The sequence below is a fragment of the Phaethon aethereus genome, assembly GCF_964289735.1.
Source record: "Phaethon aethereus genome assembly, chromosome: 4".
Classification (NCBI taxonomy): Eukaryota; Metazoa; Chordata; class Aves; order Phaethontiformes; family Phaethontidae; genus Phaethon; species Phaethon aethereus.
Window position 1 is genome coordinate 60026980 of NC_138578.1, and position 72089 is coordinate 60099068.

Below are 72089 nucleotides of genomic sequence, written 5' to 3' on the forward strand. Positions count from 1 at the left end.
TATTAGTACAAACAATGCATACACAAGACTGTATATTGTTTGAAGACTGCAATAGATTTCTAATTTAACAACTCTGTAACAAAATTTAACTAAATTTGACATTTATGAAAATATAAATCTCTGATTGGGTAGGTCTTCCCAACAATACAAAGTTTACATAAAAACATTCAATATGATCTATTAGTTGCAAACAAGGTAGGAAAAATCATTCAAGTCACTTAATATACTATATTGGCTTGTACACTGAACATTCACACACTACATTAAGTTCTAGCTTAGCATTCATTTCTTGGAAATTTGTGGCATGGAGTTCTGATTTTAAACATAAACTTGTTTTATTTAAATAATTTGAAAAGATTTCCACAGGTGCACCATCTTTAAGATATGTAAGGAGGGAAAAATCTTCCTATCCTTTCAGATGTTGTCCAGTATTTTTTTTACTTCGGCGAAATTTATTTTTTTTTAAAGCATTTGTCATTATTTCACAATTTCTGCCTTGAAACTGGTAAAACTGTACAAAAGGCACAGAACAGTTCTAAAGCAGAAAGTGAAGCTTGTAAGCATGTGGAAGTAAGAAAAACCCATTACAAATTGGACCAGTAAAGAACCTTTGGACAGCCTTTATATTTAGTGGAGTACTTCAGCACATATACAAGCAGTCCCAGAGTATTTGGTCATCTGATCTGTATTTATGATGGGAAAGAACAGAAATTATACTAAGGCAAATGTTATCAAGATTAATACATGGCATGTCTGAAAACTTTCTATTAAGATTACTTTGGGGACATAGGAGATACTTTAGATTTTCTTACAACAAAATAGATAGAAACCTTTTAATATAAAGAAATTGATGTGTTTAACTGTTCATTTGTAACGCCCTTTCTCTTTGAAAATGTTTTCATTACGACCTGTACTAATACACACTGTGAAGACGAAAAAATTCCCCAAACGAAAAATGAAACCCCAGGCCCTATATTCCTTTTATAATCTAGGTTTTTATCATTTTTATCACAATACAGAAACTTGAAATCCCTGCATGCAATTAAAGAAAAAATAATCTTTCAGTCCATTCATTGAAGTGAACAAATACTTATCACCTCACATGTTGACATGTTTGCAGCTGACTGGAACCTACTTCTTCAACGCAAAGATTAATCCCAATTAATAAAAAAAAAAGTAGGTATTTTTTAAATGATGATGGAATGTATCAAGTGTTCCAGGTTGGCAGGTGACATCTTGTCATTGCACCATCAAGCAGAAAAACACATTTTTGCAAGTGGGTATAAAGTTGGCTGTTAGCTATAGACCCATCTAGGTGAGTTGGTATATAAAATAGTGGTCTGCCTCTTCTCACCGATCATGTGGAGCTTTAGTTCTAGTTAAAACAGTTTGTTAATCCCAGATAAGATCACCTAACTTCTGTAATAGCATAACAATTTTGATAGTATTGCTAGAAATTTTTAATCAAGGCCCTGGTGAAATCCTGGACTGAACCTTGTATTCCGAAATTTAAAAAACCCTGCAGCCCATTTGCTTTATGTTTGCTTTTTTTGTTTACACAAATATAAGAATATTTGTCGAGGAAAAAACAGCTGGTCTGCCCTCTGCTGTTTGTCTGTCTTCCACAAAATGCACTGATTTTTATGTGAATTCAGAAGACAAATCTATGCATGTGTACTATTACTCAGATAAGTTAGTCCAGATGGTTTCTCAGTTGTCAGCAGCAAAACTGTGTCCTCTGCAATCTATGGCTGAGCATACTTTCTCATAGCAATAGTTGTGTTTTTTGGTTGGTGTTGCTTCACTCACCTCAGGCTCTGTAACAGTAATGGGGCTATCCCTTGCAAACACTTCCGTTGATTCCCTCCAAATGCAGTCTGCAGTCACTTTGAAGCTATAATTGTGACATTTTGGCCTAATCACTTGTGTTGTGTTGTTGAAAATCTGACGGCTGTTTGAAGTAGCAATTTTGATTTTCAGTGCAGCGTCAACTCGATCCACTACAGTGTAAGTACCTATACTTCCATCATCAAATCCAATAATAATATTTAAATGTCTCTGTGAGAGTGCAAGAAAAGTGGGAGTTTTATAAAGAGAACAGGCACCAATATTTTTGCCATCCGCCAGCCTCATTACTATTAAACTAGAGACTGCTCCATTGTCATCATCTTCTTCACTGCGAAAACAGATGTACACAAGATAGCGGCCATCCCGAGACAGCCTCTGCCGCCAGATGACACCTGGAGCATGAACCACACGAAGTTTTCCGCTGTATAAATCAAGCACATTGATGTTCTCATCACCACGGGTTATAATTCCTAGCTTCCCATTTGGGGATATCTCAAAGTCTTCCAAATTTTTTAAGAAATTGGTAGGCAATTGTACACGTCTGCAGATGACTTCCTCTGTTAGGCTCCAGATGTTCACAGTTTCAGTAGATGTTATGAATACTATAATATCTGGGCAGTCTGGTATCAGTTTAATATCCACAATGCTTGCACCATCATCACAGCAAAACTTCTTGGTTATACTACCTGTCCAGAGACTCACTGCCAACACTTTATTCTTCGCCATTCCAACTACGAATGTATTTGCAGTTGTTATAAATGCATTCTGTAAGGCAACTAAAATATTGCAAACCCTGTGTCCTGTAGCCAGTCGCCAAACTCTGGATGCATTTTGCTCACAGAGAGAGACTACAAATTGATCATTATGAGTAATCATTAGCTCTGAGATCTTTTGTCCGTTAATGCGAAAGATATTTTCACCACTAACCGTGTGCCATACATACTGGCTGCATTTATCATCTGATGTAATCATTATCTCTCCAGAAGAGGTCAGCACACAGTTTTCAACAATACCTTCGTGCTTGAACACAGCTTCAATAAATCCAGTGCTGAAGTTCCACTTATGGACAGAATCTGATCCGTCCAATGTATATATTAATTCACCTCTGGCTGGCAACACCAGTCTTTGGATAGGCTTGCCAGATTTGTCAATATTGGACATAGCAGTTATGATGTCTATATCCCAAATAGAAAGGACACCACTGGTGGATAAGGATAGCAGCATGTTATGATGATTTGATTTAATTAGCCTGACTATAGTTCCTGAGATTTCCTGTAAGCTTGCCATACACTGTCCTGTATCTCTTCTCCAAACAAAAATGGCTGAGGTATTTTCCATTGAAGCAATTATACAGTTGCCGTTTTTGGACAACACGGCAGATATAAAGCGCTCATTGTGTTTAGCTCTAAACTTTTCAGCCACCTTCCAAACACGAGGGTCAAGAAGTTCAATGCTGAGAGCCTTACAAATTAAAATTGCACTTTGGTCTTCAGAAAGCTCTATGCTGACAACTTCACTGTCTTCTCTCCTGCAATCAAAGTCATCCGTAAGCTGAGGATTCGCGATTTCCTCTGTATTCCAAACAGAGAGGCTACCCTTGTTGTCCACCATCACCATTTCTTGGGCTGTGTCCAGAATGAGAAGGAATTTCACAAATCCACCAGAAAATTCAGAGGTCACAGTGGCCAGCTTCTCTCCACTGCCTAAGTGAAAAATGGTCGCGGTGTTCAAATACTGACCACAGAACGCATAAACTCCATCCGGAGAACACTGCACACAGGTCACTTCATACCAGCAGTGGAAGTGATAAAGAGGCCAACCGTAAAGCAGATCTATTACAGTAACATCTTTGCTGGCCTCCAGCCAAGCAAGCGCGTGGTTGACTGATAATGTAAATCCATTTATAAAACTGGAGCCCCCCCCAATTCCACAATGTTTTGACCCCTTAATTTCTACCTCAGACAGAAGACAGGAATTTATGTTATCGTATATCAAAAGAGTATTTTTTGTTGTAGCCACTACAAGATACTTTTCATCATTAGTAAGCTTCATACCTAAGATAACAGATGGAGCTGTTGTAATCTGCCTTAATAACTGGCGGGTCTCTACATCCCAAGTGCTGATGGAGCCATTTTCTAAAGCAGCAATAATTGTGCTGGGATTAAAAGTAGGCAAGATCTCAGTGACATGCATGTAGCTGGATGACAGCGGCAGGCGCTCGGGGCTGTAAGTCACATCCATAGAGGAATGCAAAGGGACGATAGAACAGTATTTGGGTCCATCCTTGTCACATTCTAAGAGGAGATGTCTCAGTTTGGGCAATGAACTTACTACTGGGAGAAGCCTCTGCTGCAATTCAGCAGAGAGTGAACCTGGGTACTTTACTACTTTAAACTTTATACTGCGGAGGGTACTGGCCAGAAATTTCAGCTCCTTTTCTTGCGAGTAGGTGTAAGCCAGTTCTATGTCAGAAATTGCTTTATCAAATTGCCCTATCCTAATCATGGTGTACAGCCAGCTGAAGTTCATAATGACTCCGTACAGAAGATCATCTGTTCTTCCACATCTTGTCAAGTGATGAATAAGCTCTGTCATTTTTCTGTGATTGATAAAAAAGATATCAGGCTCTAATGGATTACACTGAAAGACCCATGGCTGATCAGGTGCCTGCCTGTCAAAAGCAGTCTGATCCATGCAGTGCTTTTCCTCCTCTCTCAGGCCTCTACTGTCACGGTCAGAAAAGCCATTCAAATATTGGTCATTGCTGTAAAAAGGTTTTCTTTGTCCACCTGACCAAACACCAAGGAAATACTCTGCCATGACTGTGTGCATTTCATGCAAATCTTCTTCATTGTGCAGGTACAATTTCTGGGCAATTAGTTGCAAGTGTCTATTTGCCCAAAGAAGCAGTGTTACGTTTTTCACCTGTCGCTCTATTAAGTATCCCTGTAAGCCCTCCTTAAGCCTTGCAATGTATATATATGGAATTCTCAGTGGGTTACTTTCTCTGACACTCTCACTCAGTTCATACATAACACTGTTGTCAAGGGCTAAAATATCTTCCAGTTCCATTTCACTCAGGCCAAATTTGGACATAGTGATGTAGCCAAGTGCTCTTGACAATAGTCTTGATCCACACTTGTTTTCAAGTGACCAAAATAACTGCTCTATGCTTTCATGGACAGTGACACAGAGGGAGGACTCATCCACATCTTTGTGAGATCTCCAGTTCCTGACCTCTCTGAAGGTTAAGTTCACAAACATAGGCAGTGTGCACTTGGAGAATGCTTCATTGACATAGATTTGTTGCCCTGATGTTACTTTTCTTTTAACTCGCAGCAGCTGATGTTTCAGTACTTGGCTGCACATCTTTCTGTCCCTTGCAGTCAATTCAATGTAGTTGTCTTCTTCATGAATAAGGCACCTCAGTTTTTGCAGGATCCCATGCTTGTTTGGCAGTGTTGACAAAATTATCCGTACTGAACGGGGAAGGTGAATGGGAAGCCACCAGAGTTTCCTACCATCATCGCTATCTGTTAGCTGTTCTAGGGCATCGAATATTATCACTAGTGGCCTGTGGAATGAAGACTCGTTCAAGAGATTGATGAACAAGTCCCGAAGGTCATGAATCTTTTTTGGGTAACTTTGTATGAGGCAACGATAGTTGACTGCTAATTGTTCACAAATGCTTTGAAGTATATTCTTCAGATCTGTACTTGTTTCAGTGGATCCCAAAAATCTTATAACCACCACAGGGTCAGAATCTGGTCCCATCTCTTCTTGCAACCAGGAGTAGGCCTATAATATAGAGCATAATTTACTTAGTATCTAAATGAAGCACAGTAACAGTTTGTAAGTAGTGATGAAAGTGAAACATCTAAAAATAAACATTTTAAAATGTTACTGGTTGAATGGAAATACTTTCACTGGCAAAGTTCAAGGCTGGTTTGATTTCTGTGCACTGAATGGAATTCATATCATATGTCATCTTTGTTTAGCACAGGTAATATCCCAAAACACTAAGATCCAGATCCACAAAAAGGCTTATGTCCAAGAGGGCATGAGTAGAATGTGGTCCATAAATCCCAGGGTACTCTTTGCAAAACCCATGTCTTGCTTCTGAAAGTCAGTAAGTAGATTCTCTTATTAATAAACTTCCTTAGACACTAAGCAATGCAATCCTTGGCCAGACATACCAGCTTGCCACATAAACTTGTTTAACATTGATTCCCAGCTGAGTATAAATGCACACCCTGATGGTTTCGGAGGGCAGGGATCAGAGTACAGATTGCCCTTTACCAGCCGGTTACCTTAATTCTTGGACCACAGGAGTATGCTCTGTCTTGGTGTGGCTGTGACTTTTGCTCTTACACACTGCTGCAAGGGGTAAAAAGTATCTCTTGCTGGTTTTTTGCTTAGCATACTCTAAGCGAGGGAGAAATGGGGCTTTAAATCCTCTCAGCCTGTGCAGGCTAACAGTTCTCCTACTTGCCAAGTCTTTTCACCTCACTTTAAGTTATTACAGAATTTTTTAAAAGAAAAGTGTAATCAAAGTCTCTAGGTTAACTTATGTACTCAGATCTGAAAGGACATCTTGAGTCGCAAATTCCAATTTCATGTATCCAACTAATGTGAATCTATAGGAAGTCACATTTGGGAAAGATACAGGATTTTAAACATTACTGTTCCCTTCTCCATTTCCTTCTGGCTGATATGGCTGTTTCTCAGCCCACCGTGCTAAATTCTGTGAGCACCCTGCAGGGAACTCAAAGTTGTGACTCTCAGCTGCAGAATCAGGCTTAGAGATGCCAGCTTGGTCTTTTTCTGCATCTGGTCCTGCCTTGCACAAAGTGTGTCATTCGTCTCCCTGTAGTACTCAGCTCAATTACTTAAAACAGCATATGGCAGATAAATAAGTACAGGTATTTTTGCAGGTTATTACATATTTGTAGCAAGTTTATTTGTAGCAAGTGTATTGGACTAATTCCAGAATAATTTCTGATGGGAAGATAAGATGGCATGACTTGGAAAGACGTGTATTTGTGAGTAAGACTAAAAACAGCATATGATGTTTAGATGGTTCCAGATACATAGGACCTCAGTGGAACAAGAGGGAAAGAGATCTTTCTAAAATACATGTTGTTAATTCAAAAATACATTTATTCCTGTTAGGTTTTTAAGAGCTCCGATAAAGTATTTTTGTTTTGGCTAAGCACATGACACAGACATGTTATTATTGAAAGGTAAGTCTTTTTCTGACTATGGGTACAATAATACTTCTTGTTATTTTTATTTTATGTATTGAGGGATGAGATCAGATCTGATAAAAGGAAGAGAAAATGAAGAATGAAAACTTGACAAAGTTGACAAACAGAAGAATGAAAACTAAGTTGGCCCTTACACACTAATGCTCCTAACATCACCATATTATGTAAAGTATTTATTTACCTTCTTTGCCACTTCGGCTAATAAAAGAGTTTTCCCTGTGCATGGTCCTCCGTATATGATAAGAGGGTTAATGTGTCCTATTTTGCTAGGTAGAACGTACTTGTGAATTATGTTTAATGCCTCACATCTGTATTCATAAAAAGTGGAGTACGTTTTACAAAGTGATGAGTGTTGAAGAACTTCATCATACAGCAAGTCTGTCTCGGTGTCAAAATTCTGCTGCACTGTTGCTTGGATTATATCAATCATGTCTTCATAAAACTGTTTACCAAGTCCTTCGATGTAATGGTTCTCCACTTCTTGGGAGTAGCCCAGTTTCATGTCACAGTGAGTGACGGACGTGTACACTCTCAGATTGGACGATGCAACGATGGTAGGAATGAATTCATCCCTGAGCTTGATCAGTTTCTCATGGGCTTCAGGATCTCGTAGAAACTTCCCAGCTCTATGTACCACATCCATGTATTTTCCCATCTCTGGAATTTTAACGAAACGCTCAATGTTGGCAATTTTCCGAATGTAGCAAACACACTTCTTTAGGAAAGCTGGTGTTTGTTTACCCAAGGCAAAATCAAGTTCATCTTCAATAGCTGAGGATGAAAAGTGAACAGAGTCTCTGTTATCTTTTGTTTATAAACAGTTCAAGAACATTCCCCCATCCCCAACATGCCGACTCTTAAATGATTGCATCCGTTTTCTGTGAAAAACAGAAAAAGCACAGAAAAATTGCTGGATGTTTTCGTATGCGTTTTGGTCTTAAGCAAGCACAATGAACACTTTTTTTTCTCTTCAATTATGAGAAATGCCAACAGAAATATATTTTCATGTTTGTGGAAAGGTTCATAGAAAAGGTAGTAAATGAATATCTAGAAATAGTTAGTCTGAACTTTACCAGAGGAAAGGTATCTCTTTGCTTGGCTGTGTTTCATTTTTCCTTTCTCATACAGCAATTTCACAGCAGTCTTAAAAATCTTCTTAATCTCTTCTGATATATCTTGCCATTTGTTCTCATTCATGGAGTTTGAAGAAGATTCCATCTTTTAAAAATATCCATAGTTAAACAGTAGCTCTAATACACACATCTACAACTTCAGAAAGTAAAAGTCTAATATTCAATGTCATAAATAACATGGTAACAGAGAAACGCATACACAATAAATAAATAAATAAATAAGAGTTAAACTTTTTATACTGCAGATAATCATAATGTATTCCATTTTAGAGGTATAAAATTTAGCTATTTTGAGTATTTTCTGAATTCCTACTGTAGGCAGCTAATGCAATATTTTTCGAGAATAAGATCAATAACACCTTTATGGAAGGAGCGTTTTGAGAACCAAGCCTGAAATAATGATAATAAAGCAGCAGTAATACTGATAAAATTATTGCTCCCTTAATGAGAAGTAATAATAGTAATAATTTAAACTTGGATCTCAAAAGTGAAAATGAGGTTTCTGCTACCTGTAATTAAGCACCTCGTATTAGGTACCATATTTGAAAAATGGGATTATATCCAACATTACGTTTGTTCATTCGTTGCTACAGTAACAGTAATCTTACTGTCATCAGAGAGGGACCCTAATATAAATTCACTAATCCTTTCAGATGGCAGCTCGCAGATGTCACGATAGAGGTTTCTCTAAGGCACGTGGTAGTCACTGCTGCATCACTTACTGCAGGTGAAATGTTTAAGGGGTCTCCAGTTTCCTGGAGGGTGAACAGCCTCTGGGATAAGCTCCCTAGCAATTCTTTCTTGACACATTCAGAGCTGTGTATCTTTTATTACTTTCTGCAAGTTTATGAGATGTAACTCTACGGTAGCTTTAAGTTATGAACATCTTTTTACTTACTCCTGTGCATCAGTAGCTTGAGGAAAGGTACAAAGTTTTAATAACAAAAAAGCCCATCTTTATTCAAAGGGATATTATGGGCATTAAGAAAATAATGCAAAGTTACAAAACTTGCTTTCTCCCTTGTGATCAATACTTCAGAATTAGCCACATTATACTGTCTTCAACTCATTAAAACTCTCTGTCTATGTTTTTCATGTTTTCAATGTTTTTTCATGCAACAGAAAACATTCTGCTACGTGATATGTGAATGCAGTATAATGGTTTAATTTAATTTAATTTTCTTGTATAATACACTATGCACTCAAAATGAAGTGAATACTCTGTTAAGGACTTCATTTTTTGTACACTGAAATCTGTCCTTGGGTGTATAGGATGTGTAGGAGGGTAGGACTGAGCCCTGGGTAATATACAGTTTTTACTGTTATCAATTAAAGACAAATGCCTGTTTTAAAAATTATAATTAATAGTCTTAAAAAAATCTTCTGTTAGAATACAGTTAACAAGTTAAATGTATGAGAGCTGACTCAGGACAGCACTAAGCACTTGTTTTGACTGTTAAAGAGCTTTCTTGTATGGGGATAGAAGGGAAAATGGGTATTTCCTCTGCAAATCCTGTTCATTGAAATCTAGCAAAAGCACAATACCAGGGCAGAAGAGCCTGAGCTCTCCCTGTTCCAGCATCAGGAAGGGAAGAGAAATCTGCACAACTGTCTCACTAGCCCCAACAGGCCATGAATAACTACAGTCCACTTGCTCTAGCTGTTATCAAAGAGTGCATCAATGCAGGAGTCATGATCCGTCGTGTTCCTTGGTGTTTTGCAGCTGCTTCCTTCACCGTGTGTGGGAAAGGAGCATCACAGCACCAGTTGCTCAGGTCTGGACAGGGCTATAGAAGCTAATTCAGAGATAGCAGCAAGAATTTTGTAAGGAGGTGACTATGACTTACCGTATTCTGGTAGTTCTTCAGCATTTCAGATTTTGGTCTGAGGTAATACGCTGGTGGCACTGCATTCTCATCCCTGCAGTACCACTCTTCTAAAATCCTTGTCTCTAGCTTGGCCTCTACAGCAGCATCCAGGATCATTTCAAATTCTGCTGACTCGACTTCCCCCGGTATTCTGATATTCCCGTACTTCTCTCCCAACAGGCCCTGTGTATTTGCAGGGAAGTAGGGATTAAATTTTTCTTTTTAGTCATGCAAAAACCCTCCTCAGGATCTGAATGTCATAAAAATCAGTGTGGTAATAGTTTAATGACTTTGAATTACTAGGAAGGGAAACAGATGCAGTGTAAGATGAATTACTGTTGAAGGTACGGTACTGAGCTGCATTCTACTATGATGACTTGGTAAAATTTCAAGTAGATGCATTGTCTTTCTTAATATTAACTTGTAATAAAGATACAAAGTCATTCACAAGAAGAAATTAAAAGATACCCAACATACTTTCTTAGCACAGTATTGACTCATGTATCATTGATTCCCAGTAGTCCCCGTTTGGCATTAATCTCACATGCAAAAGCGAATGTAGAAATCCTTTTCTCTGGACTCAGGATGAGGATGCATCTCTGGATTCTTTACCTCTTGGCTTTATTCTTAGCTTCCACAGTAATGGAACAGAAGATGTTATGTTCTGTTTGATGAAAACTCACATGATGTTATGTAGAGCTCATATGGGTATTATGTGGCTTATACCAGCAATACCAAGGATCAGTGTTGCAGAACCACAAGCTGCTTTGTGGTCTAATATTCCTTTGATGCAAAAATGTTCAATTGCCCTCGTAGCTGTCCATTGAATGAACAGTGGGGCAAGGGAGAATGTTTTTGATCAAATACCAAATAGAAATAGAAATTTTAATACTTAAATGCACATATTTAGTATATAGGCAAAGGTTTGTGGAAGTCACTTCTTAAACTGTGGCACAGGAGATTTTTCACCTTCAAAACTAAAGATTAAAATATTGCTTGACATGCTGTGAATATATTTTTTTGAATTTATTTCCATAATTTACTGTCCACAAATATTGTATAAAAAAAGGATTGGGAAAAACTTTATAAAAGATAGAGTTGCAGGACGTAGCTGCATTCTTCTGATGAAATTTTTCGAATTTGCTATCATCAGCTTAATTTTGCATTCAAATCTTGGTCCACAGAAGTCAGTGAGAACCCTCACTTCATTTAAAGTATGATTTTTTAATTTATTTCCTCATTTAAATATATTCAATAAAGATTTTGAGTTAATGAGGAGTACTTAATGTGGAGAAGAACCAACAGTATTAGCATCTTGATATGAATCAGAAACAACTCTTAGTAACGTAATGCTAATGCAAATACAGCACTACCCTAAAAATGTAAATGACCTTGTTTGTAAATAATAAAAATCTAATATTCATTATTTTTAAAGCACTTATCATAACGAGAAGCTGTTTTAAACTTTTCAGCTGTAACTAAACCCTGAAAATCAGTAACTGATGATGATGAAGCCTGCTTCACTGATTATAAAAGCATGAAGCTGCAGACCCCTTTTCTGAACCCAGTTGTGTTGGCAGAAGATACTCAAGCCACTCATCATGCTAGATGCTGTAGCCTCAGAGCACAGACGTCAGAGCAGTGCATTTGAACACTTCCTAGCCTCTTTCAGGCAAAACCACCTCGGTTAGCTCAGACCACAGCTCTCATTGTGTAAACTAACCTGGGTGATTTTGCCTGAAGCAGATTAGGAAGAGCTCATGAGCTATAGTGTTGGCTCTGATGGTGAGTGGTTGGCATCCTCCAACACAGGAGTAGTAACAAAGAGCTGGTGGACAAGAACAAGTCAATGTCTGTCCACTGCTTAGGAGAAATGTAGGAATCTAGGAATTGTGATAGTTCATATAGTCCAGGTTTCAGTCTCTAACAAGTCCCAGCACCCAAGTCCTTCAAGAAGATGCTCCAATAGAGAGGCATCTGGGGGAAAGACGGGTTTGCCTGGCTGCCCATTCATATCCCACAGTAGCTTCATTCAGGGTGCACATCAGGGAGTCTGAAGAAAGGAACAAACGTGTTCAGTAACTAGAATTAAATAATAATAATTTTAATTAAATGATCCAGTACTTTTATTACATGAACTTATTTTTTCTGTGTGAACATTCTAACTAGTAGCTCCCCTCATAGGGAGCTCTACGTTGCTTCACTACATGACATAACTGTGGAAAATTTCTAAGTTATTACTCTTCTGATCTATTCATGATTTTGGAATTCTGAAGCTGCAGAGGTTAAACAAAATATAGTATTATTTTCCTTCTTTATTCATAATAACTCATAATGAGCTAACAACTCATATCAGGCTGAACTGCAAGCCTTTGCACATTCAGACTGATGTAGAAATCTCATAAATTTCTCTCAGAGGAGCTTTGCTATGTAAATTTTGCAATTACTTTGTACAGCAATTATTACTTGAAATTCATTAGACTACACTTTTTCTGAATTTAAGTCCAGTGGATTCAATAGACAGTTGCCCAAGAAAAGATCAATAGCCGGGCTCTTCATTAACAATACTAAAATGTCAACATTAAAATGTCTGGTTTTAATCTACTGCATTTAATCAACTAAATTTGTTTTGGAATTATTCTGTGTGCTTTTCTGCTTCTCTGGTACAGTTTGTGCTGTTCTCTCTCCACCGTACTATAGGTAAATAACAAAAGGCAGTACTTTAAAATGAAAAGAGGGGTGTTTTTTTCTTGTATCATCTTATCTGTCATGGTAACAGACATTATGTAAACAATCCTGTATTAGGGATCATCCTCCTGCCTACTAGAGCAAAACACAATAAAAAGGAACTTTGACGTGATCAGAATACTAGAATCACTGGATGACTGTATCATGAGCTTTTAAATAGAATGGAGGCCTATGCAAATACTATTTGAAAGCCTTCACATTTTTAAAAATTGAATGTTAAACAGTAAAGGGCGTACATTTATCATGATGTACCTTGGTGCTCTAGATGACATTGCTAATATTTTGCTAGAAGTCTAGCATTAGTTGAGGGAAGAATAGACATACATAGAAGAGTAATCACACAGACAAAAGAGTGTCATCCTTTTGGGATGATGGCAGTGAGCATCCATAAAGCTTAATAAACAACAAAATAAGCCTTGTATCATTTTGCTTTGAGGTATTTCTCCTCTTCTTGTTTGGTTGTGGTTTATGGAAAAGTTTTAAGGTTAATCTTAGAAGATGACATATGCATAGTGCTAGGAAGAAAAGGAATGAGGACGTGTGGAGGAAAGAGAAGTCTGAGCAAATATACATTGCACTGCAAGGTGAAACTGAGTCTAGCTTACCGCTGACATCTAGTGTTCAGGAAAGCCTGAAGCTAACAGCTGTACCAAGAAAGGAACATATCAGTTGAACATCATGTATGGATCTAAATGTGCTAAGATGCTTAGTTTTAGAACTTAAAAAGTGGACATGGCAAAAAGGAAGCTGCAGAGGCCATGCCAGCACTCCACTGCCACATATTTTTTTTCCCTGAGAACTGCTCAGGGCACAGGGCTGTAACTGTGCCCACTGCACACCAGAAAAGTATGGTAGGAATTGTGGTAGTAGTCCTTTATATCAGGCTCAGAGCACATCTCTGAAACATGGCTGTGTTTAACTCGGGAAACTCACTTCATGTGGCTGGTGAGAGCAAAGACTCCATGTTTTAGCCCAAACTTAGACATTTCTGCAATTAAAGCAAAGTTAAGGAGCAGAAGAACAGTGATTCTGAGGGCACCTGTGGCACCTACTTGGTGAATATGTGCATTTAGAAATGCAATTAAATAAGTTAAGTGTCTTTGATGTTCTAATACTTGTAGAATTTGACAAGTAAACAAAGGGAACTAGAAATAGGAGCAGGATAGGGAATAAAAAGAACAGCACTGGAATGAAAAAGGGAATTGATTACACACATAGAACTGGCAAATGGTAAATACTGTGCTGAGCAGGTCTATCATTTAGAGCAGGGCAATCCCAGACACTGCCCTGTGGCTGTGTTCCTCTTAGTGCTCTAAGAGAAGTTAGATGAGGTTCTGGTATTAGTACCTGAGTCCGTGTAGCCATTTGAAAAATATTCTGGTAAAAAATTTTATGTGGTAGAAAACTCTTCACAGAGTCATTCCTGTGCTTTCTGATAACTCCAGACTAACCTCAATCTATAGCCCAGTTTCACTGGCCAGTTAACTGACGTATTGAAACACAATTTCTTTTAATTTTTCTGGAGAGGACAAAAGTGATTGACACTGTTTTTCTAAAGGACTGCAATACCACACCCCAATGCTGGAAGTAAGAGGCACGCTGAGTAAGTGCACCTGTTTTGTACTGACAGACTGATGCTCGAATGCTGGGTTACGTCACATGAACACACCAGGTTCCTGGGGAACAGTTCTTCACCTAAACACACCTTCCTCTTGATGCATGGCATGTTTTCCATTAACAGTAGTCACTAGTGAAAAAAAGACTAAGGACTATAAACAGACTATATGTGTTTGGTGAAACCCTAATAAACTATTTGTTTGTAAGGCTACATGCCAGCCTTAGGATAGGTGCATTTGCATGCACAGGCAAAAAACTACATCTTCCCATGCTTAGACACAGAGGTGAGGCTTGGAAGTACCTCCTTCTACCTGGTATTGGGGTATAGCCACCTCCCTTCCACTCTTTTGGTGACACTATGGTTAAATATATATCTGTCTGCCTAAGTGTAATCTATCAGGGTACAACAAAACCACTCAAACCTTGAGAGGCCTAAATGAGAAGCTCTGAATAGCACTTTTCCTCCAGGAGCTTCAGTGTCTGAACTGCATCCATGCCAGAGGCTTGCAGCAGCCTCTGGAAATGTGCCCCTCTCTCCATATTCCCTAGACATTAAAGTAAATGCAAATTTCTTCATAGAAAAAGGAAGAAAACTGAAGCAAAATAATTGAAAGAAAATATAATATCTCACAATCTTCATGTTGTTTCATACTGTATGCAAATAAGAATACTGTTGTTTCAGACCTTAATGAACAATATCACAGTACTCTACAGTAATAACCTAAAACTTCAATATGTGATAACAACATTGCAGCATTTTGATGATTATTATAGGAAATTATTTTTAAAAGGAACAGTAATATTTACACTATGCTCAGTACCAAGAGACAGTTTTATATGGAGACTCATGGGTCAAAATCTCCCACCTGATGAGTCATTTTCCTTTAATAGTAAAACAACAAATTAAAGATTCATTAGATTGAAGGTGATTGAATTGTTTAAAGCTACCAGGCTGGCAAATGTGTATAAAACCCTCAGCAACCATTTGTATCTAACAAAAATTTATAGAATTAGCACAGAGCAAATTCAGCAGTAGTCTTGTTAGCTTTGTTGAGCCTGAGGCTGAAGTTACTATTAAAAAATTACTCTTTAGATCCAGATGGGAAATATTTTTCCATCTGATTTTCTTTTTGGTGTGGAAAGATAATAAAATTATAGGCACAGTCACAATAATGACCAAAAGGAGGAAACTAACCAGATTTGATTTGGTATGATGTGTTCACAGTGGATCTCATGTTATTAGTTTAGACATCATCACTAAAATGTTCATGAACCCTAATACCATACCATATATTAATACAGAACAAGCTGAAATTTTAGGTATATTTAATTCCAACTGAGATAGATAGTTAGTGGTAATTTTAATAAAAACAAGCTGTCAAATAACAACAAGTTATATTCATTACTGATTGCTTTCATTAATGTTTTTTTTTTTTCTAAATTGTATGTTAACTTCTGCAAACCAAATAATTTGAAAAGTCAGATTTGTAAAGTTTTGTGAAGTGCTTTCAGATACTTGTCAACTTAAGAGCAACAATTTTTCTTCTGCTTTGCCAACACAGAAAGCTTCAGTCCCGGATTGCCAACTTTTGGAAGAATAAGCATTCAAGAAATCATCTTTGAAGATTATATCTAACCACAATTCATTTTTTAACATAAGATATCTCTGTGTCTCCAGAGCTAATCACCTCTTAAACAATTTGTTTTGCAAAATCCCTGAGAGGTTAAGAAGTATTATTGTCCCCATTCGACACAGGAAGTAGGTGCAGGGATTTAAGTCTGGGCAGGGCATCAGAGCTATGGCAGGTATGCAGTGGTTAGCTATGACTGGGTAGTGGAGGTTGTTGCTCCTAATTCTCAGGCCTGTCCTTGCTGGACAGCTCACTACTAAAGGAGGAAAGCCTTGCCCACTCATGAATTAGTTCCCGAGTGACTCACATTTCAGCCTGCTAAATTAATGTAAGCTTAAACTGGGGTAATTTATTCAAAGTAGAACAGCTCTATTAGGAGAGAGTGTTTCACATTACTGAAGGTGCAGTGAATGCTTCATGCTCCCAGCTGAAAATTGCCTGCAGGCACCCAACATCAGCATTCAGGTGCCACTGAGATGCACCAAGTGGTTCTTCAGCAGCTGCTTGACTTATAGGGACTTAAGTGCTCTTAAAATGCCTTGGGATGTTATGTTGTTCATCTGTTGTCAAGGGTTGGGAAATGCTGCTCCCACTGATGTCCCGGAGGTGTCATTCTATCATCCCCAAGGATGTGGGTATTATCCCCAACTGTGGATTGCAGTCTGGTAGAAACTCATGCCACGCCTCACCAGAAGGCCGTGAAGAGCAGGCTCATGGCTCATAATCTAAAGCAAGGCAGGTAATGAGGGAGCTTGCCCGTGGAGCAAGAGGCCTGTTGCAAAATCTCTTCTGAACTGGAAGAAGGACAAGTCTATGATCACTAGGTATATACCCTATTCATCAGGCTTCTGGGCATCAATGATTGGGTACCAGTAGCTTGTCAAAGCTCCTGCTAGCACAGCTTCCTCTCTGTATATGAAATCACATAGCTTTGTATAAGTAACTGAATATTAACCGTAGCAGGAACATGAACCTTATCTTTCCACAGTCTGCATGACTGCCCTAACCAAGGGCTATGAAGTCAGTCCTCTGGATCCCTGCCTCTCCTGTGGTCACTTGTTCTTTGCTGCCTTCTGTGAATCCTGGGGTTAGAGATCTAACTCCCTGCTTCTTCAGCCTGAGCTTCTAGGCTTCCTTCCTCTTGTAGTTAAATCTTTCTTATGAAATAAAAACTTTTTTCCTCTTCAGAACCATACAATTCAGTCAAATAGCCATTTTGCTCAGAGAAATGTGTTTTTTGCACTATGGCTTACCGTGATGTTAATATATCAATTAGCTGGTAAAAACTATGTTACTCAGTAGTAATCAGACTGCTATAGACAAAAAAGACACATAAAGAAAAAATACAAGTAAAAGACTAACATTTCCATTTAACACCAGTTTTAAAAGACCTCAAACTTCTTCTAAATATTTTGCCTAAAAAGCATACTTATTATAATCCGATGCTAATACCCACCAATTTCTTTCAATTGATATATATGTATGTATGAATTAAAGGCAGAATCACTTCAGCATAGCTACAAGAAATGCTCCATTATTTTCAAATCTTGCTTTTTGTATGTATACGGGCTACATTCTGTGTCCCGTCTTTCATATTGAATTTGGAGGTGGTAACACAGTGCATTTGCATGTGCAAACCTGCCTAGGTGGCACATTCAAGTCAGGGAAGGCACACAGAATTTGTAACATATGGATGTATTTGCCCTCCTAGTCTGCAAAAATGCGGGCTTAACATACAGGTAAATCATGTCTTGAAGATCTGGAACAAATGTTCAGGATACCAGTTTTTAAGGGCCTTTTGTTTAACATCCCATTCAAAGAAATTTAGTGCAACTATAGGTCTTTTTGGTTTGTTGCCAGTATACTGTAACTCTATTGCAACAGTATCCTACAGAAATTACTTATGCAATATAAGATATTCAGGTGCAGCCAGAGAGATTTCGGGGAAAAAACCCCCAACAAAATAACAGGAATACCTGGAATCTTATTTCTGAAAAATAAATATGATTTGAATTGAAAATGAGAATTTACTACCAGAAACAAACAGAAAAGGATATCCTATATATTCTTTTTTTAATTCCTTAAGGAAACAATAACCAATTCTTCTCAAACTCAAGGCAAAAATGCTAATGGCTAAACAACAGCGAATCACCTGACCTGAAACCAGAAAAGTATATTTACTTAAATTGATTTTCAATGCACTAATGATTTCCGTAGAAGAAAAACAAATACATGAATTAATTGAAAATCTCAATGGAGTATATATGTTAACTGCTTGTTAAGGCAAACTCCAAGTCATTAAACTGAACTGAACTGAAGTGAGCAACTAAAACCAAGATGGAGAAAGCTGGAATAACGCACTTAAATCTAAACCAAGCTTTATGAAGCTGGAGTTCCAGAGTAGCTGGTGCCCAAGAGATGTCCTGAAAATAGCTGCCTATACTCCTTTTTTTTTTTTTCCTTCTAGCTGCAATGTGTAACGGAATGAGGACCTCCTGATACGTGCAGAGAGGGAATATTCTTCAATTAAATACATTTGACTGCTTTTCTTGCCTATTCGTTGTAGTGATCAAAGGACAAAAGTTATGTTGCACTGAAATTAAGTCTCCCAAAAATACTTCCATTAGAAATAAAAATATGAAAAAAAGCCCAAACAAGTTGTAATCTGTGATTTCTAGGATGTACAGGTCAAAGTGACTTCAGAAAAACATTTTTCTTCTACTGCCAGCAGTTGTAAGGCAGTGCAACTTAGCAGACAGAACATCAGAGCTCCTGCAGATCTCTTCAATATTCTTTCCACTTCTGCTTCATCTCAGTGTGGAAACTGGTAACATTCTGATGCTTTTGTCACTGCTGCAAATTGCCTATCTATAAAATGAGGCTAATGATAGCTTGCAAAATAAGGATTTCTATTTTGAGTGTTGATATGTAATGACTCTTGTGTATTTATGTATCAGCAGGGATGGGACTGTTGCTTTACATTGTTTGTCCTGTTTAGTTTGTAAGGGAAAAATGATACCATTAAGCAGTATCAAACATTTTCATTTGATTTTTCTCCATACCTAGGGGCCCATGTAAACCTCATGAGGTTCAACAAGGCCAAGTGCAGGGTCCTGCACCTGGGTTGAAGAAAGCCCCAGAATCCATACACGCTGGGGGATGAAGGGATTGAGAGCAGCCCTGCTGAGAAGGACTTGGGGCACTGCTGGATGGAAAGCTGGGCATGAGCTGGCAATGTGCGCTCGCAGCCCAGAAGGCCAACTGTATCCTGCGCAGCATCATAAGAAGTGTGGCCAGCAGGTCGAGGGAGGTGATTCTGCCCCTCTACTCTGCTCTGGTCCCACCTGCGTCCAGCTCTGGAGCCCTCAGCACCGGAAAGACATGGACCTGTTGGAGCGGGTCCAGAGGAGGCCACAAAAATGATCAGAGGCATGGAACACCTCTCCTGTGAGGATAGGCTGAGAGAGTTGGGGTTGTTCAGCCTGGAGATGAGGAGGCTCCAGGGAGACCTTACTGCACGCTTCCAGTACTTAAAGGGGGCTTGTAAGAAAGATGGGGACAGACTTTTTAGCAGGGCCTGTAGCGACAGGACAAGGGGTAATGGTTTTAAACTAAAAGAGGGTAGATTTCCACTAGATATAAGGAGGAAATTTTTCACAATGAGGGTGGTGAAACACTGGCACATGTTGCCCAGAGAGGTGGTGGATGCCCCATCCCTGGCAACATTCCAGGTCAGGTCGGACTGGGCTCTGAGCAACCTGATCTAGTTGAAGATGTCCCTGCTCATTGCAGGGGGGTTGGACTAGATGACCCTTAAAGGTCCCTTCCAACCCAAAGATTCTATGATTCTCTGATAATAAGAGTGTCCATACCTCAACCCTTTGGTTGAAGCTTACAGGTAAATAGATTTAGTTTTAGAACTTCAGCTGACTGCACAAAACATAAAATAAGAAATATAATTTTAACTGAAATTACTGAAGTGAACAGAAAACTGAAGGCATAATAAGGACATTTCTGTGATGAAAAATAATATTTTTTTCCCCCACCTGCCTGGATATGCATTTATGTTCCTAGACTTAAGAAATATTGCTGTGTGTTGTTTCACAGAGCCATGCCCTAATTTCTCTCTTACTTTTTCCTCTGGAGGCACTGCAGAAGTACACTGCGGGGGGCTATAAGTATTTCAGCAACTTGAGATGGGTATTGGTTTCAGTTCCATGAAAAACAAAAGAGGGCTGTTGAACTACCTTTCAAAAAAACTGACTGGAATTGGGACTGGACGGATGAAGTGTAAGTGCTGAAGTCTTTTGCTGTGAGTAATGCTCCTGACATCAAGTGTAAGACGAAAATGATGGTGGAGTTACTTGATGCTTAGCCTGTCTTTCAGAAAATTAAAGAGAGCAGCTGAATCCAGCTATAAATGAACCAATTCCCTCAACTCTGAACTTTACCCCCAGAGCAATATTTTTAAATCTCAAAGCTTTTCCCTAGTGGTAGTGAGATACGAAACAATGATGAGTAATTTCTCAGGGCATAGTAGGTAGGAGCTAACAGTCCATTGTGCAGAGTGAATCTGCTTCCTCAGAAGAAATTCATGACCTACTTCCCTGATATACTTTGCTTCATCAGAACTCTCCTTCCTCCTGGCTCTGAAAGTATCAGTGGTCATCTTCGTCCACACTCTTTCTCCTGTCTGGTACATGATCATGAAGCACCACTTTAGTTCATTTTGTTGCCTTTTCCTTCATCATTTATCATTGCTGGGTCTTTGCTATCCCTGAGCATGGGTGTAGGTGAGAAAATCAGTCAAAAAGAATAAAATTAGGAGGGAGGTCTGTGAATAAAGGTAGGGTAGAGGAAGGACTGGAGAAGATTTTGCCTACCTTTGGCTATAGATTTGAGCTGCTCACTCACTCAGATTCTCCTCCAAACAAATGCATCATTCTCACTTTGCTCTTTTTTTGAAATTAGGTGGGAGATTTCCTGACAGGCATGTACATTTTTCCTCTCACATAAAGCTCAGGACCTTGCAGGTAACTCCTACTGCAGTCCAGATTTCTGTCAACTCTCTGACAGGTCCTGTAACACTTTATAACAGTGGAGCTGGGTAGAAAAACAAACTACAAGGGCTAGACTTAATAAAAAACTTTAGCACCCAGTCCAGACTGAAGTCAATAACGTCTGTGGAAATCACTACTATGCTTTCTGCAGGGACTGGGAAACATAGCCTTCCTGGAAACAGCAAGGAGATCAATGTTGTCTTTTAGAAGAGGGCATGATGGTGTAACCTCTCCTGCTTTGTAAAATAATCACAACACTCACCCAAGCAGGGCAGAACAGTGAAAGGGTTTGAAATCCAGTTTTGCATCTCACAGGCGAAGTCTGGCTAATGGAGAAAAGCTTCTCCTACTGTTCCTGTTTAATGTGCCTTACTGAGCATCCAGGGATACAGGCATCACGATGTCAGAAAGGAAAAAGATACTCTGAGCCTATCAGTGTAGTCAGCTGGGAGGACAGGGCACTGGCTTCTGGGCACCAATCCCAGGAGTTAAAAACTAGGACTGTCCTGCATCCTTACTGTCCTCTTTGGTATACTCCATATGTAAGAAAGGATGCTGCCTCATGCTGCAGCCATGCACCCTCTAAAAAGAAGGGGCCATATCTTTGTGTTCTGGAAAATATGCTCTTGCTAGTGTTTATCAAAAGGACTGCTTAGTTTCTAAATTCCCAAATTGGGATGGTATTTAAGTGATAAATGATGAGCCAAAGACCTTAGATCAAGGTAATGTTGAGCATGGCAGGAAGAGATGAATTAGGCACCTAAGGGATTAACAGAGATGCATCTAGTCTGTAGTCACCACAAACCGCAGCAACTGAGGTGTTTTCAGGACTGCAAATCCTATCCAAATCCTACTGTAAGCACATACACATACTCTTTATTGGAAATAGACCTATATATTTATGCTTTTCTGTAGCATAATTATGCTGTATTTCTCAGTAACATATATAGCCACTATGAAGGTATTAGAAAGTGTTAATTAACGAGCATTATCAGAGGCAGAAATCACTGATGGTATAACAGAGATTTTAACACCCCTCCCGACTTTAGGAAAACTGAAGCTAGTTGTAACATCATATGAGATTTCACTGCAAATTTCCTTCTGTAGCTTTTTTTCCCCTTCTTATTAGAGCAAAACAGATTGGTATTCATTGAATCTACAAATGAAACCCTAATTTTGTAATTAAATGTCAAGGAAATGATTTCACAACTTGCATAGAACAATACAATCCCCAGGAGCCTGATATAAGCCATGACTGTGTAGTGTGTAGTGAAGCACCTAAAGCACCATTAATAAACATATTTTGCAGGGTTATAAAATAAGGGAAGGCCCAAAGGAAAATTTTTAGTATAAGGGACATTAGCTCTAGCAGATTATAATGCCACCTCTCTACAGCACCTAGAATGCAGTGTTTATCACAGTATGCAAAACAAGTAGCACAATGTAACAAAATCTGCTTTGCAAGTACATGTGGAATGCCCTATATTATTTATTTTGACTAGTTCCTGGATTTTGATGACTTTTATTTGATTTCTGTATCCTTATGTGCCAATTGTAACAAAGCATTCTTTTCTTGAAGCCAGCTGGCATAGGTTTCAGGGCTTCCAATTTGGTACAGTTGGTGGCTAGTACTCTCTGAACAGTTGGATACTTTATCAATCTAGTCCGTCAAAGATGAAAAGAAATTATTAGATAATTAAGACACACATATAGAAAGAGTGTAATATTCCTTCCCCAACAATGCTAGCAGCATGATGGCCCAGTAAACTTAAGAGTGATGTGGAAGTATCAGTCCCTTCTGCATGTTCTTAAATTATTTGCATGTGTTACCTATTTTTCACATGCTTGGAGGGGAAAAAAACCATTTTTTTTGGTTTATTAAATTATTATAAATTTGTAGGAGGCTAGAAAGACAGTAGCATAGTTGCAGAATGAAAAGAACTAGTTCCTGTGAAAGGAACTAATAATCTAAACTGTAATAACAGTTAAGGAGAGAAAGAAAAGTGTGGAAGGGATCTTCAAAAAAGCTGAACTGAAGAAAAAAAGACTAAAGCAAGCACTGTGATAGTAGAGATTAAAGCTCTCCTTGGCTTCATAAACCACACCCCTTACATGACAAAGATTGTGGTTTAGGAAGAATAGTATTACTTAAAGTATTCAGAGTGTCAACAATCTTTACAGTTAATTCACATCATGAAATATTACAATTATAATGCTAACCCTAATGATTTAATTTATATTAAATATAAATCCATCCTTTCCTAAAGCCACCTTCAGAACTGCCATATTTCAAAAACTATTGTTCTTCAGTACTACCCAGTATTAGTTTTCCATTTATAATATAGATGAAAAAAATCACCTTTATAAATTCTCTTAGCATATATCTTAGCTCATACTTCTTCAAGAATGGAATAGGTTAAAATAAAACCTATAGTAGCTTTCTGTTGGGATATCTTCATGTCTTTTCTAACACTAATTTTTAACTAAAAGGCAATCATCAGACCTAAAATTAATGGTAAGTGCACAAGCACTAAATACTAAATACTGCCTGCAGGTAATAGGTCAAGTCATTAGCCAAATGTTTAAAAATACTGTAGCAAATCTCCATGGGAAATGAATGAAATATAGCAAAGAATATCAGATCATGACACTTGTCTCAAAAAAACCTCTATCTTGCCCGTGCCATGCAATGGCATGACTGAGGGGAGGAGTATACTATCTGTAAAAAATACGTGGCCAAGGCAATGCGCTGTTTTTCCAGCCATGAGTAGCACTACTATTCTAAATTCTTTTTAAACAGTATTAAGCATTACAGTAATTTCTATGCTATGCAAAGCAGTTAACAAGAAAAGAACATGCAGTTTACTACTAATAATTGCAGTCTTCATAGCATTCTCAGCAAGTATTCTCTGCTTCATTTTTTTGAGGTGGAATGGAATAAAAAGTTACTGTGTGAGGTTTTCCAGTTATGAAAAAAAGAAGCATATGATAATTAGTTGCTACATTGCATGTTAACAGAACAGTAACAAAAAAAAGCACCTTGCACTGAAAGCAAATATTTTAAAAGAGGCAACGCCTTATGCATGCACACCTCTGTTACTATGAAGAACACTCATGCTGTCTCTTATTTTACTTTTGTAAATTAGTATCTTTCACTGAAGAAAAAAGTATCCTGTGAAATTATACACTCTGATTATCTTAAAAAAAAAAAAGAAAGACCTAGCTACTGCTAGCTGGATTGTTTGTTTCTGCGTCTGATATTGGAGAACCAAAGGATCCTTGAAGTGAATCTCTGTATTTGAGGAAAGGGAAGGTATATATGCTAGGTGCAAGCAATAGCATTAAGAGCTCTCTTTGAACTTATCAACTGCCTGCTAAATACTGTAAAGTATGCGCTTTCTTTATCCAGAAGTAGAATTGCAAGGTTTAGGATTCCCCACGCTCCTGCAGAATGGCTGATGTTGGCTTTCTGTTCTACAGTTTCATTTGTAGATCATTACATCTAGCTGATTACAATACTACAATTATAAGATGGTTTGGTAAAGCTCTTGAGGGTCAAGAGAAAATACATCTCATAAGTCTCATGCAGCCTATTTCTTTCTCTACACATTATACATCGAATGATAGAAATATGAGTTCATGCTAATCTTGTTCTCACTAACATGGTCATTTATATTAAATATAATGCTTAACCTTTCTGGAAGGCAGCACCAAAAATTCTTTTTATGTCAAGAAAAAGAAGTACAGTGACTTAGCAGAAAATATGTACAGCCTTCTGTAGGCTGAAAATGCAAGCTATTTTAAGACGACATCAAAATCCATGCAGTTTCTATGTTCCATGGAAAAGCTGTCTGATGAGTCTTGTAGCTGTTTTCAATGCGGTATGTTTAAAAAATGGGTAAGCATTTTCAGACCCTAGATTTTATATTTAGAGAATCAAAGATGATTCACAGGAAAATACATTCCCAGCCCTAAAGCAGATCAGGGAACTCACTTACTTACAATAGCTTATTCATATATCACCCCATGCTTGATTCCACTCTGTGCTGTTCAGAGACAAACAATGTGGAAAGGGATATATACCCTTTGCCTGTTAGTCTGGAGGCTGTGAAAGAAGACCAAGGCTTGCTGAGAGGAAAGTTGCATACTATGTCTTTAAATTTTAATCACTTTATCCATTTTGAAGGGTTTCAAAAAATATACAAAGCTCTACTTTGACTTTCAGAGAACCTGTTGTCCAAGTCCCTCTAAAACAGCATTAGGATCTGCAGACATAGACTTTATTTCAGATTAATGCCAACAAGACTTGTGGAGCCATTCCCGATATGCTGTATGACCCCAAACCCATTTATGTTAGAGGGAGTTCTTATTTGGACAGGTTTTGAATCAGAGGCAGAGTGAGAAGAAAATTCATAGTTTGATATTTGTTTCTTGGAATATACTGTACTGGGAGAGGTGGGCTGTTGTGCCATGTCTGGTTCCAGCTATTTTTCCTCATTCACTTAAAAACTATATATAGAGCTGCTTCCTTGAGGAAAATTAAATTCTGAAATGTACCAAGCACTTATAACTTCTGCTGAATTTCCAGAGAGGTGCTTAGCATTCCCCCTAAACTGGCTGTTTTAATTTAGACATATTTGACTGACTTCAGCCTCTCTCACTTAAAATGTGTGGCAGTTTTTCCAGGAGAGCAAAAGCAAAATGTAACTAACTCAGGTGTTCCAGAACCTGTATATATTGAGTTTTCACATTAGGAGTAAATCCTAAAGTAACATCAGAACTGAAATGGGAGTTGAGGAGATTCAGCAGAGCTGGAGTAATATAATTTGCAATTTTCTCTGAGCTGGAATGTGCTCAGAATTAATTATCAACCATTTGTACTAAGCAAAGAGAACCAAGTAGCAGTGTACTTCATGGAATGATTAAAGTATGCATTGTACTGTAGGAACAAAAAGATCCAGAGATGTAAAAAACATTTCACTCCTCAAATTACAATATTTTGTCTTCAATTTCAGGGTTATTTAAGGACATGCCAAATATTGTAAATTGCTAATATCCATTTAAAATCCTACTGGAGTCTTTTTAAAAAAGTTCATTAATGCTAAAAACAAGCTGTCAATAATTTGAGAGGGATAATGTATATTACAACATCTGTTCAGAGTAGGTAGAAATTGTTTTTCCTATTCTTTAGGCCAGATGATTTGAATGATGGGTGGAGAAAATCTTAGGTTTGTACAAACTCAAACATATCTAATTGAGCAGATCATTACAGGCAACAAACTAACATTTAATTTCTATTTCTCCCTTTCATTTTACATTTTTTCAGGATGTAGGCAGGCAAGAACAGCAGTTCAGGCAGAGACTGCGTGGTGCCACACAGACGGAAGATAGCACCCACGTGTTATAACTTGCAGGGTGTGTTTGAAGAGAAGTGCAGAAAAGGCTGCCAGTTCTCTCATCCGTACTAAGGCGTAATCACAGCAGGTTAGTACTGGAGTATTAGTTAGGGAACCCCAATAAAAGGGCAGTAAACTTATTCTGCAAATAATAACTACAGACTAATGACACCCTAAAGGCCTTAACTGATCTCAGGCACTGTCCTAAATTATCAATCTAACTGCCTAGTGTCTCCTTGCTGTTAATGGAGAAACAGTCATCCAGAAGATGACTCAGATATTAGTGGAGGTACCTATATCTTTCTACTAGTTGTTAAAAGTGTCGAGACTAGATCTGTAACAGCTGAATACTGCTCATGATCAGTACTATTTGTGGGATGATAATATAATCTTTATTGTCACTCTACTATCCTGTCTGTATTGTCACCTCTTACGAATTTAGTAGGAAACATAACCCAACAAAAAGTAAAGGTTTCAATGATGCACTGAATGTATTTTGTTTTTGGTATTGATAATGCAATGCAGAGTTGAAGCAGTTCACAATTTTATAAATACACTGCATTTCAATCTCCCCATGTAGATTCCAGAGGCCACCAGTATGATTTCTGCAAAAAATTTGTATGGCAAGCATTTTTCCCCGAGAAATAGTACTTTTCCCCTCATAAGTAAATCTTGATAAATTATTCTGTAGATCGAAAATAGCATGGTCTGTATTCACCTACAGTAAAGGTTATGAGTTTTTAAATGATCACGCATAATAGGCACTGATTTTACACAGCAAAAAAACAACCTAACCGAAAACCAAAGAACTCCCCTCTCCCTTAATTGGATCAAGTGTTGATAGAGCTCAGGCAGTAGGTAAGAGGGGGACTGTACATTCCCAAAGAAAGTGTCACAGGAAATGAATTACCCATTTTTTTCAGAACTGCTTCCTCCTTTATGTTAATGAATATGTGTTCATTTGGATTTTGTTGTTTTGTATATGAAGAAAAGCTTAGGACTTCCAACTTATGCACTGCACTAATTTAAGAACTTAATTCATTTTCTCTCCATCTGATATCACAATGCAGGCACAAAGTACCATAAAGAAACACTTTCTAAAATCAATCCATACCTGCTAGTTAATTCTGAAGAATTCGATTTAATCCCAGATCTGTGTCTGAATTAAAAAAGCAGTAATTGAAAAGTAAAAAAAATACCCAGCTGAATGGAAGTGGCACATTTTATAGAACTTTCTGAAGAAATGGGAGGTTGCTTAAAGCTTGCAGTGCCAAAGTCAGTTTTTAATTATGTTACTATAAATTAAAACTAATTACGTGCGTTGGAGTAGATCATCTTCAGTCTGTGTTGTAAACGAAATAAACCCCATCCCACTAAGGTACAACAAAGCAAAAGACAAATGTGCCATAAAGAGATTTCTGTAATTTTGCCAGTCTAGTCCTTGGGAGAGCTATTATTCTGGCCCATACTTGGAAAACCTGGAATAAATATTGAAGTCGTCAGCTCACTGCAACCACTTTGCTAACTGTTTTGTTCTGTTTAAAATTTCTGATTTGGCTTGATTTCTTTCCTCAGTAACAATATCAGGCAGGCAGTTCTTAACAGCTTCAAAATTCTGAGCTGCTAAAATATATGGCCTTGGTACATGATGAGGTTTCCTTCACTGTCAGAGATGTTAGAACATCCATGTCTAAGGACAGTGGCTCTTGCTACAGGAAAAACACCACGCCTTTCTGTTCCATCTCTTTTTTTTTCAAAGGGAAGATAAAAAGTAGAAAAATAAACCCAGAAAACTAAATTTAGTCATGTAAGATGGAAACTACCCAAACTCTCTAGAGATCTGGGCCAGTGTGTTCTTGTGAAAAACAGTGTCACGACAGCATCAAACCCAGCCCAGACTCAGTACTCCTAGTGCTGGGCTCTTTACGGTCAAGCGCTGAGGATGGCCTTTGCTCCCCAGGGCTCTGAAGCTAAATAACAGAGTGAGGCAAGCAGGTGAATGAAAAAGAGCCAGCAAGATGGTTGTAAGGGTATGATAAAAGTACAGAACAACACATGCTACAGCTTGCTCTTTGTCTAATCTGTGGTATGTAGAGAAGTGATCTCCAGCCTTCACAGCAGGCAGTGTTTTGTATCCCTTCTGTCTCCATGGGATTCTGTGGTTTCAGTTTGCTAAATCTTTAAAATTCTTCCCTTAAAAAAAGAAATCAAGGACTTGCCGTTTTTCTCAGAACTCTTCTCTGCCTTATTATGACAAGTCTAAGGATTAGAGCTGACTTAGCTACGTTTAGGTATAGAGAAGAAATCTACCTTTTCTAAAGTATTTTCTTAGTAAATATATTACAGAAAAGAAAATTTGGAATAGCAAAGGCATGGTCTTAAAATTGTTTTCCATTGAAGTCAAAACACAGGTTAATAAGTTGGAATTAAAGCTGTCAAAGGAGAGTGGCAGGTTTCCTTTGATGCCTGAGAGACAAGCACTTCCACTACCCTTCCAGTTGCAATAAACAAGTGACTATGGAAAGGACAATCAGTGGTATACCAGTAGTAAAGAGAAGCAATGTTTTTTGACTTTCAGACCAATGCTTGCAAACTTGTAATAAAGACATGTGATAGCAAAATGCTTGTAATTTAGTAAAACTTACAATAACAATTAGTATAATAATTGACAAAATGAGTTAAGTAGGATTAGGCATGTTTACTTGAAAACATTCATCCTGATGGATAGGTACTGAACGAGTCTGTCTTTTGTCCTGTATGCTCTGGTACTTCTACAGCACTAGAATGAAAATGGAACTGAATTTATGTAATGTAGGCAGGACATCTATTTTTTTCTCTTCAAGCACTTTGTCTTAAAACAATGTTGGTTGTCTCTTTAAACACAAATGAAGTTTTATAGAGGTTAATTTAACTTGAGATCTATCCTAGTATCTCTGCAGTCCTACAACTATGCGTAGAAAAATCATTGTCATACATCCCCCATTGATTTCTCACAAAGATGGAGCCTCAAGACAGCCAATAAAGAATTAAATATGTTTTGGAATAATATAAATATTTATCTTTCAGAGAAGTATCCTTGACCATAGCAAATCCTACTCACTGTGGACATTTTTGTACTTTCACCAAAGTCTCCCTTGCACATAGTACTTCTCATATATAAAATAAACCCACATTCTTCCCAATTCATCTTGTCTTTTGTTTTGATGCTCTAATGGATGCTGCTACGTATGCAGTATATACCACTAAATAGCTAATCTCTCATTAGAGAGATTCTCTATCTAGATCTATCTAGAGATAAATAACAGCCTTACTCTTCACAGATAAAGAGCATATGCTACTCTCTAAGCAGCTGGGAAGTGGCATTTATCAAAAGTCATGTATTTGTTGTCTATGCACTGAAATCGAATACAGCCAGCACACCATGCACTAAACTGGTTTTTAAATATTTTTCAGATTAACTATGTTCACCTTAAAACATGGTACAAATTTTTATAAGCACAGAAGAAAGAGAAAAAAAATGCACTACTCTGAATTGTGTATTTAATATAAAATCAGTGACAGTAAAATCTATTATATATGATTCACTAGAAGAGGGAAAGGCATACCTGGTGGGACTTTATATATACAGCCCACTCCCCGTGCCTTCCAGCTCTTAGAACCCTATACAATGTTTGGCATGACTTCATAAATTCATACTGCTTCAGCTGAAAAGGCTGTGAGGGATAGCTGAAGACTGTTGAGCTTGATGTAGAACAAAAGGTTCATCTACAGAAAAAAGATATCTCTGACGTTAAAATAAATATATAAAGCTTTATAAACCACTCCTGTAAAAATCATTCAGTCTCTCCTTTAGGCCTCATAGGAAAAGCCAGTGAAGATCTATCTTTTTTGCCAGCTTTACTGACTCTTGAAGAATCCTAAAAGCAATGCTTGTTCTGGCAACAGTAAAGAGAAAGCAGAGAGTAGGAGAAACACAAAGACTGAGAGCCTTCTCAGGTTATCACTGACCTCCAGTCTTTTCACACTCTCTTACCTGGCATCCTAACTTATCCTGGGTTTACGACACAAAACAGCAAAATGCAGATGAGAGCAGATAGTTCTTCACTGTTGCTGTGCTTTTGTAAGTCCTTCTAGGCCAGCCAATAACGCATGCGTGAGAAGTGCCAAGAATCAATTAATGGTGGCCACCTAAATAAGTAGTCCATACTTCTGTTGTGACAGTAGTATGGTCATCCCTTGTGGTTTCTAAACCCATCTTGTTATAGGAACTGATCATGAAAGATCTTTCTTTCCTCTCCACTAACCCTGAGTAATCACTGTTAATCTACAGTGCTGTGTAGGGAAACATTTGGATACATTATAGCAAATGTACAGTGCGCAATATCAAATATTTTAGAATGAAGAAAAGAATACATTTGTTACTGAATCATGCATGTTAGGATAGCTAACGTTATACTTTTGTTGTAAAGTAAAACATTATTTTTATACCTACAACAAAACATGGACCTGCAGAACTTTTCAAGCAATCTTCTAACAGCTTCATACGAGTTTTTTGCAGCTCAGGACTGTCCCACTCGTCTGCTTCAACTCCCCAGTATAAGTCTATGACCTGGAAAATAGTATGCAACATTGTTACTGCATCATATGCCCTTTCTACCTATCAAATTAAAAATTAGCTTTGTCAACTTTTCGTGTACTGCTAAGCATTGCTCTGCAGTGCAGTAAGAGGCAATGAGGTCTATATCCAGTCCTTACATAGACTGGCAGGGTTTCCTTAGGTAAATGACAATTCAAGCCTCTTATTTTCCCTCCCAGATAGTCCCTCCTCGACAGTCTCTTATTTCATATTCATATTTTTTTTTTTCAGAGATTAGCATGACAAGATCTTGATTTGATGTAGTCTTTATTTGCTGCTAGATTGCATATAATGGATAGGTAAGAATAATGAAAAAAGCATTGATAAAATCCTGGCTCCATGGAAATTAATGGAGTTTTGCTGTAGATCACAGTCAGGACCACAACTTGATACCCTCTGTCACTTGTATCTACAGGATATAAACTCATTCTGTGCACATGGCTCAAAAGAAAGAATGCATGTGGTTCTGTAATATCGTACTTTCTTTGTCAGCTGGTCTTTGTTACTTTGGAAGCAGAGATTGTATAGATATGCAATGGCAGACAGCTTGCTGTTCAGCCTTTCTTCTGTAGCTACAGACTCAGTTTTGTGATGCTTGCGAACAAACTCCTGGAAGAAACTGGAATATGGATGTTAAACTGATTTGAAGAAATTAAGTGATGAAGTGTTATTTCACTACACATTTTAACTAAAAGGCTGAATTCTTACTGTGGGAAATTGAATTTAAAAGAATGGGGATCATATGTATGCATTTCTTTTGCAATAAAAATTATGGTACATGCTACTACTCTCTCATTTAAGCTACTATTGATTGTTAACATCATGTATGTATCTCGAACAAAAAAAAAGTCCAAATGGATAGTTAAAAAACCCCAAAAAATCAAAATTGTATTGACATGAATATATTACAGTATTGTTTATTGTAATACTATCTATACTGTGGAAGCACTCTGCTCTTTCCATAAGAAACAGAACCACAAAACTAGCTGCTGTCTAAAGAGATGACAAAATCAGCCTGAAGACCTAATATAGAAATCCAATAATAATGGGTTAATGTAAAAGTAAAATTCACCAGTTTACACCTGGTTAATCTCCTCGGGAAATTTCTCATAACAATAAATGCCAAGGTTTAAGACCTAATCCTAGAAATATTTTATGCCCATGTTTAATTTCACTACCAACACTCTCGTTGGTTATTTCTGCCAGAAAAGTTTGGGACATGTGTCAGTGTTTGCTGCAGTAGGCACGCTGTTGCCAAACACGAAAGGTAATGTACCATCTGACTGATGATGAGCAAAATAGTCCAATGTATAGAATGCATTGTAGCTTCCACTGCCAAGAAAATACACTTAATGTCTTCATTTTTTACAGAAACTCTGTTCCAAAATTTTGCTGGAACTAGCAGCTTCTGTTTTACAGAACTGCATCTCAAACAGCCTTCCTATTTCCCTCATTTGCACCGATGTCTCCTCTGTCCTTTCCTCTTTTAGTCTCATTAGGAAAAATAATGTTCCCTTTTTCCTCTCTCCCTTCCGTTATATATCTATAAGACTTCATTATTGAACTTCACATTGTATTCAGCTGTCTGATTACTTTAATGATGTATGATAGAGCTTAAGTATTCTAGTCATAAAATTAGAGCATCTTAGCATACAGTCAAAAATATTTGAATTACTGGTTGAATGAATTTATTGTGCTGCTCAAGTTCATCTACAACATAAAAGCAGTTTCTGTTTTACTTAACTGTTCTTAAATCACGTTAATTCTGTAAATGTGAAGAGGAAATTCTCTGGAATAGCAGATACCATAGCGGTTCAGCGGCTGCCTTCTGTGTGTTATAACGTTATAGATTATATTTGTGGGGTAATACAATTTTGGCGCATAGTATCTTAACGTGTTATAATTTTGTTCTGCAAGATGACATATTTTAGCTATCAAACCTCTGAAGATACCAGTGGCTTATTGGTTATTTTTTATGCTAACTAAAACAAATAGGATTTACAAAATTAAAGAAATGGAACAAGGAGAAAACTGTATCTGATGTGGAAGTATATTTTTACTTACACTTGGAAAAACTGTGTGACAAACACCCACTCTACCTTTCAGTAAGGCTGCCAAGGTGAGACGACAACCAGTGCTCTGTGTGAGAGCAACTTACAGTTGACTGACACTGGTCTAGTTCAGTTCCACACCAGTCACCTAACGGAGACTTTTCATTCATAATTCAGTGTTTCCTTTTGCTTATTTTAGCTTTTGTCCTACCAATCTTACCGTTTCACAGATTTTTCTAAGGAAATAATTGAGTAATTTTACCTTTATTGCTTCCAAGTGCTTAAAAACACACTAAAATATTTCATTCATGCAAAATTCCACTTTCCTTCTAGCATGTATCACATGGTGAAAATGATTTTAAACAGTTCATGGTTCTCAAAAAGAAAAGAGTATGCTGCTAATTAACTATGGTTCGTTATCCTGCAAAATTTTTCTACTACAGCTACTTTCTTTAACTTCTCTGTCCTCCCCTAAAAAATACTATATTTCAGGTACAAAACACCATGCACTCTGGAAGTTCTTCTTCTCAGCTTACTTGCTTTCTGTCTTCACCAATACCTGTTCAGAAATATTTTCTGATTCAATGGAAAAGGAAGTCCATCAAGCAAACAAACTCATAGAGTGACTGAATATATTCAGTTCTGCTGCCACACACACAGTGGTTATGTTCCATAACAGCTCCCACCAACTTGAGGATGCCTGGCAGATCTCATGCTTTGCCACAATCTGAAACACTTATCAGTGCAGCCAGATGGCTCAGCGGAAGCTGGGGCAGTGAATGTACTCAAACGCATTTCATTTGGGTCATGATTTACCAGGAAGAGGGCGTATTCAGGCCACCCTGTATTACAGAGCATTTATGGTAGTCACGCTCAAGGTAAGAAGATTACAGATCAGGATGAAAAGGTATGTGTTCTGCTCTGTACAGGAAAACACAAACTTATCCCTGTATCTGAAAAGTACATAATACTTTCTTGACACCACCGCACTAAAAACCGTAGTCTTGATTTTGCATGCTAACCTAAGAAGCTCAGTGTATCAGGAATGGAAAAGGCAAAAAAAAAAATGTTTTGATGAAGTCTCAGAGCCTCCTCCAAAATGCTTTACTACTTTCCCTCGGTAGTTTTTTGTACAAGTTTTCCTACTTTGCTTCCACAATAATGTGATAGCTTTCTAGCTGTTTTCAGAAATGTGTCAGTGGATCTGTCTCAGACCTCGTATCCCATAAGGATGCTCCTGGTGCTGAAACTGTATAATAAAATAATTTGCTTCCATGAATATCAACTAGAAAAAACTTAATTATTTCTCCCCTAGAGACTACATTAGAATCCATTTGAAGACAGACATGTTTCCTCTCACAAAGAATTCAGTGGATTATGATCTACTTGGAGGAGACATTTCCCTCCTGTCACTGAGATGTCTCCTCAAAGATGACTGAGAAATAAAGAGTTTCTATTTTCCATTAATATCACATGGTAGTAACAGGAGAAAAACGCTTTATTATTTAAGTATCTTTTGCTATTCCTTGCATGTACCACTGCAGCTGGGACTTCCCAATCAGCTGATGAGCTAGGACCTTCAGATGAAATTCTTTTACAGCCATAATCAAAAATCACTCCGGAATTTACCACCATGCAGATTCAGCAACTCCACTGTGACTCAGGGAATTAAAACCAAATACCCTAATTTAAGAACTTGTTATTTTGATTAAAACCATCTGCATGTGTGTCAAGAATAATACACTGAGAGGAACAGGATGTTGTCTAAAAGGCATTTGCTATTACCAAGTAAGCTGCACTCTGGAGAGCTGAGTTTTTAGGGTCACTAAGGTCGGAGGTTGATGTTAGTATGTGAGGAAGGCTTGAGGATGTAGAACCAGGATTTTTGAAAAGTTGAACATTTTTACTACATGGCACGCTGTATTTGTTTCTTTTAGCAGAGAGCCAGTTCCAGGCCTGCTGACGTATATGGGACTGTGCTGGATGACTTTACTGGAATGTGAATTAGGATATACCTGACTTAAAAGTATCAATGACTTTAACTGTGATGCCAAACTCATGTGTTTTAAGTCAAATGCAACTGTATTTATTACCAATGGGCTCTTACCAACGGTGTGGATCAGTCTACATCTTCCATAACACAAAGGAAAACAAGAACTGACCGAAGCAATGGGAATTTTACAACTGACATTAAAGGAAGCAAATTCCATAGTATATCATCTCAACAGAAATGTTCCACATCGAATTAATTTTGTTAATCAGTTTCAATATTCACCTAGTTAAATTATTTTCCACATTACAGTGGAAGACAAACCTGTAGTTAGAGTAGATACAATATAACAATTATGTGAATATACAAATGGTGCTACTTCAATGATGATTACATGAAATTAAAAATAGGTTGCATCAACTTAAGCATGGTTTCTAGAAACGGTAATTCAGATGTAATATTATTTCTTCTTAAATTATTTGAATATCTAAAATAGAGGAGGATTCATTAAGTTTCTAATGTGAAAGTTGTCAGTTTTTTGCCATATTGCTTTTACCACCAGTGCAATGTTGCATTGTAAAACCCTCTGTTTTTTTCATCTGTTCAGAATTTACCTCAAATCTGCCTTTAAAATAATTTAAGTACATCAATTCGGTACAATTAACATATGAAATACATTTTTTGCAATTTTCTATTTTGCCAATAGTATGACAACAATTACAGTATTTAAAAATGTTACCAGTTTTAAAGAGAATTAATTCCAAGAAAAAGTAAAGCAAGATTCAACATAACAAAACCTACCTGAAATTCCAGCCCATAGTTTTCCCTGCAGAATTCTCTCAGCTTAGGATACACATGTTCTCTGAGGGCACTCCTTTCTGCTATTGTATCTGTGTTGGAGAAAAAGATGTTACTATGAATATTTATAATAATTCTGTTCTTTTAGTCAGAGATATAGATTTATCACATAAAAAAGAGCCCTTAAAGCACACATACATACAAACCTAATCAAAATCAAGTGCTGGGATTTAATCTCCAAACTGTATGTTGCACTTTGTGCTATTTCCCATAAATATGTTTGTAGGCACAACACTAGGCCTCATGCGCATCTTAATATTGCAGCATACTTCATACAATCAATTTTGTAATTCAGCAGTCAGAATTTATCAGTTTGACTTCTGTTTACTTTTCAGGAAGCTGAATTTTACTAATTAGAAACACCATGGAACAAAGAGATATACCAAAGATGAAATAGATCTCTATACTTAGACATAAATCAGTAATATGAATTAATGCCATTGTGTCAAATGCTATCACTTTCTTCACCATCTTTAATCTGATAGTATCTTAAAAGAAAGCTGTTAATAGCATAAATTACAGTATCTTTTGGTCCAGGTGATTCCTGATATCATATTAAATGTGTAGTTCTGACATCATATTATTCTAACCATGCAAAATGGCATATATTTTGATAATGAAGTACAATATGTCAATGACACCAAAATTATTATTAAGTTCTGTCTGTCCAAGTTAATCCAGACATATTTATATAAAACATATCACTCAAGAATAACACTGTCAAATTTGAAGTAAATTTGGTTAGTAATGAAATCTTGTATAGATAATAAATTTTATTGTCTCTCCAAATAAGACTAAGATATATGATGGATTTTGCTAGGTCTAGATTGTGACCAGTGTCAACTGAATTAAGTCACAGAGGGATGACACCATTGCTAAGTTATTTTCAAAAATAAAACACAACTGTTGTAAACCACTAGATCTGAGTGCCACAAGATGAAAAATAAACAGTGTTAATTTATGAATGATGGAGAACATCTACTGCTGTTAAAGCAATATTTGTATAAACACACTAAACAAAACAGTAGGCTAAATCTGATTTAACAACCCCCATATTGTTGTAAACCAGAGATATGTGTGCAAATCTAACAGTTTTTTTTTATCAGAGCCATAGTTAATACATTTAAGTCAGAGGTCTGTTCATAGAATTATGGTCACAAATTTCTAATATTTTTTATTTTGACAATTCTAGGACAGTGTGATATCTGTAATTTAATTAATTACACCAAATTCTTAATATCCTTCTTAACGTTTAAATATACCTTTGAAATATTACTTCAAATACCAAATGTGTGGTACATTTACCATTTATCTTTATAAAGAGAAAGCAATCCAGAACAGCTCCAGAGAATTACTTAAGAAATCTGCATCAAGGTAGAAAGGCTACACCACAAAGGATCAAAAGCACAGCCATGAGCTTAATCCAATTTATCTGAATTACTACAGTTCTTCCTTCGCAAACTTTTGATTGGGAAAAAGTCAAAGGTGTAGTAGTTTTCATAAAACAATATTATTTAATTTGTTTAAGAGCAAAAATATTATATAATTATGATTTCATGTTTTAAAATATACTAACCATGCTAACGTGTTCTGAAGACAAAGAATAGTCCAGAAGCATTAGTCAAGACCTTGCTCCATTGCAAGCTTTCTGTTTGACTGTGGGCATGCCACTGAAGGTGAGATCCTGAATCAGCAGTGCTCAGCTTTTATATACCAAATTTGAACATTGCAAATAAGACAGACCCTGCTCTGGGTTACATTCTGAGGCACATAGCCTCACTCTCTCCCTCTCCTCACTTTTCTCTCAGGAAGTTGTTACCCTTCTCTCCCTAGCACGGACGTGGCTGCACGAGGAGTGCTGTGCCCAGGTCTGGGCACCCCAAATCAGGAGAAGGATGGGGAGGAAACTGGAGAGGCTACTGCGATAGTCAGGGGCCAAAAGCACATGGCCTATAAGGGGAGACTGATGGATTTGGGCTTGTTTAGTCTAACAAAGACTGTAAGGCGGACCTAACTGCAGCCTAGAACTTCTTCTAAGGCAGGCACAAAGATGATGGAACCAAGCTCTTTGTGTCAGTGTCAGATGGTACAACAAAGGCAACGACAACATATTACAGCTTGGGAAATTCAGGTTGGACATTAAGAGAAGCTCCTCTGTTCATGGAGCTCCTCAAGACTCGACATGTTCATGGTTGACCAAGTTACTGTTGGCAGCACTTCAAGAGGAAGGTTAGCCCAGATGACCTCCTGAGTCCTCCTTGCAACCAGCAGTGATCCTGTCTCTCAGAAGAACCTAGAGGTCTGGTTTAGTCATCCAGGCACCTCATACAGTGCCTGGGGAGACATTTGCTACTGTGTGGGCCAGTAGGAGCAAAACTGTGGAGTAAAATAGCTGGTGCCAAGGACCCAATGTCCATGCCATATGTATTTCAGGGGATTTCCCTCTGGATTGGGCTTAACTCACACAAACACCTGGGTGCATTACACGAGATCCTGGAGTTATTGTCCTGTTTTTCATCCTAAAGGAATCCAGTTCAGGCACATCAAGACCTCTCTATAATGTGAGTTGAAGTGTATCAGATGGTGATGATCAAGAGATTCACCTCCGAAATGTACTCCAGATCTGGATGAATACAGACACATCCTACAAATATTTAGGAATGGAGTGCAAAAACCAGTGCTCCCAGCCCAGAGCTACCTGAGAGTTACAGAGGGATGGATGAGTTGCTCCCTCCTTAGGATCCAGAGTCATTAATTTTCTCTCATACTTTAATGCCCAAGTCAACCTTTTCTTACATAATGTAGTACACAGCTAACAAGGCTAATTAGCCTGAGGGTTGCACTGTGCCGACGCAGCAGTGTTATTTTGCCTCCAAAGCAACTTTTCTCAGTGCTTGGAGTCACTGTACTGCACAGTGTTGCTGTACCTTGCGATAAAAGCTACTTGCATACTTTGCTTCATTAGAGGCCCTTAGATCAGTCTTTAATACAAGACTCTATATTCTATATTCTTTGCCTTAACTGTCCTGGTTTCAGCCAGGATAGAGTTAATTTTCTTCAGAGAAGCTAGTGTGAGGCTATGTTTTGGATTTGGGATGAGAAAGTGTTGATAACGTGCTGCTGTTTTGAGTTGTTGCTGAGCAGTCAAGGACAGTCCAGTTTCTTGTGCTGGCCTGCCAGCGAGCAGGCTGGGGGTGCACGGGGAGCTGGGAGGGGACACAGCCAGGACAGCTGACCCAGGCTGGCCAAAGAGATATTCCATACCACGTTACATCATGCTCGGTATATAAAGCTAGGACGAAGAAGAAGGAAGGGATGGAGGGACGTTGAGAGTTATGGTGTTTGTCTTCCCAAGAAACCGTTACGCGTGATGCAGCCCTGCTTCCCTGGAAATGTCTGAGCACCTGCCTGCCCATGGGCAGTGGTGAATGAATGCCTTGTTTTGCTTTGCTTGTGTGTGCGGCTTTTGCTTTACCTATCAAACTGTCTTTATCTCAACGCGTGAGTTTCCTCACTTTTACTCTTCCAATTCTCTCCCCCCTCCCACCATGGGGGAGTGAATGAGCAGCTGCGTGGGGCTTAGTTGCTGGCTGGGGCTAAACCGCGACACTTAACCCAGGTTAACTTCAGCATGCAAGTCTACCAAAGCACAGAGGATCACATCTTTGTAACTGAGAAGAATAAACTCTGTTGAAAACGAACTTACTACTCAGTTACTGAGCTAAAACAAAACAATCCTTGCCTCTCTAAACTTAAATTAATCATGACTACATCTTTGTTATTAAGGAAGCAACAATTCACAGGTACTGTTTTCAGTTACTTAAATGATCAATATGACAGCAGACAGAACAGTCTTACTAGGGAACTAAAATAGGCTAAGTTGCGGGAGGAAAAAAAATTAAATTACTGGAAAAGGGTAGAAATTAAGAGTAAATATGATTAAATGATAAATGGGAAATATATTGTCTGAGGCACACAACTGATAAGATCATATTCTGCTGCTTTCCATTTATGCCCATAAGACTTACCCTGCAGAACCTCACTGGCTCTTGTTTAGAACATGGTCTGTTCCCTGCAGCATAACTTGTAGAATCTTGTTCAGAAAATGAAACAACACGCTGCAAGAGTAGTGCTACATTTCTAATACCTTATAAAAGAAATTGAAAGAGATAAAACATTCCTTCAACTAGAACTGTGTTCTGGATGAGGTACTTGGCATATCCATCCTGTGTGTTTATTTCTACCTCTAAATCTAATGGATTGTGCTTAATCTAATTGGAATTTGTGTCTGGTGCTTATTTTAATGAATTTTAAGAATTCCTGTATTTGTACTAAGTTGTGAAACTTTAAGGAAACAGAAATGCATATAGTTAAGATGAACTATAGCAATTAGTATGGATGGCAGATAAGCTGGTTTAATTAAATAAAATCTAACCTGATTTACAGTGACAGCAAATCTGTGAAGCTGGCAGTTCCTAACAACAAAAATGTCACACAGGCAAATTCCACCTTCCAGGCTGCTGCTGCAGATGAACGGATTAACTAAGCGACATTCTTCTAGCAGCCAAAGTGAGACAGTGGCTGTGAGATGGGCTTTATACAACTCCCGATGTTAACCCTGATACTCTGAAATCCAAATGATAGTCCACAATAAACTGTGGGAATGAAACTACCCCTGCAAAAACGTTAAGACAAGACTTAAAAAGCCCCAACCCTAAACTCATCTCCAATATTTAAATCAAACCAAAAATCAACCCTGTCTTGAGTGAGATAGTGACTTGGTGAATGCACATCTTCACTACAAGTGCTAACTCTTGCAGGTGGCTGCCTCCTAAGCCAGTCCGTAACCATGCTGTCCTGCCCACCTATACTTTGAACTGACTGAGAACACCACTGCAGCCCTCCCTCTCTCTGTGTAGTCCCAGTGTAATGCTGAGGACTGAAGAGAATTAGCCACATATGCATTTGTGGCCTCTCTGCCAAATAATAGGCAATCACTGTTTAAACATGACTGTTTATGTGAGGTGTGATTTCTGAAGGCTTGTAGCTCAGTCAAATCACTGCCAGTTTTCATTGGAGTACTCCAAGGTGCTGTTTCTCAGCGTGAACTATTTCCATGCCAAAGTCTGACCTTCAAACACAAGCTGTTATGCTATTAAAGTCACTTATTTTATTTTTAATAGGGAAAGTACATTTTACATTCTTGTGTTAGTAAACAGATGATGTGTTTTACAAACAGTTGCCAAACATGGCATAAAGATAAGGGATAAAATAAGTCATGGAAAATAGGCTAGTTAAAGAAAATTTCAAAACATATACGCAAGTGAACAGGAAGAATTAACATGGAACCTTGATGCAAATTGCCCATTTTCAAGCACCAGTTATTCTGTCCTAAGACCAGTCAGTTTCTCTTCTTGCTGGTGGTCGAGTTGGTCGGAGTTCAGCCACAGTGACGGGAATGGCTGTTTGATGTACGTGGGCTGCAGTCACATGACAACTCTTATTCAACCAAGGCTCAACACAGCTGAATAAGGTTGCTCATCCCCATCCTGCTATTGTGTGTTGCACAGGGGGTGCCAATGGGGGGACAGTGAGCCCCACTCAACCACCCTCAAAGGAGCAGCACATTCAAGTTGACAGTCTGTTCACAGTAACCTGTGAGTAACCTTACCCATGCATGATGCAAGCTAAGGCCCTCAAGCAGGGGAAAGTCCTAAGCAGGGAGGGTGTTTGCAGTGCCACAGTTTGACTGACAGAGGAACACTGCATTACCCAGCTTGTGGAAGCTGGCAGGAAAATTGTTGACTGACATAACAGGTTGAGGCAGGCAGCTAAACCTGGAAGAACCAAGGCAGAAAAAGAAAAAAGCTGCCCTTGCAGCTGTTCAAGGCACCACAGAAATGAACATCATCCAGGGTCACAGAGCTGCCTGCAGGTTTCATCTCCAGCCCACCTCCTCACCCAGGAAAGAGCAGCTCCTTGTAGACACAGAAGAAACAATTTCTGCATCACTCCCCTGTTCTTAGTGTTCCTGCATTTTGCAGTGGCTCAGGAGAGAAGCTTGCTGGGGGTCTTGACCTCACCTCTTTTGCAGCCTACTTCTCTGCTAGCTTAGCCTCCTGCATGAATGCACACAGATATGTAACACATCATGTTGGAGTCTCTTGTGCAACTATGGAAGCCCTGGATGAACAGAGAACTTCTAATCTAGTCCTGAATGCACATCCACTAAGATACCCAGCTATTTGCTTCCTCTTTAAGTATTCTAAATGCTCAGATTTGATGGATGGGTAGGACAGATTCTTGCCATAGGATTTTTTTAAATGCATTGCAATAGTAACAAATGTGGCTATTTTATAACCATTGTCTATTAACTGCAGTGAGAATTTCTACACTTGCATTATCTAAGGATATGATGCAAATAAGGTTAAAAAATACTTAGCAGCAACACCAAGTAAGGAAGTGGCTGTCAATCCTCTTAATGCTAGTATGGTCTTGTCACATATGACTATTCAACTGAATTATCCCTTTTAAAATGCCTTTTTTACTAATAACGCACAATAGCATTGTGTATTACCCCTGCTACTAAAAACTTTGAATACCAGCAGGCAACAAATGTTCCTAAACATTATGGAAAGCTTGTCTCTGAAAATAATACCGTAATAGTAAGTCATTTGCATTTCTATAGTGCCTTTCATCCGAGAATCTCAGAGCACTTTGGAAGCAGTAAGTTTGAATCATGTAGCTGATAAGAGAGGGAAAAATTATTTGAGTTACCTAGTACCCTTGCCTTCCTAGCAAATGAACTCCAAAGATTCTGTTGTCATTTCCTTCCCTTGGGAAGGAAAATGTGAGCAGAGAGCATTAGAATACGCATCCAAAGCTCCCCCACACTCATTGTAGGTAGACTGGGAATGGGAACAGATTGGTCTGGGTCACTTCTTCCAGTGTCCCCTCCCCAAACAGCACTGCCAACCTTCAGGTCTCTACTGGGTCTCTAAGAAGGCAAGTGAGAAACCGGACAGGCTGAAGGCTATTCATTAATTAACTAAAACTCATAACTGACTGTAACCATCCAAATAAATTCCAACTAACGAAATCCTGCAACATGACTGCGATGTCATACACAGCTTCTTGCCATCACCTAGCCTGATGGTGGGAGCTCTCTCACAAGACGTGCAGAAAATATGCATGACTCTGCTGGACTAGGGAGGATTCAGATCACAGTCCTTCAGCTCAGAGATACGGCTCTAGCCACCAGAATATTGCATAACATTGATGGCATCTCCCTCTCCTCAACCTTCTCAGTTTTTAAAAAAAACATAAATACAACAACAGTGGGCTAAGCATTTGAGCCCAAAGGAATGGCTGCTTGGTGTGAAAGTCAGAAGAAATAATGGAAAATAACATCAAAAAAGTAAGTAATCCTGAAATGTCTCTCTCAATTGTGAAGAAATGACAGGATGTGACTACAAATTTGTGGTCTACACCAGAACATTTAAACAAACACATGTTCAAAACGGAAGACCTAGCTATCTGAGGCAGGAATCAAAATGTAGGGCATAATTATAAGCCTAAAACTTCTAGTTGCAGCAATTAGCTCTTCTTTTTTAGGCCCAAATCAAACATATCCAATTTAAAATGAGGTCTAGTTTTAAAACCTATTTCTCTGAAATGTTCCCTACCATCAGTTCTGTAAGATGACAAATTTAAAACAACAGCTATAGAATATGTGTTTATTATTTTTTAGTTATAATGCTTAATACTTGGCCACATTTAAGAGTGACATCTTACTTATAAAATACCCTGCATCTTGACTGTTAATATGATTAACCAGTGCCACCTATTGGCTTAACAATAACACCCAGCTGTCAATTTATATCCATAAAAAAATGAGACAACTAGTAAAATCAAAGGGGTCAAGATTCATGTCAAAACACAGAATTTAGGGGACATATCAGTATGGAACTGACATGACAAAGGGGAAAAGTGGTTCTTATATCCAAATATCAAGATTCAAATTTTCATTATTCACACATGATTGTGTTACAAATTTAAAACAAATGTTTGTTTCTGAGAGTTCTGAGTTCTATTATGCATACAGTATGCTTACATGAAACAAATTTGGAGCCTGATCCAAAGGTTGGTGAAGTTAATGGAAAGATGTGTTAATCTCAGTGGATTTTAAATGAAGTTCTACATTTGTTGCACATACTGAAAGCCAGTACCTTTTGATGCCTTACTGGACTTCCACAGAATTTGGATGAAATCCTTCAAGCCATAAATAAATTAATAAATAAACAAACATGACTTACTCCTTAAATCTAGTGGGTATGGTATGAGTGAGGACTGAAGCAGAATTTTATCTCATAATGTATCCTAGTAACTAACCTCACATTACCCCCTGGGAACACAGCACCCTTACATGTAGATGTCAAAGAAAAAAGAAGAGTTAGGTTGACCCGGAATCCATTCCCAGCCTTGCAAATGGTCCCTAGATTGCAGCTCGGGTGCCTAGCGTCCTTGCACCCCTTGACTATGATTTGTGGCAAACACCAATGCATCTGCATGCAAATGCCAATGCATGGTGGGAGCTTTAGCAGCATCACGGGTTGAAGGCAGAATCTTTACAGGAGGAGAATTTTGCATTCTGCAAACTCCACAAATGGAAGAACTGAACAAAATCTAATTCTTTAATTTAATAAAGCAAACTAGGAAAAGCTCTCAAAAACATGACAATTTACAATTATCATCATAGAATTAAATGATGGGACAGGAGAAACTGAAGACATAGCACATTTAGAGATGTCAAAATTAAGTCTGAAAAATATCTCTGCAGAACACCAAAGCTTATTACAACTAAGCACTGGAACACAGCAAAGTCTGCAAGGACAAGATTTTGCAACTATAATCAGAATTAATGTGAAAGAAAAAATTATTGTGAAATCTGAAAGAGGGCTTCTGAGTGAGCTGTGCAAAAATACATAACAGAAGACATAAAAAAGGCCAGTGCAGTAACAAGGACACGTGCAAAAATCCTACTAATTAATCTAGAGGTGTCAACTCACACTTCAAAAGTTATGGAATTACCTCGAAAGCAGAAAAAAAAGCTGTACAACACTGGAAAATATTTTTAACAATTAAGTTGTGTGCACTGCAGTAGCTTTACTTTTTTTTCCTGACATGACTAGACCAAAGAGAAAACAATCAGGGTATGTTACTAAAGCACTTGAGATAATGAGGCAGTGGCAATCAATAAAGCAGTGGGATGTCACAGACTTTTTGTCTCCTAACTGAACTGCAGATTCGAGTGCTGGAAGCAACCAAAGTAGTATGTTGTAGGCTTTGAGAAAGCATAAAGCAGACATGAGCCATAAAAAAACAGAAGAAAGCAAGGCTCGTAAAAGCACACATGTATTTCACAGTACAGGCCAGCGCGGGCCCATTAAATATACCTCATTGTGAAGAAATTCCACTAAACACTCCTATGTGACTTCACATCTGGCAGCGCTGCAAAGCTATGGAAGAGCTTTGCAAGCACTGTTGGCTCTCTGGTAAAGTTGCCCTTCCCTTCTCAAAATTTTCTATTTAACTTCACAAGTCACAAAGTTCTAATCCAGGTCCTATCCTTCCTTAAGTTTGGTGGAACATGGCCACGGTTTGGGTCACTACAAAACTGCTGAAGTCAGCCAGGCCAGCTGGAAATGCATGACTGATAAATGTAGCCTACTGTATGGGCTTCGAGTGAAAGATGTGACGACTTTTACACCAAAAGATGAAAAAGTCTTGAACCTTACACTTGTGGGTGTGCAGAGACACCCACAGAAGAAGTGAGAGGTGCTGCTTGCTGTCAGTGCAGTAAGTCTGCATCAATAAAGTAGTTCTCTTTGCAACAGACTTTTTTTTTTCTTGATGCTAAATGGAGAGGACTATTAAATAACATCACTGCACAGTCAGAATAGTTCTTGGCTGCTGTAGAAACAGTTATCAAAGATGAAGAAACTAAATGACAATGCCAGCAAAGGAGAGCAGCTGCAAGGGGGCATTAAGCCCAGAACAATGGGACTACGTGAGGGAGGGATGCCAGAAACTCAGCCATGCGTTGCCTAAATAAAAGAAACTCAGCTGATTTCTTACAGGATTATTTCACATACTGACAGACAACTTCTACCTAGCTATAACCACCTACTTAAAGGCATTGCGGTACAACAGTTTTTAAAACTGAGACTTCCAGGTGGGATCTGTGCTAAAAGTCATTGAACATGACCAAGTAATTCACAAAACTGGCTCATTTTCATGGATTATGTAATGTCTGAGAAGAAAAAAGTGATTGACATGTAAAGGAAGAGTGATTTATGTTACCTCCATTCTCCCTTACCCTTTCCAACTGCAATGATTCATCTAAGCATTATTTTTAGTGAAGATTATATAATGCAGTTGGAAAGGCCATTTTTAATAAATTCTAGAATGTATCTGGTTTTATGAGTCAAATATTTTTCTGATGCTTTGATTTTACTACATATTGTTTCCTTGTTCCAGATTTTGTTAATTTCTTCTGCTTGCTAACCACATTTGGTTGATTATATATATATCTTAAGGTAATAGTAAATTTGCAGTTTAACAATCTTGAGGAGTTAGTAACTGAAAAAGGACAATACATGTTCTAGTCACTTCGTCCATTTGAGAAGCAGATATAGTTGAAACAACTAAGTTCAATTTCTCACAAATATCTTTCACAAGTGTGATACACAAAATAATACTTGAAGAATGTCCAGAACTGGCATACCAATTTAATCAATTGGTGACTGAACTACAGACCAAATTAGTACTTTCAAATGACTTTACTCATCTTCCCCAACTCTTTGCTCTTATTTTCACAATCATGATACCCAATGAGTTACAATGACCTTTAAAGGAAGATCTTCTATGATGCCATACTCTCAACAGCAGTGTAGAAGATGGCTGAAAGGATGGAGTTGATTTCATTTCCATTTCTTGCACTGCTAATCTTTCTCAGTGCCTGTGAAGGTCTTTGTCCCTTGGCCACAGAATAAAAACACGTGCAAGCCATCTTTTACCTTCCACACCTACATAAGGTTAAATACAACTGGATCCACAACTGAGGATCTCATTTCTTTTATTTGAAACTATTTTAAATTTACATAATGACTATGAGGAGCTAACTGTGGTATTAACACTGGAACAATACACCAGCAATGGAATTGCTCAGTAGAATTACATAGTAGTATACATGGTTGAATATAGAAAGTATAAAATAAAATATTCAGAATTAAAACAGGTGGAGTGTAAGAAGATAATTTGCATTTTTGTCTCTGTTTTCTAAAGAAAGGAGGAATAAATGATGATCTGTATCCTCTACATGTCTTTTGATTTCTTTTGAAAAATATTTTTAACTCATTGACTGATATTAAACAAATCTGACCAGATTATGTTAATCTGAAATGTAATGAATATCCTACATGAGAATAAATCACCAGGTAAATAAGAGAAATCCTGTAAATGAGTCTCCTCCTTCCATTCATAAATAAACCACCAAAGGAAAAGCTGTAACATGAGCTATTAGACACTTCATAAATGCCTCATTTGCAGGAAAACTTCACCTGAAACAAGCAGGACACTGCAGGACATGGTAAAATAATCTTTATGGGAGTTCATTGCTGTATATTACCTGTCTTTTGCATGGATGGATAGATCGGCTTCCTGACATGGAAAAAGGATGAAGAGGCTGAAACTGGATTTGAGAAATTCATGAATAATGACATACACTAGTGAAAATTACTGAAACTCATTCTAAACAAGAAAATATTCAGGGAATTTTTTACCTTTGGTCATTTTTCTTGACTAACGAGCTTATTTTATGTCTGTGTATATTGCTGTAAGCACTACTGGTAGTGCAGAAGTCTGCTGTACAGTCTGTTTTCCTTACATTTTCTTAACTGGTTTGGAGACAGCTCATGAAGAGCTAGACAATCTTCCGTCAGGAATGGCACAAGGTATGTTTGATCCTGCTTCAGGCAGGAGGACAGATCTGGAGGTCTCAAGAGGTCCCTTCCAGCCTCCCAGTCTGTGATTTGCACAACAATACTGACTAATGAAATAACTGCCTAAGGTCCCTTGGACCTCTGTTATAGCCACATACACTTGGTTTAAATGGCATGTCATTTAACTCAATGGCACTTATTTTGCTCACCACAGATTGCTTAATTCTTATAATCCCATGGTGTAAATAACTTGCATTTCAAAGTAAATCATCATATAAACTTTGCTAGTGTCTTGATATACCAAATCGGGGATCACATAAACAGGAATGCTTCAATAACTTGCTTCAAGAGGACTGCATAATTCTTCATCACATTTAAACGTAATCCAATAAACACATATGTAAATCAAGACCATTATCAAACAATAATATAATTTTATGATTTTCCTAGTATTTTCCAGTAACTACTCCTAAAAAGAGGATTAACACTTACTGCTCACTGCTCTCAGTATCTGAACTATCAGAAATATTATACGGTGAAAAATGAAGGAGAAAAACAGGCATTTTCTTCACACCAAATAACTTTGTCTTGCCAGAACAGTACAGACTATGAATCTAACCACCAGGACTATTATCAAGCAACAAAATACTTTCCCTCTGATCTCCTTTTGTAGAATTTGTAGGTACGAAAAAATAAAGTCCTTCATTTTAAGAAAATCACTTATAAAGCAGTTATACATCATTTACGTTATGTTTGATTATGACAGTGAAGCGAGTCCTGTAGATACGTCATGCTGGCATAAGTAGGTGTGGAAAATTCTTGGTAATAAAATAACCCTTAGATTAGAATCCTGCATGACACACTGGGCTCCTTTAGATTAAGACTCCATACCTTAGGCTGCTTAGATTATTCAACATGGTCATTTCCTTATCTGTTTCTTAGTATGGCTCCATTTTAATAACCCTGTGGAAATAAGTACATTCAGATAACTAGGTCTTCACAGTTAACCTTTCTTTTTATATACAGATAGAAAAAAAATGGATCATTACAATGATGGTTTTGGATAAGGATACTCTTTTAGGGAGCTCTGCTTTTAGGTACCCCTAACACAGATATTTCCACTTTCGGTTTTTGAGATCTCTTCATTGGTTGAATACACACGGTCTTGTTCATACAAAAATCCCACTGAAATTGGCAGCAATAATCTATCACAGGACTTGGAAAGGCTGTTGCAAGTGCCAAGATTATTGACTAGAAAAGCAACCAGACAAGTTTATGGAAGCAAAGGAGCTCACAGATTATTGAACACAAAGATACAATCGTTATTATTTTGTCCCTGTTGTGATCTCTTGTTCTTTCATCATGCACCTGAAACTGCCAGGGTCAGGGGAAGAGTATTGGGCTCCTTTGGTCTAACTCACTTCAATCCAATCTTACTGCATTTGCTTCTTGTTTATCTTACATATAATAGATGATGTATGTAACTCTACAAGTACTTATAACTCCTCTCATCTAAAAGTATTAGACCACATGGTTATTCGATAGTTCTCAATCATTTAAAAGCAATCCTAATCTAGTAAAATCCAGTCAGTGAGATCGCTTGGGCTTCTGTTACATATACTTTAAAGTGCCGGTCATTTCTTCCTGCATTGCATGGTCCGGCATCAACCTTGTACAACACAAATAAACAATACTAACTAACAGATAATATACATTGAAACTGCTATGCTAAAAGGGGTTTTTTGAGGGTTTCCAATATTTTTAACTTTGAACTTCTATGTGCTTCTGAATGTCTATTTTGTACTTTTATGAAGTGCTATAGCTTGTTAGAAATGCAAATGCTCTTTAGTAATACGAACACATTAAAGCGTCTAGGCTTCAGAAATGCCCACCAATAGCAAACACTACAGCTGGGGAGCTCTCTGAAACTAAAGCTGTCCAGATAGGGTTCTTAGCCATTAATTCTCACTTCATCTTAATGTTTGTAAAATGTTACTAATTAGAGACTCTAAATAATAATTTTACAAATAATATTGCTATGTATCATACATACACTATAATAACTACATGACTCAATATCTAATTCAGGTAACAGAGACTGGAGGACAAAGCTGGAGATTAATAAAGCATAGGTGAGACTGCGAAGATACTCAGTTGCTAGTAGGGTGAAATGGACTCTATTAATAAACATTTTTGAGTGTTTAATCATACCACAAAGGCATGTTACTATACTAAAGACTGCAGCTGTGCCACCCCAAGCAAACACTAGGAGCCGGTCGTACAAGAGTATTTGTCAGGCTCTGACAATTTGAGCTATTTGATCAATCCCAAAGACTTACGATTTAGCAACAGCATGACTCTGGATTAAGTCCAGTGTGGAAGTCCTGCCATTTGCTAGTCTTTCCAGTTTCTGGCACCAAGTGTATTTTGAACAGCCTGATAAATCCAGTCTGTAAAAGTGACTTCTTTTCTCTAGATCCAGATTTTGTACAAGAATGACTGTAGCTGGTCAGGCATAAGGTCTGTCCAGCACAGCATCTTGTAACAATGGGCAATAGCAGATGGAGTTTAAGGTCAGGTCAAAGATAGAGGCAGGCATGTAATTGTGGTGGTGATGGGATGGCTTAGAAGAGTTGCATGTGGTACATCTCCTCCTTGCCCAACACTGCAGCATGCACTGAGACTCAGGGCTCCCTCCTCTTCATCTTTCTACATTCCTTGTTTTCAGCTACCTGTGATTTAGCCCTTTTGACTAAAGATTTTGTTAAGTAAAAGCCTCTCTCTGAATACAAAACCTAGATTAATAAGAGTAGCATCAGGCCAGTGGAGTTATTTTAGAGTTGCACTGGCACAACCATGATTAAATTGGGTTCTCTAATTCTATCTATTATTATCCTTCTTTAATTAAAATTCCAGTAAGGGGATAAAGCAGTTGTCTTGAACAGCACTGCTATATAAAAAACTGCCAGATTTCTCTGTATTCCATACACACGACTGTCTATGACTACATTATACTTATATCTACCACCTTCAATATATTAAAAACCTTAAATTAGTAGCTAAATACTACTAATGTATTATTACTGCAGCCTGATAGGATATCTTATCACAAAATAGTTTTTCAAAGAAATTCAAAGAAATTTCAGTTGTTTCAGATGAAAAAAATTGCCGCTCAGGCACTGCCCTCATATCTTGAATTAAAAGTTCAGTCACCACTTCATCAAAAGTGTTATTTCCATAATAAATATTTTAAAAGCCTCCAAACAAAACTTAAAGTCTGATGTAGGATTTTGTCTTGTGTATTTACACGTCTGTGGACACATGCATATGCCCATAGTCATGTATGTAAGTGAAGTTTCTTAAAAGCAGTTATTTCACTGCATAAGTTTAGAGGTAGGATGCTAAGCACTGTACCCTTTGTACTACGCTGTTCCTACGCGATTACACAAATCCCACCACAGAACACACATGGTCTCCCTGAAACACAGCCTCGGAAATCCTTGTTAGTTTGCTGCACAGCAGACTGTTGCTCAGCTGAGAGGTCATCCCACTGCCCTTGATCAGGCAGGAAAGAAGCTCCCCTGTGTTGATGGGGGAAGGCATCGTAATGCTGCCTGTGCAGTGCTGACTTTCATCTCAAGCTAGGCCTCATACCTTGCTGAGGGAACAAATCACAATAGAGACTCAAAATAAGACCCAGGGAACTACAGGCCAGTCAGTCTCACCTCTGTGCCTGGCAAGATCATGGAGCAGATGCTCCTGGAAACTAAGGCACATGGAAAATGAGGATGTGACTGGTGACAGCCAACATGGCTTCGCTAAGTGCGAATCGTGTCTGACAAATCTGGTGGCCTTCTACACTGGGGTTACAGTGTTGGTGGATAAGGGAAGAGCGACTGACGTCACCTACCTGGACTTGTGCCAAGCATTTGACAGTGTGCTGCATGATATCCTTGTCTCTAAATTGGAGAGACACAGATTTGATGGATGGACCGCTCGGTGGAAAAAGAAGTGGCTGGACGGTTGCACTCAAAGAGTTGTGGTCAACGGCTCAGTGTCCAAGTGGAGACCAGTGACAGGTGCCATTCCGCAGGGGTCGATATTGGGACCGGTGCCGTTTAACATCTTTGTTGGTGACACGGACAGTGGGATCAAGTACAGTCTGAGCAAGCTTGCAGACGACACCATGCTGTGTGGTGGGGCCGACATGCTGGAGGGAGGGGATGCCATCCAGAGGGACCTTGAAGGGTGGGCCCATGTGAGTCTCATGAGGTTGAACAAGGCCAAGTGCAGGGTCCTGCACCTGGGTCAGGGCAAGCCCCAGTATCAATCCAGGCTGGGGGAATGAAGGGATCGAGAGCAGCCCTGCTGAGAAGGACTTGGGGGTGCTGGGGGATGAAAAGCTGGGCATGAGCCAGCAATGTGCGCTTGCAGCCCAGAATGCCAACTGTATCCCAGGCTGCACCAAAAGCAGCGTGACCAGCAGGTCGAGGGAGGTGATTCTCCCCCTCTACTCTGTTCTTGTGAGACCCTGCCTGCAGTACTGCGTCCAGCTCTGGAGCCCTCAGCACAGGAAAGACATGGACCTGTTGGAGCAAGACCAGAGAAGGCCACAAAAATTATCAGATGGAGCATCTCTCCTATGAAGAAAGGCTGAGAGAGTTAGGGTTGTTCACCCTGGAGGAGAAAAGGCTCCAGCAAAACCTTACAGCAGCCTTCCAGTACCTGAAGGATGCCTACGAGAAACCTGGAGATGGACTTTTTACAAAGGTCTGTAGTGATACAACAAGGCGCAATGGCTTTGAACTGAAGAGGGTAAATTTAGGTTAGATATAAGGCAGAAATTCTTCACTATGAAGGTCGTGAGGCACTGGAACGGGTTGCCCAGAGAGGTGGTAGATGTCCCATCCCTGGAAGTGTTCAAGGTCAGGTTGGATGGGGCTTTGAGCAGCCTGGTCTAGTGGATGGTGTCCCTGCCCATGGCAGGGGGGTTGGAACTACAAGGTCTCTTCCAATCCAAACTATTCTATGATTCTGTGGTATGATTCTATGACTCAATTCAATACTGCCGCTGTCCATCATCTAACATACTATTTGAGAAATTAATATTACATGGAAAATGCAGAAGTGTTTCACTGTCACTCACTGTACTTAGAAACTGTATCAAGTGCACAGGGGCCGAAAGCTCCTCTCTGTCATTGAAAGGATGGCCACTTCGCACAAGAATGAGGCATGCTCGTGTCCTATGCACATCCTGACTGCTCTGTATTTCTAGTTTAGTAAAAAGACGCATGCATATATACGTATGTATATATACATAAACTACAATGTATGGAACCAGTCTAGCATGCAAATACATCAGAAGAAATAAAGCAATATTTGCAAAGTTAGAAAGGAAGGAAATTGTAATTTCTGCTCTGTCTTAATATTATTTCTTCAACACTATGAAAAACAGTCATACAACCTAAGCTGCAGGTGCATATAACTCTGTATGTTTACAAGTTTCCTTGTGGATAAAATCTAACCTCCTCCGTAAAGCTTTTACTTTTACAGTAGCATTTAACAAAACCTAGGCTGTTCTTCAGGAATGCTCGAATTACAAGCTTGAGTGAAGCCCTTTGAACATAAATACTCAGTTCTCACAAGGGGTCCTAACAGCAAGTTTGAAAATAGTCTATAACAGTGTGGCTTGAGTTTTATATATGCATTTATATAATTTTACACTGTTTATACTATTTTATATAATTTGTGTATATGCGTGCATGTGTGTGCATACATACTATAGACACATATACAAAAATTATAGAAAAAAATTAATATTTTTTAAATTAAAAAAGAATGGTCATGTGGTTAAAAAAATTTAAGTCTGTTTTTTAATTAGATAGGGTAAATACCTAATACAAAGTTCTGGAGCTGATAATTCCACATGCTGCTTAGCTTGGAGGTGACGGGGTTTCAGGTAATTTTGTTTCTTTCTAAATATCAAGAAGAAAGAACAAAACCAACAAATTAAGTAGCCTCCTGTTTTGTTAAAAAAAAAAAACCAACAAAACACCACACATCTTGATCTTAGTCTTGTTCCCCAAATGCACATCCTACCTTTTGAGTATATGAATGCAAAATTTTGTTGAAAATTAAACAGAAGTTCGCAGTGCTTCCACTTGCATATTTGGTACTTTTAGAGCAAATCCTTAGCGCAAGCTGCATAAGCAAAGAACCCACAAAAGAACGGGGGGACATGAAAAGCAATTCTTTTCATACAATTTATGAACAGTTTCTCAAGTTTATCTCTGCGGAAGTGTCGTGGTTTAGCCATGATAAACTTCAAGTCAATTCAGTTTCCATTCTAGCCCCAGATGATCATATCCTCTAACAGGAACAAAGGCCTGCGGATCTGCGGAGCGAAAAATCATCTCGTACTGGTTCTGCTTGAGATCTACCAGCCCTGCCTTGCAAAAAAGTTAAAGCCTACATGAGACTTGGTCATTCAGTCTCAAGGAGAGTTAGATCTTGCTTTCTGCTCAACTATACCACCACCACAGTTGTTCTGTGGCACCAGATGAAAGAGAGGAAACTTCACATAGAGGCAGAAATACTGAAAATGGCGGGCTTCTTTCCAACCTAATGAACTGTAGGTATCTCTGAACTCTGGGCCTCCTGAAATAAGACATATTTCAAATCAAGGCCCATACCAAACCCAGGTAATTGAACCATGTTGCTCTCCCACACTTTCAGATACTCAACTTTATCTCTAAAACTATTGAGTGTCTGGTTTTTTCCCAAGTGCAGCTTGGTTTGTAGCTCTTAAACACTACAGTGATGTGCGTCACGTAAAACCATAAATAGGGACAATGTTAGGTAACCAGAACTAACACTTTGCATAAAAAAAGTCCTGGATTTATTTGTCTCCACATCTCCGCAACACCTCCCTTGCAATTTCATACACTTGAACATCTGTGTTTTCCTTTAGCTAAGGAATAAATTCCACCCAGATTATATAAAATTGTCTTTATAAAAAGATCTTCAAGCAACGTATCCAAGTAGGGACACCATATGTTATTTTGGGGCTAGCCAAAATGGACCATCATTAACTGAGCATTATTCCGGCTTATGAGTATCTTTCCACGTTACCGTGTCCTCAGTTATATTTTTCTTAAGGGAAACAACATGTCAGATAAAAATAATATAATACACCTGGAACATGCAGGTTATGCAAGGCTGTACCTTTCTCTTACCACATATGGCAACAACTTTGTAAGTAAAGCAATCATAATTCTTCATCTGTCATGAGTTATCCACCCTCATGTTCAGTTGCATAAAACTAGAAATGCACAGAACATTTTTTTTCTTACACGTGTACAGCAACATGCATAAAAATACATGTAATTCCTGCAAAGCAGCCTACAACAACAGGGTCCAAACAAAAATATTGGTAAAACCCATTTCTGCAACCATTATTTACAGGAATAATCCTTTTCTAGTCAGCAAAACTAGCTGCAGGTGAGAATTTTGCTTTATGTATCATAAGAAAATATGTAAATTTGGCATCAAACATTTGTACTTTATTAGAATCAAGTGTTTTTCAAATTAATACCATGCTCTGGATGATGCATGTCAATGGAAATAAACTAAGTTGAAAAACTGTATAGTAACTCAAGAAAACTCTAACTCATTCAATAGTGTAAGACAAGGAAATCTCACTCAGGCAATCTATGGTGAAGCTGCTGAATTTCCAGCTGTACAGGTTAGTTTTATACTGTGCTTGTACAATGGAGGCATTAAAGTGGTGTAGTATCAGCAGTATCTTCTATTAGAATAAGATCTCCATTCACATTCCTATATGTGTACACAGACTTCGTACCTAAGATCGTTATCATGTCAAGACTAGAATTAGTTAGGTTTTTTATACGTAGTTGGTTTTATAGTTTTAAGAAATGGGTACTGGAGGCACAGAAACCATGAGGAACGCAGCCTGCCTGTATTAAAAAGGGCTGTGAAAACGAGGCTTGTTCGCGATCTCATCACAATTGTTTCTGTTTGTACAACAGAAATGTTTTGAACGGCTAAAAGGTATTAACTGTCAAGACCCAGTAAAAAGCAATCCTGTGTTGGAACTCAGGAAGTATGCAGAGGTGCTGCACAGAGGAGAGCAAGCAGTATGCAGCTGCAATAACAGATGGAAAAGGGAGCATCCTTACCACGTGAACTGCTAAATGCAACCCTCTTTACACTTAGAGATAAGACTGGCTGCCACCACCTATGTCAGGACACACTCAGATGCTATATAAAGGTATTATCATCCTGTCTTCAGTGGAACCACCTGTGTGTGGGATTTGGCTTTATACGTATCCCTTGTCAGTGCATTCATTTGTCTCTGCTAAATTATAGATATGAAAGGCACCTTCACAACCAAAACTTAAAGCGCTCTAGGTAAAAAAATTATCAATGCCTTAACTAACCAATAAACAATAACGAGACTTTAAGTCAAACTAGCAAAGGGCTAACTTCCCCACTTTCAGAAAAGCCAAGAGAATTTAAAATTATCGGAGTTTTGACTGTATGTTCCAATTCACAGGATTTCATTTTCAAGACAAATTCCTAACTCCTGTTAAGGCATCAGTTTCGACCAGGGCTTGTAACATTGCCTTGTCTCGCCACACAATCCTTGAAATAGCAAACTTTACAACTCAAATAATTTTCTGTTTGAAGTAGTGACGAGAATCATCGGAGTGTACTGAACCTATATAGGGCTGATGTCACAGCTCCATGTAATGGGACAGTATGGAAGTTTATATTCAATATGAACTGTATGTTAATGGCAGGCATCTGTACAGGCACTCTTGAGTAGAAGAGAAACTGTCATTAACTGATTGCTGTTACAGTCAGATTTCTACATCTAACAGGGAAAGCACTTATTACAATCAGGTGAATATAACTTACTTTCCATATCACTTTGAAGCAATAAAAATATCTTGAGAAAACTGATAAACTAAAGCAAAATCTTTAACCTCTCTTAGCCAAAATACATATTTAAAATGTCTGATTGCTTATACCTACTGAAATGAGAAAATAGGCTTACTTATATTCAAATAATAAAGCAACTTCAATGTTTCTAAATATCCAACCATCTTCAGTGATATAATGATTGATTAATTGAATAAACAATTTGAGCAAGACAATACTGTTAACTACTGGGGAAAATACAGTTGCACTTATATACAAAATTTCCTCTAGAAAACAAGCAACTGTATAATGAAGCAAATTTGTTCCTATTACCCATGCTCACTGTTGCCACTTATTGGTCTTTTTAGGGGTTCCTGCTTAAGAAATTTTACAAATAACCATTCTCCTAGTTGCATAATAAAAACATAATATATTTCAGTCATACTCAAGTATGTTCGTAAAGAACAGACCAAACACTGATTCACCGGAGTTCTCCAATATACACTTATGAAAGTGGTATAATTCAAGAAAACTACTTTGAAGTTTGTATACTTCAAGTTGTAGATAAAATTTTCTTGTGACTGCTAGCAGGATTAATCCCTAAACTTCTCCAGCACCACAGTTCTGATAGGTACAGAGCACAGCCATGGGTATCCAGTTCTACCTCTGGGAGCTTGGGGGCTCACTGCCACTTTCAGGAATGTCCTGCATCAAGAAGCAGGGTATAAACTGCATTGATGTGCTGAAAATTAACGAAAAAGGCGTTGGTCATGCAAATAGACATTGCGCTTTGGGCTTAAATATGCTAAATGGTTTATTAAATAGGAAGCGTTTAACCTTTTTTTTCCAGAACTCTTGCACTGTGAACTCTTTTAGGTGTTTTGCCAACAGCATTTCTATTTCTAAGTACTTTACCAGATGATATCTAAACCCCATTCTAGGCTACTTTTTCTTGTTATCCATACACGCTTTTTTTACGGTCACATACAGTTGTGTGTCAGTGATATCACTGATAAATAGTCATGGTTGTTTCTCATAATTTAGAGTCCCTAAATGTTCATAATGAAAATCTGTAACCACTCGGCAATTTCTGTCCCATACTCTCATTTTTAAAAGCAGGAACAATGTTGCAGATAAAATTTTGGACATGAGAAGTGTTAATCATTGTGACCATTGTCAGTTTGCAAGGAAACTGATGTAAACAATCCTAAACTGATCAAATTATTTTCTTTCTCTTAGTGTTTTTTTTTTTAAGCTGAAAATTTCAAATAATAATGCAAGGGCAAAATTTTGCAAATGTATATATATTCAAACACCAACTTTTAGAATGAGTTTAGTGGGTTTTTTTTTTATTTTAGCAAATTTTTAGAAAAAAACCCCAAGCTATCCTAAATGCCATTCACATCAAATACGGAGGCATCAGTAGCTCCACAGTTAAGATGGCTCAGGCAGAAATCAATTTCTAATGAGTAACATATCTTCCAAAAATCCACACCAATTTTCTTTCGGAGCCAAATAAACATTTTTTTCCCCAATTACCGCTATTTATATATCTTTTCTTAGACTGCAGCAATAAACAGCAAGCATTTTCATGCCCTCATTAAAGAATGGCATCTTTTTAAACAAACAGGGATGTCGGATGTGAGAGCTGAGAGTTTCCTTTTGTCGAGAGCAACTCGGAAGACCCTGGAGGTGCGGGAATCCTTCAAGGCAGCGCTATACCCACTTTTTTGCTTGCAAGCACTATTTCTCATACTCACGTAAGTATGGTGCCAAGACAATTTTCACTTCAAGATTCAAACTGTTTTGTCATTTCAGGCATAATTTCAGATCTCTGATGTTTGCATGAAAGGTGACAGTATTGTTGAATTAGAAGTGTCGAGGGGGAAGGTGGTGGGTGGTGGTGTGACAGGGAGTTGTGGATACAGTGGGCTTATTTTTACAGACAATCAATGTCACAGGTGTAAAGGCTGAATTTATTATTTCCGTGCTTCAAGTGGGAACTTAAGTGTTACAAGTGGGAATGCCACCTCCCGAATGTATGCAAATTCCTCATATCAAAGGGTAATTTTAAAAATAGGCTTTAAGCAGCAGGATGCCTAATTAGTTCAGACACCGAGTATGCGATACGGACTTTCTTAAGCTAAAATTGCAGGTTTCAGCGCATGCTTCCTTGGAAGCAGAGTCTGACCGGCATCAAAGGATGACACTTGCTGTAGCCTCAGCCGGCGGAGACCCGCTTTCACCGTGCTACGAAATCAATCGGAAACTTATTAACCAGCCACTCCAGAGAGCTCTGCACAAGGTCCCCGCAGAAAAGCTTCCCCGTCGCCAGAAGGCAGCCCGTGTCAGTGCCCCCAGCCCCGCTGCTCCGACACCGCAAAAGCAAATCAGAAAGAGACGCCCCAAAACTTGAGGACCGGAGCGTTACCGGCGCCTCCGAAGTCCCCCTCCCAGCTCGCACACCGACACCCGGCAAAGCCAGCCGCCCCGAGCGCTGCCCCGCGCCGCACCCGCCGCCCCATGGCGCCCGTCCCGCCCCGCCGCCCCTCACGGCGCCCGCCGGCGGGGCGGGGCGGCCCGGCTGCCCGCAGCGCGCCGCCCTGGCGGCCCTCGGCACCGGCCGCGGCGGGAGGGCCGAGGAGCCGCGGGGCGCGGCGGGGCCGGGCCGCTGCGGGAGGGGGGGTTACCTTCGGGGTTGGCGCTGATGAAGACGCGGACGCTCCTGCCGCTCGGCACCAGGTGGGACGGGAGCGCCGAGAGGTTGCCGGAGAAAGCCGCCCGCCGCAGCGCCGCGTCCCGCGGGCAGGGCGGCCTGCCGCCCGCCCCGGCCGGCCACATCCCGCCGCGCTGCCGGGCGCTCCTCGCAGGCGGCCGCCGGGCCCCGGCTCAGGGCAGCCCCCGGACCGCCGCGGCGGCGGAGGCAGCGGCAGCGGCAGCGGCGCTCGCCACCGGCTCGCCGGCAGCGGCCATGCGGACCCTGCGGCCGCCCGGGGCCGCCGCCCGCCTCCTCAGCGGCGGCGCGGCTGGGGCCGGGGCCGCCGCTCGGCGGCGGCCGCCCCCTCCGCGCCGCTCCGCTCCTCAGCGGCGGCCGGGAGGGCGCGGGGAGAAAGTTTGCGGCGGAGCGGTGCCGGGCGCGGCGGAGGAGGCGGCGGGACGGCGGCTCCGCGGCGGCAGCCCGGCCCCCCAGCACCGGCCGCCGGTGGAGGGCAGCGGGAGGCCGGGCGAGCCGCTGCGCGGTGCGGCCGGCGACTCTCTCGGCGTCCCCCTCCGCCCACGAGGGTTTGCGGTGTCCAAAGCAGGGACGTCTCCGGCAAGGCTGAGGGCGCCTTCCCTCCTCCGAGTGTGTCACGACCCCGGGTTCGGATTTTTATAGGAAAACGGCTGCCGGCTCATCCTTTGGGCTCTAAAGAGTTCAGAGCCTGTCTGGTGTTTTGTTCTGTAGTCGTCTGCACAGGAGTCCCACCTGCTCCGATACAAAAGAGAGATGCTCGTGCTGCTTTTTTCTTTTCTTTTTTTTTTTTTAATCAGTTATTTATTTATCAGAATAAATGAAAAGCCCCGGTTTGAAGAATGAAAGAGGAAGGAAGCAGCGAGACCGGCAGCCGGCGGGATGCGGTCCCTTTGCAGCAGTCAGTGGCGGGGCATCCCGTCGGGCAGCTCCGATGAAATATTCAGGAGGGCGGCGGGGGCGGCGGGCCGGTCCCCGCTGGAGGGGGGCGGCGCGGAGCGGCACCGGCCCCAGCCCCAGCCCCAGCAGGCGGCGGGCCTTCGGCGAGCCGCAGAGTTTAGAAACCTCCCCGGGAGGGGCGGGCGGACGGGCAGGGAGCTGGCAGCAAAGCGGAGGGGAGGGGCTGGGGGGCAGGGGAGGGGTGGGCACGGGGCCTCAGTTAGCCCGAGGGGTCTGTCGGACGGGAGAATCCCTTTTTGGGAGGAAGATGCAGTCTCAGAGGGGTTTGCGGATGTTTCTGCGTGCTTAAAAGGCTGGAGATTAAAGTCTTCAGTGCGGGTGGTACCTCATACAGGCTGTGTCATGTGCTGATCCAAAGCCGCTTTGGGTGTTTACACATATTAAATACATAGTACACTGTATAATGTCTGTAAAACAACCTTATCTTGTGTTTATACACAGTGTTTAAGAGCTGAGGGCTTCCTCCTCCCTGCCCTTTCGGTACCCGCTTGCTTTCCCCTGCGGTCCCTGCCCGCCGCGGCAAGCAGTGTCGGGGACAGGGGAGGCTGAGCTGGCTGTCAGGGAGGTAACGCTACTAAAGTAGGCAAAAGCAAACTGCTCAGCTCGGTTTCAGAAACGAAGGTGACAGCCAGATGGGTTCCTTAAGTGGTGCTGAGCAGATTTTTTTTTTTAATCCTGATTTCTTAAAGAAATAAGGCGTATGCCAAATTGCATTCCATGGGTATTTGCATGTGAGTATAAGAGAGTAATTTTATTGCTGTTTGCTTGCTGTTGCTTTATTAGTTCTGCACCCCATAAATTTTGTGCCGATTTCAACTAAATAAAACAGAGGGGCAAATTTTAAGATACTAATTCTCAAGGAGATAACATTCCCATGAGTTCTCTGAACACAGCTGGGCAGGGGAGAGCGTGCTTATCTGCAAAAGAGGAAAAATCCGGAGTGTACCTTTCAACCATTAATATTAAAATGTCAACACTGGACAGAGAGATTGGGCCGCTGTCATGGGAACTGAATGCCTAGGGATTGGGAAATCCCCCTTTCAATCAAAATGTGTATTCCTTTAGGATTCTAAAGTAGGAGCAAATCTCACTTGAAGCCTTTGTGGTAGACCTGCGTATTTCTCTTTGTGGATTCTCTGTTCCTCTATTTAAGACAAGTGGGGAGCTTTGATATAAATTGGTTAAAAAACTTGACAGTCATGAGATGCAGTTCCCTAGGAAATGAGGCTTCATATATGTCACTGCTTACGAAACTATTGGTCTTATCTGCACTTCACTTGCTCTTTGCATAGCCAGTGGGCTTAGATGCGCCTTTTTCTGGCTTGTGTACATGAACAGGTAATTTCCCTAATACAGAGCTGAAAAGCAGCTCCTTGAGGCTGCAGACAATTAATGAATGCATGAAGGAAATGATTTATAGTGTACGCTGAATTACGTCTTACGTACTTTGCTGGGGCTAACTCTCAGCTGGGCTATCTCCTTTCCTTCTCCAGCATAAAGTGCTAGGCAGTTCTTAAATACGAATTTGCTTGTGCAAGCAGCTCCTGGTAAGGATGTGGAGATTCTCACTTCTTATTGCTGCTGCTTTAGTATTACCATTAACTAATTTCTCAGATAGATAGCTTCTTTGGAAGGTGAGGCTCATTGATCTACCCCTTTACCATGCCGGTCATAATGCAGTGTTTTTTTTAAGACTCCTGTTTGGCAGTCGTCTTTACTAAGTTGAAAACTTGACTTTGCATCAGTTGAATTCTTTTAGACTTTTGTCTTTGACAGCATTGACAACAGCATCGGCTTTTAACTGAATATATTGCCTCGCGAATCCGGTCGGAATGAAATGAGACAGGGCCTTTCATTTGCGACGGGTCACACTGTCTTTTTGTTGCCTGGGTGTTGCCGCTCTTGCGGCAGGCGTAGTTGCATATGAAGCAGCTAGTCCGTGCAGCTTGCAGGCTCCCACTATGCAGTTCTGAACCTGTGCTGATCTATATTGCTGTTTTGACCTGTAAACTGGGTTGCCGTTATGCATGACTCAGCATGCTGTCACGGTAGCTGCCACCTCTACGAGAGCTGAAGTGGACAGATGCCTCAGAGTGGTAATCTCTTCAGTTGTCCGGCTTCAGGCTGCCTGCATTTGCAGCTCAACATCCTTAGATTCAGCGCCTGTGAATGTAAAATGCTGGGAATGCAGTACAGTGAGGCTGAAATGGAGAGGATAAAGAAATTATTACAGAGAAACTAATTTATGCTTTACCTGAGACTTTATCAGTATGAAAGCACTCTGGGTTAAGTCAGTTTGGCCATTAGTTGGTAGCTTTTCTTAAATGAAAAAAAAAAAAGTTTTGGTAATTCAACAAAAAAATAAAGATTAGCAAAGAATGTCATGTAAATCCAAATACAAATCATAAAGAGGGTACTGCTGTGTGCATTATAAAACGTACATCAAAATTATCCTGTTTCGTATTGAATAACAAATTTTGTAAATTTTTCATTTAGCAAAATGTACTGCTTTAGAAGTGATATTTTAGAATCAGTGTCTATATTTGAGTCTCAAACTAGTCATGTGGAAGCCACCTGCACAGAGATTCTCATCCTCTAAGAAAGGATTGCAGAGCATTGCCTGAAGGCCTGATCCCCAGACTTTCACCCTGACTTTACTGTACTTGGAGCAGATCTTTAGTGTCTGTCATTAAAGTTAATGCAGGAAGTGTCTTTGTGCTGAACAGGAACAGAACAAGTTCTGTAGTTCTGTGAGTGACTTCATATAAAGAGGGCTAGTAGCTTCATGCAGAAAAAACATAAATCTGTAAAGTAGCAGGGAATCTTTACTCGCATGCATTCAGTACATTTTTTCCCTTTTATCTGAATGTTTCTTGGTTATCATTCTGGCCTCATTTGCTCCCAGTTTAGATATATTTAAATGAAATTACAGAATGCATCCCTTGGTAAAACACATGAGTAAAAGCAAATTATTCCTGATGGCCTGATTCTGCTGTAATTCAGACAGAGTAGTGCTTTACCTCTTGAGCAGTCCCACAGGAAATGGTAGGACACTGGAGGTATGAAGTGTAGCTCAGTAGTGCTCATCCAAATCCATGGAGATCAATAAAAGTCGTTTGGCTTAAATCCAGCATGAAATAGGGTTTTGCGGTTTACACACAGCTTTCTGAGACATGTCATTCTGAGTCCAGTTTTGTATAAAAATGAGCATTATAGATCAGGTCTAATAGCCTGAAGAGCTTGGGAAGTAACCTGAGTGATACGCTATAGGCAGTGTTGTGATGCAAACTTAACTGTGAGAAACAAATACATTCTGTCTGTGAGCTAAATTTATGTTCTTGTTCATACGTGCTTTAATACTTTAATACATATTGTGGGGTATGCAAAAGTGCTTGGTAGTGGTCTAATTTCAGTCTCACTGCAATCAGTGGAGACAATCTCAGTAATTTTGTTGAAGTGAAGGCATACCTGTAGTTAGCACTTTTGGAAATCCTATGCTAAGTATGTGATGGGTTCATAATAGCTGAGTGGTTTTTTTTTTTATATCTTTTAAGTGAAGTGTTTTGCCCTGCACTAAAATACAGCCACTGAGGTATGACCTAGGTACTTAAAATACCCATCGGTTCTCCTCAGGTGTTTAGAGCCTGGTTCTGCCAGGGGCTGCATGTTCAGCTTTCCTATTGTCTTCTTTCCAGAACAGTAGCTATTTGCAGGAATTGGGAAGGCAAAGTTTTAAGATCAGGTCAAAAATCAAAGTTTAAGGGTCATCAAATTGACCATTATCTCTGTTTTCATGTAGAAGCTAAAAGACTCCTGTGTGGAGTTACATCTTCTGACTGAATACTAACTTAGAGCTGAGTGGTTTTTTGCAGCTCCCTAGCAAGCTGGCCCAGTTTTAGGAGCAGTCGGAGCAGGTAGTTGCCCAGAGCGACAGACGAAAGGAGGCAATAAAATCACATTTTAAGCAAGAAAGAGACTCTGTGACTGTGTGCCTGTTTCTGCCTGTTTAATGAGGACTTGGTGCGTCCCCGAAGGCATCATTCTCCCCAAGCTACTGAGGTGCTGAGAACGAGCAAGCTCCTTACCAGGGGAACCATAGCCATGGACCTGCTGTTTGAACATCCCATGTATTTGTTCTTGTCTCTGCTTGAGCTTGCTGCGGCTGAAACTGAGGGGAGAAACTTTCTGTGTTCCTTCTCTACTTTTTCTTGACAGTGCTGTATTACTTTTGCTGGGGTGGTTGGATTGGCAGGAGAGCAAGGGCAGATGTGCTGAGACTAGAGAGCTCACAGAATTCATGCTTCACTTAAAAAAAACCCCTGCTATTATTATCCTTGCAAATTAGGAGTGACAGGCTGCCTAGACTTCCTGGGTTTATATTTATGTCAAGAAACTGATTGCAAGAAATATGTGATGTCTTAGCAAATCTTACATGGCTACTTGGTTCCTATAAGGACCTTTTACAGCCATTTCAGGGCTCAGTTAATTAACTTGATGTAGATTTCCATTTTCTACCCAGATTTGAGTGCTAAAAATGTTTATTTCCTTTCTTTTTTTCTCCCCTCGCTGCTTGTGGTCTAGGCTTTTGGGATGAATCTCTCCCATGCTGTGAATAGGTTGCTGTTTCAGGCTTTGCCAATAGATAGACTTGACACTAGCCTTCAGACTCACGGATGACATGGTTATGAGTTGCAACAGAGAACCTGTCCAGAGTGCTGGTCATTTTGCTCTACTGCTCTTCAGAGGGGCTACTGGGAGCAGCAGAGTTTTGTGAGCTGACTGCAAGGTCTGAGAGATGACACTGTATTGGTTTGCATTAGGTTCACCATTAGGTTTATTGTATTATCTGAAGGGATACACTGAAAGCACTGGTAGGTCAGCCTTCACCAGAGATCGAGATCCTTAATAGCAAGGTAGGAAATGTATATGGATTATAAAAAAGACAATATAGAATCATCATAAGTAATTAGAATTTGGAAATATCATTAGACTTTGCAACTTCAGTTAATCACTGCATCACATCAAGAGGAGACATATGGGAGGCACATTGTCCCACAGAAATGTCCTTCCACTTCTTCTGAAACACCCAGTTTACTACATCCAAAAGAGGATGCTAAACTAGGTAGGGTTTGGTTTCATAAAACAAGGACAACCTTGAGTTTGTGTGGGTTTTTTAGTCCAGGAATGCATTTTTCCTGTGGGTGAACCTGTAATGAAATCCTGATAACTTTTCCATGTTCTCTGCACAATTAATGATAAAAAAAGTTTTCTTTTTCTCTTTTTGCTGTTTAGCTTTTGAATATACAGTATGTAATATGAGTTATAAAAGAATTTCTACTCAAAAGGATATGGATTGTACAAGTGATGTAGCTTCAGGGTTGTTTTCTCTAGGCCTATTTTGTTGTGAATAAATTTGAATTTTGGGAGTGCTCGCGTAAGTTTTCATTTACCTGAAATTTTAAGGATACAAAATTTCATGTCAGTGGTGACTACTCAAATAAGCCTATGATATATGTAATTCTTCTCAAAAGTCTGTATATACATACTTATCTAGGTACAAAAGCAGCTATCCTGATCTTAAGTAGAAACTGGGCACAAGTTTAATTGAAGGTAATGGGAGTTTTGCCATTGAATGGTTACACAATCTCAAAACCTGGACATTTTCTTCCAATCTTTCTTAAAACAGCCTTCAGCTGGGGTAGAAGAAGCCATTTTTTAAAGTATTGTAATAGATGGTGGACTTAGGTTTCCTGCATGGAATTAAGTGTTAAAAAGGAACTAGGAGCAGGTCAGAGACTGGCAGCTCCCAAAGTAGGAAAGGTGTGGAGGAGAGTCCAGGAGAAAGGTGGAGAGGGGATTTGCACCAGAGGTGGAGGTTACCAATGGGAATTCTTGGGAACCTCAGCTATGTGTTAAATTCTGCATGTGGGACTTGAAAGACATTTGTCTTGGGAATCAGAAATAGGCTTTTTGATCACCATAATGCAAAACACTCTTCTTTTACTGGCCTCAGATGAGACTGCATTTCAGGTTGCATGGAGGAGGCGGGGTGTCCTACAGTTAAGAGACAAATATCCCTTTTTAAATTTTTCTATAGCAGGGTTTCCTTCATACTTCCTTAGATGCCATGATACACCATTAGTGGATCTGTTTCTTGCCAGTATGATATTTAAGCCTTCAAACCACATCACTTTCACAAGCTAAGGAGGGGACTAGCCTAGAATAAGATCTCCACATACAGAGACATAAGAACAATCCTGGTTTTCAGGAGCTGCCAAGCAATGTAATTATACACCTGCACAATATACAGATTAATTTATATTTCAAGAAAAGCAGGGAAGACAATACCTCCAAGCTGGTTAGTTTTGTGCCTTTGTAAGCACAGCAGTACGTCATTCTCATCTCCAAGTCCCAGTCTTATTTGCCAGCTGGCATTGGCACAAGGAATTCAACTTTATCCTAAAAACAGTGTACCACCAGGAATCTGCCTTAACCCCTGGAATGACAATGGTCTGGAAATGAAAGAGGGTTGAATGTGAGTTTCTTTTGTTTTGTTTGGGTTTTTTTTTTTTTCTTTTTAGAAATTTTTCTGATTTCTTTGAAACCTAGCAAGACAAACATAGCCTTTTCTCTTAAAATGTTTTAAGTGGCTACGTCTTTATTTTTATCTCTTATGTCACACTTGATTGAAAGGTTCTTTGCAGCTAAAATAACATGATGAAGGCATGGAAATTATTTTTGTCTTAGTTTCTACTGGAAGCTTAAAAGAAACCTGTTTCCTCATACAGAATTAGTGTTCTTTTGCACATATACATAGATGTACTCTCCCCAAGGATAGGTGCATACACACATGTACACACACACACTCAAAAGGCATGCAAGGACCGATGGATTGCTAAGTTCACACTGGGAGTATGCAATAGTAGGATTTCAAAGTTAGCCATTCAAATTTGCCCATATAGCTTTCAATGTTACCCTGTTGCACATATACGTTATAGCAATCTTTAATTAACTGGCCCAAAACTCTGTTTTACCATCCCTTGACGTAACTCAATGCAGAAAAGAGGGGTGTTCACTTAAGGAACAGTGTGCAACTGTTAGTCAGTGTGCGTTCAGTGACATGGTTCTGTTCACTGATCAGACCCTGTTAGAAGACGGCAGCAGTTTTTTTTCCCTGAGCTCTTCCATGTCATTTCCCAAGGTAGTAGGTATATAAGCACTTCCAGAATCTGAATAACACCTAAGCCAGAGAAAGTTTCCTTATTGAAGTATACTTGTTCTACTGAAGCACAGGAACATTAAGACCTAAAGTATCTGTTAATTTTGTACATCCTCTCTGAGATGCCAAGGACCATGTTTTTTCAAAGTAACTGGTCCTAGATACTAAGTACAAGACATGACTTTTCTCAGCTTCACAGTTGTAGCTAGGAGTGTTCAGCATTTTTGTGTTTTAACCCTCAGACTTCTAAGTCAGGTACCCAGCAAATGAAGAATGTAGAATTAATGACCACCCCTGAAAAATTTAAATGGCTTAATTAGTGTCCTAAGGAATCTGTGGTGGAAGCCAGGATGGAATGTAATTCCCTCCCGCTCTGGACCAACATTCACTTTCTTAGCCATGAAATGATCTTTTCTTTTTCTGTAATTCCTTGCATCATTCCTGCATCTCCCAACGTCAGCTAAAAATAAGTCAGCAGTCTGCTTTGTTTTACGGTCCTGCATCATCCTTAAAGATTATCCATAGTTACACCAAAACAGGCAAAATATGCTCCCATGTGTTTTCAACTTCTTCAGTAAGCTCTAATTTCTCTCCTCAGCCCACCATCACAGCCTTCCCACATGCGTAGTCTGCTTCCCTAGGGGCTCTATCCTACTTCACTCTCCATTTCTTTATCCCATTCAGTTTGTCTTACCCAGTCCTTTTATGCTTTTCCCAGATTCTTGTCCGGTGTGTCTGTCTCTTTACGGTGCACACCACCTTTTTTTTCCCCCTCTTTTAGCTACTGGTCCTAGTTTCCCATTACACTCTTTTTGTGCAAACTCAGTGTGTCTCATTTTTTTTCCACCTTGTCCTCATCTCTTCGGCCAACCACTCGCTCTCAGCTCTTCTGTCCCTGTGCCTTCTAGGGTTCGTGAATTTGCACAGCTGTTTTGATCTCCACTGCTCCCCTGTTCCCCATCTGACTTAAGTCCTTCCCTTCCTCTCTGCCTGCTCTGCTCCTTCCCATCACCGGGGATGGTGGGATGGCCCCTGCCCATGACAGACACTTCTCCTAGGACAGTAAAAAGGAGCTTTAGTGTTTAAAAATATGTACTGGTAGTGGTGACAAGCATGGTAAAGTTCCATATGGTGAATTGGAGATGGACCTCAAGACTTCTGGGTCTAGAAGTTGCTTACGGCAGCAAAGAAGATGCACATTGCACTCCCTCTGAGGAAATGCAGTCCAAATACAAACCAGAAAGTAAAGGAGGAGGAGGGACAGAAGGCTGAGATGTTTCTCTGCGAGTCTGTCCAAGTTTCTGTGCCGCTGCTTTTGCGTAGATTGTTATGGCAAGTAATCTTGGAATTGTATTCGAAACAGCAATTAGGGAGAGGCTGAGCCTACTGGGTATGTACATGTCTGCAGCAGAGTTAGGAGAGGGCCATCTGCTGTGCAGGATTTTATGAGTGTTTTCTTCTTCTAAGTGAACTACACCTGCTGCACATGTGGCAAGTGAATTTTAAAGAGATGAGTCAAAATATTCATGCTGCAAGGTTGCTGATGAATAAAGCTTAACAATGTGATTATACGTGTGTGTGCGCGCATTTATTTATTTGTGCACATTGCATGGAAAATAAAATCATTACTCTCTGATGTTTTGTGCTAATAGAAGATGAAGCCATTTACACTCCATTAATGTGATTTTATGGAATTTATTGACATGTCAAGTTTACTTTAGACATATGAAGACCCAGGGGAGCGGGATTATAACAACAACATGTTTGTCTTCTTAGTGCTAAGAAAGAAAAAAACCCCAACTTGCTAAGCTTTATTTTACCTGCAGGTGTTCTGAAAAAAGTAGCCATCACTTTTTTTAGTCATATTTAGTATATGCCATCATTTTTCATCCATCTCTTGAATTGATACTGCAGCTATGCCGGAGGAAAAGGAAGCTCTCCACCTGCTCCAAGTCCAGAACAAAGTACTTAATCTTTGAGACAAGCATTTGAGAACAAAAGGGAGTTTCTCTGCATGAATCTGGTTGTTCTGCCACAGAAATGATGGCAGTGGATTTCTGTCTCTAGTCTACTGTTGCTAATACTGATTTCTGTAAGTCGATGGAGCGTGGAGTACCTTATTACCAAATGCCATCATAGACATGTTTTGCAACCATTGCTGTGCCACAGTTGTGCAGTGCTGTGCTCTGAAGTGTTATGAAGGCCCTTAGGCAGCCTGAATGTAAAAACATTTGCTGAAGAATCATGAAGACAACTGTCATCATTCAAGGGTGAATTTTAATTTGAAATAATCTTTATCCCCAAATAAAATCCGTCATTTGGGTCATCACTGCTGTAAAATGAATTTTTTTTTTTTTTTTACGAAGCAAGAATAGTGTAGAGCTATTTTTGGCAGTTAATCATATTTGGTAAGCCATTTAAATAATTCAGCAAGTCCCTTTTATAAGTTATTCATTGCTTATTGTAAAGAATGGCATCAGAACCTGCCCTTTCATCCATGTAGGTAACGTATAAACCAGCAGATACAAAAATGCTTCAGACCTCCCAGCTGGACAGTCCTATCGAAGGTCGCTGTCGGGGTGAGATCATGTACCAGCCCCTTTTGTGTTTTTCTCCTGAAGAACATCTGCGTGTTTGGGCTAGATGTGAGCAGCAGCAGGCACCAGACAGAAAATGCCCCGACACTCACCGGCTGCTGACCCCAGGCACCAGGCCTCTGACTTGCTCTTTGCCAAGTGTTCTGTGAGCAGGTAAGCGTGCTGAACGTGTGATGTAATATTTCCTGTTGGCTGAGCTGCCTGATGGGTGCCGTCGCTCCTTTTTTAGTTTTCCTGCGTAAGAGAGTTGGCGGCTGGTCTTCCAAGAGACACGGTTTTATCTTGTTTGTCTGGATGCCAACTGAAACCAGTTGGCCAGCTTTAAATCTTTTATAAAAATGACTCTCCTTAAGTAAAAGCTTTGCTTTAAGGTGTCCAATTACCCACAAAAACCTCTAAAAGGAATAGATTCCCTCTTGTTTTGAAATAGGAGTGCCTGAACTTGCTTTACTGGCTCTTTTGTGGCCCTCTTCTATTGACAGAAGTGAGGCTTGGAGATGCTGACTGACAGTTCAGCGATGTTTGAAGAACCAAAACCCAAATTCTTGAATCTCAGTTCAAGTGACTAAAACTCAAGTTCAGTTCTTACTCTTTTTCTGGTTAAAAAAAAAAGAAAGAATGAAAAAAAAAAAGAAAGAATGAAAGCAACTGGGAGCATTTAATTTGTTCATGAAAGCACATTAAAATTGTGCAAGCTGAGGAAAAATGCCTTCCTCCAAGGACGCAAGTACTCCTGTTGTTTTCAGTAGGAGACAGAGCATAGCTAGAGCTGGGATGAAGGCCTCTGCTTCGTGCTAGGTTGTATCTTGCTTGGGCACACACAGTTAAACAAATTGCTAAATCTGAGTCAGGAAGATGATTCCCTATAAGCCAGATGGGATAAGGCTGTTGGCTATTTTTGCTACCTACTGTTATGGGCGGCCTGATCTGCTTCAAGGTGTCACTGAGCATATTCACCCCACAAATTCTCATGCCTACAGTAATTCTGTGGCTTTTTAGTGTTGTACAAAGTATTCAGGCTTTAGTTTGTTATTGGGTGTTGAAAAAAATGTGTTATGGTGTGTAATAATATGTAACTAAGTAAAATAGATTTCCTTTCAGGTGTTCTTTGCCCCAGACACATGTTATGTATCCTCTTCAAGTTACTGAGACAACTGTCTACTGAATGAGGTATGGAAAGAGTGTCAGGAGACATGGATTTAATTCCCAGGCCTGTCAAATAGCTTTAGCAGTAAGTTTATATGCATAATTTCCTCATTTGTAAGCTGTGAGGCAGCTAAGGTACAACCTGTAGTGTTTCCTCACATCACAGCGGTGCTGGAAGCATTAGAGATCATGAGGATAACATAGGGATGAGGCTCTCCAGGACTGGATGTCTTAACAGATTTCAGTGGTTGTGATCCTTAAAATGGAAGAATTTAATTCAAAAAACTGAAATAATCTTATTTACCAAGTCAGAGTTTGGCCAGGACAGTGGACCTCAATCTACTACTCTTGAGAGGATTGCTTTTGGTACTCTCGTAACGCAAGTGCC

The 72089-nt window shown here is 39.4% G+C and overlaps 1 protein-coding gene across 1 annotated transcript; it reads right to left on the minus strand.

Annotated features, from left to right (window-relative positions):
* Positions 1–1710: 1710 nt before the first annotated feature.
* NWD2 (NACHT and WD repeat domain containing 2) lies at positions 1711–59889 on the minus strand (the record flags this gene model as incomplete). Its single annotated transcript, XM_081998969.1, has 7 exons — positions 1711–5646; positions 7297–7886; positions 8189–8333; positions 10096–10299; positions 31061–31177; positions 36047–36135; positions 59739–59889. The coding sequence occupies 7 exons, from the start codon at positions 59887–59889 to the stop codon at positions 1711–1713; spliced, it is 5232 nt and encodes a 1743-aa protein (XP_081855095.1).
* Positions 59890–72089: the final 12200 nt, after the last annotated feature.